Here is a 71,324-nt window from a genome sequence, read left to right as displayed (position 1 = left end):
AATCTAGGTTTGAACCATTACTAGCTACCGAATCTACCTTAAGCCCTTATTTCGAAGAGCCTAAAGATCCTCCTAAGTTGGACCCCAATTATGCATTTGTAGGCCCATCTGAGATTTTGCCTATAACTTCCAATTTGGATAGTGATCATGAGATTAGGCCAGTAACCATGCTTCAACACAATAAGGAAACTCTAGGGATGACCATAGAGGATATGAAACATATAAGTCCTATAGCTAGTATACCTCAAAAGAATTTAGAGGATGAACCACCTGATTATAACTCAGAGAAAGCAATTGACCTTTTTCAGGAACCGGATGGTCTAGAAATTAGGAATATTGTGACTAGTTTATCTAGAGACACCCAAAACTCTAAGTTTGGGGGTAGTGAACTAGAAGAAGCTCTAGAGTATTTTAAATACTCTCCGGATCCGGAAATTCAAGCCATAGTTAAAGGTCTTACGGAGAATAGTGATTACCCTAAATTTGGGGTAGAGATTGTCAATTATCCCCAATAGAAGTCCCTAACTTGGGACTCAAGCCTAGTGCATCTGAGGTATCGCTTGAGTGTATTCAGACTCCACAACCTGATCCTCCTGATAAAGTCCAGGAAAAAATCCATATGTTAAAGGCCCGTTTTTCGGATGAATCTGTTTGCCGAGACACTCATATGAAGCCCAATTGGGCACTCCAGATAAATCCAGTTGTCTTGCGAGAAACTTTAGATCAAGTTGTGCTCTTTCTGCTCATTTTGATCTTGACCATTTGTCTCCTATTAGTGGCAGTTCTATTTGGTCTTATGGACCCACAATTGTTTCGACTATTGGTATACGACTTTGGAAGGTGAAAATTCTTTTTGAGGTATTTGATGTCTAGCTAATGACTATAAATTTAGCATTTACTGGGAGGCTCCCGCGTTCATGTGATACGGTAATATCCTTCCTTATTTCTTTTCCCTCCAGTGGTAATAGTTTCTCCTTGTTCATGCTTTTAATTTCATCTAGAACATTGAGGACAATGTAAGATTTAAGTTTGGGGGTGGGGAAGAAACACTTTTTGTCTTTTTGCAATAAATAAACTCCAGAGCCTAGAAATTTATGCCTATTGAGGATTGCACTAACTAATCTAAGTGGATGGAAGCATTTTGATTGTAGGAGTTTGAGGAACCAATCTGATTAGATGGAAACATCTAAAGAGTCTATTCATAAAAGCACAGAGCTCAGGTGTTAGAAATAACATGATAGTTTCACCATATCTCGTTGAGTCCTTTTCACTTCTATTTTTATTTTATTTTGTTTTTAAACTATGTTTCTCTAAGTGATAGGTGGGGCCCACGATTCAAGTTGTTACCAATGCTAGGGTGAATTAGAGTGATTGAGATACCATGAAAAAAAAAAAAAAGTTGAAAAAGAAAAAGAGAAAAAAAAATGGTAGTTACCAAAAAAAAAAAAAAAATTGAGACCAGACCATTTGACCAAAAGGAATAAATTCAATAAAGTCGACCACTGGTACCCTTGTATATGCCAGTTGTGTTGACCTAGAGTTAGGTTATCGACCACTGGTACCCTTGTATATGCCAGTGTGTTGATATTAGTCAGACTAGTATCTCAATCCATTAGGATAGGTTCATTTTGGCGGAGGCCTTCAGACAGATATGGGAAACGCCGTTCGCTTAGTAAACATCAAAACCATACATGTTTTTCTATATCCATCTTCTTGATCTATCCATGTGATTAGTTTTGACTCCGAATATGATGTCCATAGTGCAACTATCTGAGTAGAGCTCTGTCACTTTATATGAATTTTAGTATGCTTGAGTGCAAACTCGTGTACATCAATTGGAATTTCGCATCAGGGTACTTCTTCCTGTAGTCAATAAGTATGCCAACCAAGGAGATTCTTTAGTGCCTTCCAAGGTTCTGCGTAGATAGCTAAGGTCTGGAGTACAGGTTTTGTGGGTATATCTCTGGTAAACCCTCCCGAGACTATAACTCGGCCACTAGGGCCACCTAGGGGTTTAAAGGCTTATTGCATACGATAAATGCAATCGACGATGCCTGCGACAGTGAGTTAGGATTTTATTTTGTAGTTTTGATTTGCTCGGGACTAGCAAATAATAAGTTTGGGGGTATTTGATAGACGCATTTATGTGTCTAATATAGCCCAATTGTATATTGTGTTAGTACCCATTTTTTGTACTTATTGTGGCTTTTTATGTCCCTGTAGGTATTTCTGGAGAAATAAGCTTTTGCGGCGAAATTGGCTAAAAAAGTGGTTTTTGCGCTCGTGGGAGAAAATTACTATACGGACTCTCACTTTGGATAAGGGGTAACCTAATTACTAAGGGGTGACCTATATCCAGGCAGCTGCTAAAGGGAGACCAGCCACAGATAAGGGGAGGTCATCTTCTCAAATTCAAAAGAAAATTTTGGCGAAAATGAAATGCTTCACGAACAGCAAACAGGGTTGGAATTTTGGGGCCCTTTGGGACAGATTCGATCACCAAATTCGTTTGGGCTGGATGTTAATGGACTAAACAGAGTTGGTACATGCGTTTTTATCAATCGAAATGGGCTGGATAATCCGGGCTGGATAAACAGAGTTGGTACAGGGATACGTATCTTCCGGATATGTACAGAGAATGGGTAAAGGATTCAGGGAGAGTTTCACGCTAGTTAGACTTTTACTTGGTCCTGTTCTAGTCTTGATAAGAGTTTGGTGGCAAATATATAGCTAACAAACGCGTACAGGGAGATTAGAGAGAGATATTTTCTCAACAGCGCAGAGAAGAGAGAAAAAGAAGAAGTCGGATTCACTCGAGATTTTTGGGGGTTTGGTAGCTATATAAGTGTTGGTTCGAGTCATAAGAGGGGTTAGAAAAGTTTAGAGACAAATAGGAGAGAGTTCAGAGCCGAAACGAGGAAGATACCATTGATTGTTGCTGCTGCTGATGTTGTTCAAGGAGGAAGAAGAAGAGGAAGAACAGACCTGCTAAGACAGTCGTTCTTCATCAGTCTTAAAACCAGAACACGCTGTGTCGTTGTTTACAACACACGGCTTGTATCGTTCTTTCCAGCAGCTTACACCCTGTGTCGCTATTTACAACACTTTAGTTCTATCGTTTCTTCTCAGCACTTACACCATTTGTAACAGTGATGTTGTAACACTTTTACAGCGTTGCTAATTCCTATTTCATCATATAATCATCAATAAAAACACCTATTTTAGCCATGAATTTATCTTGTGAGTGTGTTTTTGGGATGAGGAGCTAAACCCATTAGCCGAGACGACGGAGGAAGCCATTGGCACAAAATTTATTGGTATAATTCTAACTTTTACATTTATTTGCAATATTATTATTTGATTATTTGCACGAATTAAAATTGAATTAATAGTTTTTATTGAGTAATTGTGAATTGACTTGATGAAGCATGTTAGGTTTTAGTAACTTTTGATGTTTTATACTTTTTAATTACAATTATTACTTCAAAAATTTATTTGAGGCAAATATTAGAATTGATTTTAAAGATAAAATTGCATAAGAACTATTTAGAGTTTACTATTAAAATGGTCATTGGTGGAATCCTAGTCTTGGTGTTTTTCTCTATAACTTTGAACAACTCTTTTTATTTGCCTGTTTAAATTTAAATCTAAAAACTGTTTTCTTCACAAGTCTGAAAAGACCCTGTTTACCACTATCTCTACAACCATTTGAAATACATCAGACAACCCCCACTTTAGACAACATAGGGTGAGAGGCAACAATAGACATCTTTCACATACAGGGGTTTAAGTCTAATTATCAGTGACTTTTATATAATTTATATTAAATTATAAGGTCAGAAGTTTAATGGTGTTAATTAGGAATTTAAAATTTTACCAAATAGCATCTAACTAATGCTCGTCGTTGACAAAAAAAAAAAAAACTGAAAAAAAAAGCAAACGAAAAAATCTAGTCAGATTTAGGCACCGTACATAAATTTATTCTTTTTATCCCGAAGTTATGGCTTCCTCCGCTTAGAAAAAAATCATTTGGAATCTCTTGAAAGAAATTTTGAAAAAAACAATTAACCCACGGTGCAAATAATGTGAATTATGAATGTAATTAAATTTGTGCGTAAATTTTGTTTAGTGGGGCATAAAAAATATTAATCACTTTGGGACAAAAATTTCCGAGGAACTTGTAGTGATTGCCATGTCTATGTCATTACAGGGATATCCAATTTCAAGGAACTATAGGATCCTCACTACTGTATCCACAATTTCACACGCAATCTGCTAACCGATCATACATTACTATTATAAAGAGAACTACCTTAGGCATCGTAGATGAACAGTAGCTGAAGCTATAATTTCTGAACTTTCTATTTTGCCCTTGATTTTATCTTTTCATTCCAACCTTAAGTGAATAAATGGGGGTATTAGAGTAATTTACAGGAACTGAATTTTCAAACTCACCAAAAACATAATCATAACCGTCAAAAAAATAGATCTAACGAGATTCCAGTTAACAAAATCATAACCGTCAAAATCAGAAGCTTAAAGAAAAAATATCAAAATCAAAATCAGAATTAAAAGAATAATCCCATGATTGAAAAATTAAAGTCTATACGTAACCTTAGAGTCATCAATCCGATCGAAGTCTATTGATTACATTAGCCAAAAAAATGAAACCGAAATTTTATCTTCCCTGCATCTGACGATTTTTTTCTCTAAACTCGGCAATGAAATTGGTTAATTAATAAGAATGAAATTGAAACTGCACAATTTTTATTTCCCTAAACTTCTTCTATTCAGTTTTTCAATCAACTAAAATGACAAAGAACAAATTTGAGAGAACAACAACAAGTAACAACGGTTGATTCAAAAAAAGGTAACCGCGGCAGATGGAGAAAATTAATAGGGCTTAGTCCTAATAATAATAATAATAATAATAATAATAATAAACTAATAACTAGATAAAGAATATTACGTTAACTAGTTGGAAGCCTAACAAGCTAAGCTCTAACAACGCACTACTACACGAATTGAACAGGTTGCCGTGCTAACCTACCAGCGAGCCTCGTGGATAAAGAGTATTATTATTAATAATAATAATAATAATAATAATAATAAGAGTATTACATAAACTAGTTGGAAGCCTAACAAGCTAAGCTCCAACAACGTACAATTACATTAATCGAACAGGTTGGCGTGCTAGCCTACCAGCGGGTCTCATGGGTAACCTAGCTTACCAACATATAATTATCCAGGAACTTTCTTCTTCACCATCTCCATCTTTCTAACCTAGATTTGCTCGGTTCAACCGGGTAGATCTAGAGAATCTTAACAAGTATATATTTTAATAGTATGCAATTACAATCAATAAAACTATAATCCCTATTTAGGTGATTATTATGTTTATTTTACATCTTATTTTACTTTTATATCTGATTGTCTGTTCTAGACAATTAATTACAATTTCATACAGCCTTCTAGGCGTTTCCAACGATTCTCATAATCGTTTCAAACACATATTTGAGGGCGATCTGCATTGACTTGACGAAGATCTACATGTGGATCCTTGGCGACAAGATTTGATCGCGATTTCGATCAATTGTGCTGATTACTCCTCTTTAGGCTCATATAGTCTTATTGAAGACAATAATTTCTCAGTTAAGAACAATATTGACGAGATTTTCAAATGGTGGATTCTAAATTCTCGGACCATCAATCGAATTCCTCAATGAAGTACATGTATATAATCCTTTTGTATTGTGGTATTTTTCCATGTATTTCAATTTATAGGTCGTATCTCTTTGATGTAATTGCATGTATTCATGGCTTCCAATTGGCCATTGTAACCCTTCTAACCTCAATTAAATGAGGTATTTGAAATAAAAGTTTGGGGCAGTAGCTCCCGATTCCTTCAAAAAAAAAAAAAAGTCATATTAAATGGCCAAAATACCCATCCTTTCTTCCACCAGTTGCCATGCATGAGGTTATTGTGCGATTCTATACATTGAGGTCTGACTTAATTAACACACTCCCATTTCGTAGCCATTGATATAAGCCCGTGCATAGATCCTGGCTACGCCCAAATGAATAAATTACACTCTCTTAATTCCTTGAGGTGAGTGAGGGTCACAGTACGTGCATAGCACGTGCGATCTGCTTGTTGATTTATAATGCTAGACACTATTATATAGACAAGTTCATACAACTTTTCTTGTGGAAAGCATTCGTCGAAGGGTTATGGACCCTCGACAACTCCATCCAGATCCACTCCATCGACTACAACATCTACACCAGCTCCAATTGTCATCCGAAGATTCATACTTGCCTTTTGCTTCACTGTCATGTTATTGTAATCCCTCGACAAGCCAATCCTGCAGTATTCGAATCTCCGGGTATCGAATACCCTCTTATAATAGCCCTTTAGTAATTTAATAAATTTCATGTTTTAGAAAAAAAACAACAAAAAAAAAAGAGCACTAAAGACTAAAGTGCAAAATAGGAGTCTCTCTAGAGCACTTTTTTTTCTTGTTCCCTTCCAATTTTTAGCTATGGATTGGACCAACCGACTAGATATTTGGAAGAGACATTTATGCTGGTTGGAACCCCACTAACCGTGTCTTAGTTGGTGTCTTTTTCTTTTCTTTTTTCTTATCCTTTTTTCTTGTTATCAATTATCTTTTACAAGAAACTCGTGTCCTTGGAATTTAATAAGAAGCATTGAAATTTGAGACCTACCACCACTGACCAGCTAGATAGATAGATGGCTTTTGTTTTGATGCCTGGAAATTGGTCACTCACATGTTGGTTTTTCCTTCTTCTCTTTTTGACTGTTTTTAAGCCATATATTTAATCTCTTTCACCAAAAAAATCTTTCTTTTGGAAGTGGGACATTTTTCTTGAGTAAAGAAATATAAAATTCTTGAGACGAGTTTCACAATCATGTTAGTGATGTTTATGTACTAATTCTCCCTTTCTAATGGCACTTTTCTACCAATTAGAATATATTTATATAATGGTTGATTGTGCAACAATGTAGAAGTGGAAACCAGTTTGGCTCCACCGGTTTGGCTCTTACCAACGGTCGAGGAGGAACATTAGTCTTGCTGAAGGCCTTTGTCTATAAGAAAAAAAAAAAAAAAAAAAAAAAAAAAATGGAAACCAGTAGACGAATTGAACATATTTAAGAGTTAGAAATGTGCTAGGAGGAAAATCCACTTCTAAGAAATTTCTACATCCACCCAACCATTAATTAATATGAGGCTTATATTTTTTCCGCTTAAACCCCATGAACTTCCATATAATTATGGGAATAAAAAAATCATATTCATTAAACCTGCTTTATCACTGTGTGGATAGTTAATTTAAAAGCATGTGTGGTTGATAGAAGTAAAAATGTTTCTGCTTCTCCAGAAACATAAATTAATCCCAAAAATTAAAAACAAATAATAAAAAGGTTTTCATTTTAAAAAATAGTTTAAAATGCGTTTTGACTTCTAGAAACCGAAAAATGCCTTCTTCAGGTGTATCTAAATAACCTCACGAGATACGAACATAAATACATGACATGACAATCGCTTAAAGACCCAAAAAGAAAGAAAAAAATCTAGAAGAGGAAACTAGTCACTAGTGGAAATCAGCAGTTTCGCGACCGACAAAGCAAGTCATTTAATTCATATCAATGACTTGCTTTGTTGGTCGAAGAAAGAGTTGTTGTTTGAGCATCTTTTTCAACTATGACGTTTCTCTGGGGGTCGTTGAAAATTTTATATTAACGACCAATTTTAATGGGCAAAAATTATGACTGTCTTCAGTCAGTCATAGATATAAATCTTAATATAAAAAAAAAAAAGATTCAGATTGACTGTCTGGCCTGACTGAATCTGACTAAATCTGAAATGAAAACCAAATTCAAATGAGAATCAAATGAAACTCAAATTAGAATTCAAATGAGAATCAAATAAAAATGAGAGTCAAATTAAACTTGCACACAAATAATCAATCAATTTAACATTCATTGATTCATTGGTTTCAAATTACACAAAGGATTAAAATCTGTAATTCTGACAGTGTAATCTGTAGTTCTGACCAGTGTAATCTGTCCTATGCAGTTCTAACCAGTGTAATTTGTAGTTCTAACCAGTGTAATCTGTCCTCTGCAGCACTGCCTCCTCCAGGCTTGAATAGTAACATTCATTGTCCGCACCATTTCCTGCCTCCTCCAGCCAGTTAACCATTGAGTTCCAGAGCTTTCACAAATCTTTGTCTGCAAGAACAGAAACCTAATCAATGACATTGAAAACAATGAAGTGGCCAAGGATGCAAGCAGTTTAAACAAAGCTTGTGAGTTTTGCACGCATAGCCAGATTCAAACAGTTTAACAAAGTTTATGATTTATCTAGCAAGTGGTATCTCAACTGCTTACTTTCCCTTGGGGTTTAATCCTTAGCGGAACTAATCTGCAAGCACGTCCTAGTCACAGATGTTTCGAAAATTTTCAGGGAATAACTTCATCAGCTTGGTGTCTTCGTAGCCATGGATTTAGACTTTGTAGATTAATTCAAGATCCAACTTTCAGTACAAAAGGCATATATATAAGCTTTTCCCATATCTTCACCTGTAATTAGAAAATGGAAAAAATTCCAAACAATTAAAACTGGTAGTGCAAAACATGAAAAATAAAATATCCAACAAGGACAAATCCGAAGACCAATCTTATGAAAAGAAAAATTCATCATACAAAGAATTCTATGTGCCAGTCAAGAATTTAGCAGCAGCATTTCCAATTCTCTGAGATGCACACCAAGCAGGAACCTCAATTAAAGTTAAGACCATGAGAAGGAAACAAAGAAGCAAACATGATAACAAGTCATGCTGACATTTAGGAACTCTATTCTAAAACTAATACATTAGTATTTAAGGATGAACAACCAAGACTAAAATATTTAGACTGCTGCATCCAATGACTAGTATGTTTGTTTCCGTTCATACGAACATAGGCTGAAAAAATATTTGCACACAATCCTAACATCTTGTACCTTCCCTACCATTAAGTAATCCCAGGTGACAAGGTTTATCTATACTTATCCCGCCCAACTAAAATGAAACCCTTCACAATGTTCCCTTCATAGTGTTTAACACACTGTCTGGTGTTTCTAGATGCCAAGTATTGATAAGACATACATCCACTAAGGTATTGTGAAGCAGTAAAGGATTTATAACAGCTTGTATACAAAATATTGTACTTCAAGAAAGAAGATTGATTGTTATCAGAAGGACTACCATTTGTAAATAACAACAAAAGATAAATTGTAATTCTAAATTGCTACTCTAGTCCTGACTTATGTTTTTCTCTATATTGCATACTCTTTTCAAAGTAACTCTCTACTTGTTTCAATGATACCAGTTTGACATATTTTAACACCACCGAATACAGAGAAGATATGTTTGCTTCTCATGAGGCTACTGGGGTATCCATTTACATACAGCACATAAAGCAAAGATATGATTTCCATAATCATTACAAACTCTTGCACTATTCTCATTTACAGTTGGTAATATGAAACCAGCTAAGTGACAAACACAAATGGGCTAATATGAACCGAACTTGTAATATAACATGAAACTGGAATTCAATTAGACTCACACTTCCAATAGTCTTCTGCATCGCATCAACACGTAAGAAACACCTTTCAAACTCCTTTTGTTCCCATCTCATCTTGAAGTCCTGAGATATATTTCAAATAATTTGATATGAATCAGGGTCACGTCATAATGACTCAACATACATAATAGCACAATCAAGAAGATTTTTAGAAGATTGCCTTCATGACATATAAACCATATAGACTATACTAAATTGAATGCACATAAACCATATAGAATATAACAAATTGACAAAAGAATCAGATTACAAGCCTCATCAGACTTTCACCTTCATAATTATCTCATAAACATCATTGAAAATGAGAGGGGCCTTTAGTCAAGAACAATCCACATATTTGTACATGTCCTTAATCCTACATTAACACACAAATCACCATAAATTTCGATAATTCCATACATGACGCTAACTAATGTACATAACAAACAAATGTCATTATAACCAAGAAAGCATTTCAACCTTCAATAAATCAATTTTCTAGAAAATGTAAACTTACTCTTTATCCAGTCTTATCCACTGATTACATATATTGGGTGTATTTTATTCCTCATTTTCTCTCTACAAAAGATGAAGGAGCTAAGTATTGCAATAACTCATTTATTCCTGATCATCTCCAGCTCATTTACTAGTACTTATATAACTCACAAAAGAGTGTAAAAAAATTGAAAACATAAGAAAAAACAAGGAAATAACGATTATAAGGATGTCGGTTGTATCTACCTATCTTTACTATAGCAGCTGGATGTTCAAATTCTAACATCTCCAGTATAGTAGCACCATCGTTGGTACATCACTGATATCAATATAAAACGCAAAGACAGAGAAGACAAGAATCCAAGATGTATAAAATGTACCACCTGCCAGCTGACTTGCTTATGCTCCTTCTGCATTCTTCTTCATATCGACTTCGACTACCACCATTTCAGTAATCAGGACTTAAACTGTGGTGCCTACCGCAGTGGCGTGAATCTCGATTATACCTCCCACGAGATCTGTCATCATATTATTCCTGACCCATACTTCTACTATCTCGACCAAAATGCTGGTCACGAGACCTGGAACTGGAATGGTTTACAATCAGCAATACCTTCGACAAGGGTTGTGACTGCTAGACCATTCCTGACTCTCTCTAGTCAAAATAACAGACAATGCAGTTATCTATATGTTCTTCTAAAGTATGAGGCAATTTACAGCTACCTTACTTATATACGACAACGGAGAACTCGGTCATAGTAGACTCAGATATGAAATTTTTGCCGTTGAGCATTGGGATCATACTTCACAAGAACCATAATTTCCCTTCCATCGACATTCCTTCCTACAAATACACACAAACAAAGTAAACAAAGCTCAAAGTTCCACAGGGATACATGGAACTCAACATCAAGCTGTTTAACATCTTTTAAAGGTACATGCTTGGATGAATATAGTCCAGCAGATCTAAAACCATATCATACTCACCATGGAAGACCACACAAACACCAAAATCTATAAACAACAAACACCAACACAACAGTAACAACCACTTAATACAGAACCTCTATCAATTCAAGAATATCCCTAAATGAAAAGGAGAAGGAAAGTTGAAAACCCATGTCTCAGATCTCTACAACAAAATCAGTAAAGTTGTTTTTTTCCATGGTCCCCAAATCAAAAATTCCCAAATCAAGCAAGAGCAACAGATATATCCTAAGAACATTAAATCGATTATAAAAGATTATTTGAAAACCCTTAGCCCAAATTAAGAAATTGAAATCTTAATAAATAAATAAAAGCTTCAATACATTATACCTGATGAAGTTGATGCTCAAGATCCGAACGAGAATGATAATTTAAAGAAGAAAAATGATAAAATCGTTTACGATAAGGCTTTAAATACTTTACTACTTTGATTCATGAGACTTGCGGTTTCCTATAAAAACCAAAACAAAAATAAATCTGTAAATCATTAAATTTTCCCAAAATTAAATTAAAATCAAACCATTTAAAACAAAATTAGAAGTAAAGGGATAAACATAATCATAAAATGAACCATTAATTTGACCTTCTTTCTGGGAAATCAGTCGATCCTTCAATTGTTGGTGAAGGTGAAACTTAACCAAATCCGGCTTCAACTGTTCGAGAATTCAACTGAGGATGATAATTGGTCTTCTCCCTACAACAAAATCAAAGGATATTCAAAAGCTTAACAACAAAAAAATCTACAGAACAAAGAGTGAAAAGGGGGAATAAATAGTTTTACATCGAACATAACAAATTTGGAGTCTGGAGAGATGAAGAAGAGAATTGTTGTTCATGAAGATCTGTTGGTTTAGACAGCGGAGGATTTGGGAGATAAAAAGAAAAATATTTTTCTTTAAGCTCGGCAGTGAAAGAGCTTCAGAGTGAGACGATGGAAAGAGAGAGAGAGAGAGAAATAAAGATAAGGTTTTAGAGGGAAAAATAAGTAACCCACGATATAACCTTTAGCATAGAAAGTGGGTCCCGTCATAGAAGAGCCATGCTCATCAGTCATAGAATGGGTCGGTGAGAAAAATGTAAAATGGGAATAAAAAATCTTATTCTACGACCAGCATTAACACTCTCGGAAATTTCATTAAATCTTTCACCGTCTTGACCGGTCCACGGTCAATGACCGCCATTGAGGGTCGAGGATGTGAGTCTTAAAACCCCATTTCCCACTAGTGAGTAGACGAATTAAACATATAGATGTTAGAAACGAGATATGCAGAAAATTCAAAAAATTTCTACACTACCCAACCAGTAGAATGTTGGAATTTCAGCTTCTTAATCATAAAGTTTTATGCTTAAACATCTTAAACATGATTAAAAGAACCCTTAGGCTGAAACATAACCTTATCCCTAATATTAACATGTTCTTTCAACACACCAAATCAGCATTTTAAGTAGCTAGAACACTACATATACCATATATACAAAAGAGATTCACAACAAGGAAATAGAAAAGCTTTGAGGTTTCATGACTTCTGATCTACTTCTATTTCCTCACCTTAAATTGATGGATAAAACTGATTTTTCTTTTAAAAGAAGTGAGGCTGGAGGAGAGTCCTAGTCATGCTTTCCACATGTCTCTCCAACCTTTCCATCATGAGTTGGAGTGACAGCTCATAGCTACATTAGACAGCTCATAGGACAACTCAAGCTAGATTAGTTTAAACATAAATAGGATTATATAAATTATTAAGACAATAATCACACCATAATCTTCATTATACTAAACTGGATTATCTTAAGCTAATCAGGCATTACCTTAAGTCAAACATGATTTGTTGCTAAACCAACATTAAGTCTAACATTCTCCCACTTTTGTTAGAAACAAACTCTTACTGAAAACTGCATGCTCAAGTCTAAAAGGTACGCTAGGATTCGACTATAGAGGCCCATACACCATTTAAGAGATGCATACGCCATTTCTACAATCAGAAAAGTAGACGAGCCATTTTAGACTCAAGTAAACTGCACTTTAAACTTTATGCATATCCTTCAAATAGATTAACCTTATGCCAAAACAAACTACACTTTAAACTTTATTTTTCAAAACCAGAAAATTTAAACTTGTATCAGTATTTATATGTTATCACCGCAAGTTTATATGCTCTCGCCGCAATCAATTATGATTTCCTTAATGATTTCGAGATACGACTCCGTCGAGACAAGTTTACAACTGGCTCAATATGAGATATGTCAAAACATTTAACATCTCCGGAGAGATACATCTCCGACGAGAATAACTGGCTCAATTGAGGTATGTCAAGACATCTAACATCTCCGAAGAGATACATCTCCAAAGAGAATAACTGTCTCAATTGAGGTATGTCAAGATATTTAACATCCCCGAAGAGATACATCTCCAAAGAGAATAACTGGCTCAATTGAGGTATGTCAAGATATTTAACATCTCTGAAGAGATACATTTCCAAAGAGAATAACTGGCTCAATTGAGGTATGTCAAGATATTTAACATCTCCACTAATTTTCCATTCCTTAAACACCATAAAAAAACAAACAAGTTAAACAACAAGAACAAGTACTCATTTAAGATAAACAAAACATTATCAAATTCCCACTGTTCTTCATAAAACTGCCATATGCAATGCTGTCAACACTTTTACTCTACACAAATAAAACATTATAATATATTCATTACCATCAGGTGCACCTTTGGGTAAACCATGATGTACAAGGATCTTTAGTTCCAAGTTTCAAAACTTCATTTCACAACATACATGCTTATTGTCACTTTAAACAGCTATATATACAAACGAAACAGATAGCATAGGAATAAGCACACATAAACATCTTAAACTTAAAAAACAAGACTCGGTATCATTGCAAATCACCTTTGGGAAGAATTGCACATGCATGAGTCCAACCAAACAAGTTTAAGATCAACATTTTATGCATAACAAACAACATTTCTATTAAACCTTTGGGTTCAATAGAAAAAGGAAAATTTAAAACAAGTATAAGATAAGATTTATTTCAAACATTACTAGTATGAATCACCTTTGGGCAGGTTCACACTTGCAACATCCAAAATAAATCACAAGCAAACCTTTCTTTGACCGAAACTGATGAAAAAACTTTGCTACTTCCTGGTCTTCATGGTTTGAACCACGAGATCTTCATTTGTTTTTACCCTAGCCACATGAATTCAATGCCTTATAGGAAGCACTTTCAGCATTGATTATATGGCAATACTTCCAAAACAACTAACCCACAGAAAAGACTTCATTCTCATTAGAATATTTTCATACTCTCAAAGTGTCACTTTGGCAATACTTAATCGAGTAATGAAAAGTACAGAGCATCTATAATCATAATTTTCAAAACCGAAAATCAAGCGATATACCTTAAATTCAAATTTGTACCTCAAAGGTAAAGTCATACTTTGAACTTGACTGATCTGATCCTGCATCCATTACAAGCAGCACATCTCTACCTTTAATCCCCAAGTATCCTTACGAAGGATAGATGCAGCAGTAATACAGGTGTGTCTGGTAATTGACTTGCGCGTGGTATCCAAACAACTATCAATAATACATGTTAGTGGGATAACACAGTTAAATAAGCATTTTTAAAAACATATGACTCACAAACAAGAAACAACCAATCATCTAAGAGTGAGCCAGTAATGATCAGCAGTCATTTGAAGACATTCATATAGACGAGTAAATTTGTAGTCAGTATGAAATCACACATGGCTTAGATGTGTATGTTCATGCAAATACACATTGAAACATGGCCACTAGACTGCTCTACTGCCACAAGTCAATTTGTCAGAGAAACTTTCATCTACCCTACGAGAGCTTCCATACATTTCTGGGAATAAGAAAGCCATATTCATTGAACCTTCTTTATTAGTAGTGGGAGAGATAATCTAAGAGCATGTTTGGATGACAGAAGAAATGTTTTTGTTTCTCCAGATGCAAAGTCAATCCCAGAAGTTAGAAAAAAAAAACTAGGCTTCACCTATTTGCCACCCACACTTTTTCTATTTGCCGCCCATATTAATTGCAAACTCTACTCGCCCATATATTTTTTCATATATCCTAAATACCACTTCTTGACATGTAGCCAAATCCAACACCAAGCAATGTCTAAAAAGAAAATATACATGTGTTTGACTATACATACTTGTCCAACACAAAATACAATTTTGACTTGTACAAATTTGACAAAAATACATCACTATTTTCATATTAAAAAAATTATTCCTATTTTCTTTTCCCATTTTTATATTATAATTATTTAGCATTACTAATTAATGGATATAGTATTAATTAAGAGTATCGTATTATCTTGTATCATCATCAACTATGTACATAGATGCTTTGATCTATTTGCAGGTGGCCATAACAATTTAAAAAAATCCAAATCGAAAATTATGGATATAACATGTTATCACGTTAACTTTTCAAAAAAAAAAAATGTTATCACGTTATACCAAAATTTCTTTTTAAATTTTTTATTATTTGAATTTTGTCTTAAAAATAGTTTCTTATGATGTCTATGATTGCAGGTTCATGTATGATTGAAACTTAAGGGATCTAGATAACCAAATTAGTGCCAAGAAATTGATTGAAAAATGCATATGCCAATATTTATTTGCATTCTACCTTATCCAATGATGTTTAAGCCTAGATCATGCAATTCTTTATAACTTAATTAACCGGTAAGAATTCATCAACTTGGGTTTAGTTCCCGACTCGAAATCTGATTCTCATACCTGGGGTCAGAAGTTTGGTCGTGAATCTTTTTGGTATACTAGCTTCGACAGACAGATATAGAAGAGTCCTAATTGCAAAAATATGACCTCTCATCTTTTTACCTCAAAAAGAGAAGACATTATAGCCAAAAATGTAATTAAGCAACACAAGTGAAAACATTATATTGATTTCATAACAGGATTTAAACCCCAAAATACATATAACTATTATAAAACCTGAACTTTCTTAACAATTTATCTACATCTTATTATCGAAGGTAAAGATGACAGAACTTGCCTAGTGAACTAAACAAAATTAGATCTATATAGAAACTGAATAGGCTGGGGAGCAAGACGCCCAAAGAAATGAATCTGCCCTTGTTATCTGTTCCCAATATTCCTGACATTTAAAGACTGAGATTCCAAATACGCGATTTAGAAATCAAGAGTTATACGATAGATATGGTGCATTGCTATAGATGGTGCATTGCTAATATACCGGGAAAAAACGACTAAGCTAAAGTACAAGTATTTGCAAGGAAAACTAGTTGGAGCTTTATGAGTACTACAGTTGTAAACCTAAATCCGCCAACTGTTGTGCAGATTGGGAACCTAAACCCAGCCATATCTTCTTGCTTTCCTCCACCTTAATATTTGCTTTAGCTTCATCAGCCTTGCCGGAGGCCGAAGATGAAAAACCTCCAACTTGATATGGTGCTCTTGAATTGATCCTATCTTTTCTCTTCGCCAAGAACCGGTGTAATGAAGCATTTCTTGAGATAGGTAAATCTGCATTATCACAAGAACATATTTCATTAAGAAAATCATCACAAATTTTCAAAGAATGAATGAAGATATTTGATATCTGCAAATGAATTACGTACCAGAAGCGTTAATGGTCTGTTGTTTTTGTTGCTGATGATGTCTAGGAGGTAACACATCCTTCTTAATAAAATCATTCGGAGCATCCTTCTTGATAAAATCATTCGGCGCGACGAAATTACTCGGTGGTTGACGAATAGTATTATTATTAATAACCGAGAATATCTTTGCAAGAGCCAGCAATTCTTGAGCTTTTGCTTCAGATAAATCATCAAAAACCACCACCTTTCCACCGTAAAATATAGTCATCGGATGTGCTCTTTCGCATTCGACGTTCTTGGGCGTTTCTAATGAACTTGGAGTAGCAGGGCCGAAACCAGTATTTTGAGGAAAGAAATCCATAACGTTAACTTGCCTGTTAGAAGACCCAGATGGCGAAAGATCCATCGCCGGAGCTCCTGCTGGGGACGACGATAATGATAAATTCATGGGTGTTGGACCAAAACTACCTTTGTTTTCTTTGAAGTACTGACTCATCAACATGCTATAACTCTCTGAGAAATTCTTGGAGTTCTTCATCTCTTGTGAAGATGAGCTTGACATGATCGAATCTATTAGATGAAGTTAAACCACGGAAACAACCTCCAAATTTCTTTGCAACTTCTTGAAACCTTCCTTGTGAAGATGAGGGGAAAAAAAAAGGTTGTCTTAATTTTCTTTGTTGGTAAAGTTCTACGAAGCTTCTCCTTCCTTTTATATTGATTATCCAGTTGTATGCATGAATTGGGGCATGTGTTATTTGTTTTAAAAATATGATTCAGGGTTCATGAACATGGCCAAGTACACATGCCTGTCTCCATCTTCTCAATTCAAATTGTATTTTGTATTGGCATGTGTTAGCAGCCAGCAACAGGGAAATATATTTATTATTAACTCCATTTGATTTCAAAAGCAAAAAAATATGTACAGTGCTCGCCTGTACCACACTACTAGGTCACCACCGCCGACATGGCGTGTTTTTGTCCTTTGGATTGGATTTTTAAAGATTTAGAGCAGCTGGATGAAGGCCGTGTTGCGGATGTAAGCAATAAGCATGGGATTGGTGTGCACCATACAATTTATTCAAAAGCTAGGAGTGTCGATTTTTCTTCTTCTTTGAATTTAAAAGTCCACAAGAAAACTCAACCTATTTACCAGGCAGGTTGTAGGGTGAGGTAACTTGTTTTTTTGAAGTGTAATTGAGATGGCTTTACACAACTAAGGAAGCTTCCAGTAGGGATCGCTTTAATTATTTATTTTCTTGAAATTTTATTGGGATCATATAAATAAAGACCTGTAGTAATAGAGTGTGGTGGATTAGATAGGCAAGTGCTTTGGTCTACAAGTATTTAAACAAGGAGAAATTGAAGTTCAAGTTTTGTTTATGAGCTCTTTGTTTATAGCCAGTTTGGATATAGCCGAAAAAAGCTGTGAATTTTTCATTTGATCAGCTATGCCATAGAAGTGCAACTGCCTCCTCATGCCATTGGCCGGCTCAGCCTCTTGCTGAACCGAAACAACCTGATAAGCTCTAAACATGGAATGAACCAATTGGCCAGAAAAGGATATGAATATTAAGTCGACATACACAGCTACCTTTCCAAAGAGGAACCTTCAAAATAGGTTTTTATCTTTGCATCTTTCGGTGTCTTTTCCACCAAAGCCGTTATATGTTGTTGTTTATCTGCCGACACGGGAAAAACGTGCAAAGACGGTTCGACTATCAAGTTCAACACGCAACGTTATGGTTATCCGTATCAGTCAAATAACTAGAGTTACTAGACTTCAACGGTTAGGTGACAATCTAGAGAGTTCCAGTTAAGAACATTGTTATTCACCCACCTGAAAAGTAGGTGATAAACACTATCTAGAAGTACATTTTTGAAGTTATATAACTATAGACTAGTCACAACCAAATACTATCCATCTGACTCCAGATTTGAGTTTGGCTTGGAGTTCAGACAAGTTAGATGTCAAACTGTTTATTTTCTCAACTTATAAGTTTTAATTCTTTTCTTACTTAGAATGCGTATTTGATTGAATTTTAATGAATTACTATATAACTTTAAAATTAGACATAATAAGTCGGATTCAAACATGCCTGTTGATTTTGAAGAGCACAATTACACAAACATTCCATTACTTAGAAGACTAATCATCCTTGTTGAGATGCTAAAAGGAATTGCATAGATACCGCCCATTGCCCAACTAAACATCATAAACAATAGAAATTTATTAAAACTTGAAAGCATAAGAGATATCTTTTTAATCCTTGATAAGAAAATGGCTATTTTATTTTATTTTTTGTGGTTGTCATTTAGATTTGGAGACGTGGTCTCCAGTTGCAGCTATCTTGAAATCATCTTTGGCTGGAATTCTTTGACATATTGTTGACAAAGCCGAAATGAGTTTCTTTTAAGCAAAAGTGAAAAGTCTACGCTCTAAACCGTTTCTTCGCGTTTTCTTTATACAATATTTTGAGGATGGCAGTTGGATCAGCTCGGTCTAAATGGTTGAATCTCCTCAAGAAGATTAGACCCGCTACATTAAAAAAAAAAATGAAAAACAGTACGAGTAGATTTTGTAACTCTAGTGCTTTGTTCTGTTTTTATATAACCTTCACTTTCTGTCAAAAATAAATATAAAAATGAAGTGGTACTTGATTTTGTAGAGCAATTGATGGATGCAGACGTGACGCTATAACTGCAGCGGTCCTTATATCTCCATTGGAGGTGTAGATTTGGGACCTAAACCGAGCCATGTCTTGCTTTCGTCCATCTCTACATTCGCTTTAGCTTGACTATCCTTCGGGGTCGAGGAAGAAGAAGCCTTAACTTGATATGGTGCTCTTGCGATAATCCTCTCTTTTCTTTTCGCCAAAAATCTTTGTAGTGAAAGATTTTTAGCTGCGGGTACATCAGATGCATTTATATATAGAGATGAAGAACCACCGGAAGCAATGGGAATGGGTCTTTGTTGTTGTTGTTGTCGCTGTTGATGGCTTGGAGGCAATAAATCCTTGCGAATCTTGTTCACAGGGACGACACTGTTTCCCTGAGTTTCTCGAGTGTTCACAATGTATGAGCCTGAGAAATTCTCAGCAAAACCCAAAACTTGTTTTGCATTATCTGCCGTTAAATTATCCAAAACCATTATCTTTCCGCCGTAAAATATTGTCATTTGAGGAGATTCCGATTTACTCTTTCTTTCTATTGTGTTTGGCGTCCGGCCAAAAGAAGCATGTTGTTGAGGAAACAATCCCATTGATTTAACTTCGGGGTTGCACGCCGACGATGAATTGCCCGTTAAAGATGCCTGTGCCGATGATGCTAGATTCATTGCTGGTGGACCAAAACCACCTTTATTCCCTTTCATATATTCGCTCAGTAAATCACATGTTTGGGAGAAACTCTTGGATTTCATCATCTCTTTTGCCGATGAACTTGACATGATTGATTCGATATTGCAATCTATCAACCTTTCTAAAAATGTAATTCAAAACTCAAGAAAATTTCTTTCTGATATTCGTCTTCTAATGATGTTGTTGTTGTAAGTTGTATGAAGTTTATGCTCTATATTTAAACTGTTTTGGTTCCTTTATATTGGTTGGTAAGTGCTTGCGCTTTTCAAATTAAACATGTTTTTGTTGCTTAAAGAAACGAATACTAGTTGAGAAGGTCAAGGACAACTAACTAACACTTTAGAGATACAGGCTAGCACAATTCAAGAAATTGGTGTCCTCCGGATTAAAAGAGCACATGTGACATATGCGCTTATCAAGATAGCGTTGCAAAAATTAAAGTCGGCAGTTGAATACTTTGGTCTTGAGTCCTCTTGCTTAAAACGAGATGTTTGTCTTGAGACTGCTTTTGGGGAAACAATGGTTCTATATGAACGGAGAATTCCAAACACGTTAAAAACGGCCTCTCACGAAATCATTTTTTTTCTTTTTTTATGGGTTCCAGTGGGCCCGTGCCCTCGGAAAACATGCAGGAGATGGGGTTGTGTGTGGCGGTTTTGAGCTGGTTTTTTTCAGCTCGGTTCGTCAAGAATTTTTGTTTGGGAAAATATTGCCGGGTCCAATGGGGTGTAGATCCACTGTACTAATACAATAACCTGTCAAATATTGAACTATTTTCTTCATTAAGTTTTTGATTAATATTTTTGGTCAAATTATCACACGGTGTGCAGAGGTCAGGAGCCCCATTTCTATCTAATTAAACTAACTTAAACCCATGATTAGGCTAATTTAAAACACTAACAGTCTACAATGTATTTGTTAGAGTAAAAATGTTTCACTTCTTATCTTTTCACTTTTGTGTCAACTAATTGTAAGGTTATCTTTATATTTATATATTTATTGTATTACAAACTATCTCCTCTCTATAAAAGGGTAAAGTATGTGGTCTCAGTTATGACAACAATCTATCAATAAAATTCAGTTTCACTAAATCTGTCTTGGCATCGGATTTTCTAGGGATGCAATTTGTTAGGGTTGTCAAATGTAATGTTATTTTTTCTCCTCAATTTTGCTTCCGCCGTTACCCTAACTCTTATAAACACTTCATTAAATTTTACACAAACTTTAATACAGCTTCTACCTATCTGCTTCTTCTACACTCCAAAGGCGTCGCCGCCACCACCTTTTCAGTGTGATCACCACCTTACCTTTCACAAATATTTTTCACTTTATATGTATTAAACTTCATTATACTAATTACATAGTCTACTGCAGGTGTCAAATGTCTTCGATTTTGATCAATATATATTTTTTGGATATCTTGATGATTTTCTACCTGCTCCTGCAGAAACTGTTGATGATGGAGATAATGCTTTTACTAATCTTTCTTACTTGAAATGGTTCAAGTGGGGTCGATTTTTAGTTAGCTGTCACTACACCAAATTTAACGTTTAGCAACAGCTCAGATCTGTTGCTGACCGGTCTTGCAACAGATATCAGCCGTTGCTAAACACTCTGTCGCAGGTTTTCGCGACAGCTCTAGCTCTGTTGCTAATTTCGGTCAGCAACGGCTATAGCAACAGAAACAAGCTGTTGCGAAATTAAAATATAGAAACAGAAATAAACTGTTGCTACTTAGTTGTTAATTTTAGAGTTATTCCGGGATGTATTTTAGTTGAACAAGATATAGTTGTTCTGGTTTATATTTAGCAACACATTCTGCCGTTGCTAATGTTTTTGCAACAACAAAAAAAAGGTCAAGTCTTCGTTGACCTAGTCAAAGCTGATATCCCCCCAATTTATCATGCAATACCCCAGTTCCCTGCAAAATTCTGATTCATTTTATATATCCATCAATTCAGTATGATAGTTCTCATACTCTATATTCACACATACATTCCCACACAGACATTCCCACAGGTTTAAACCTCAAAGACATTCTACACCAAAAAGGGAACCAAATGCAATAAAAAGCAGGGAACTCATGACATCAAAGACAAGTTACAGGTTGCATTAAGAAAGATTGAATTGCATATGTAAAAATGTTTTTGTTTCTTACATTGTGCTGGTGCAACTATGTTTGTTTTAGCTTCTAAGGATTCCATATAGAAACAGAATGTTACAATCTCTTACAGTGAGCAATCATAATGCAGCAGATTATTGTGGCTTTGAGAGGATGGTCACACGAGGATGCTGAATTCTCGTCTTGTAAATACGACCAAGATGATGAAGAACGTGTCACAGATACATATAGTTAGAGATAACAAATAAAGAAAGTAAGAATACTTCAGAATTCAGAGTATATACTCTATTGCTAATGATTTGCTTATACCTGAAAGATACTAGAGACCAATGAGACTCAAGTAAGTGTTGGGACTTCTGATGAGTGAAGCTCAGTAGTTGAGCTAGTCTGTTTCCATAACTGAACTGATCATCTCGGCGATATTCTTCAAACTCTGAAAAATTTTACAAGCATCCCAATTTAGACACACATAATCTAAGAATCAGTAACTATAAAAGCGAATAGAACAGTTTCATTCTAAAACAAAAAATGGACATAAATCATGCAAGATTTTGGCGGTGGAAGAAATTACATATTCAGACACACAAGTCACTTCATTTATTACCTAAAAAAAATAGGGACTTGAATAAGTGTATCACTTACCCAATCACTGGTACCACGGACCCCCTCAGTAAACTCTCAGCTACAGCCTGCAAAGTACAATATCAGTCAATCAACTTGTGCATTTATGCATTTCTACTGATGATAAAGTAATGGTTCTGTAACATAATAGTACATTATGAGGAAGTTGAGCATAAAACCTTAGAACAACTTGACAGTTTGCAATTTAATAACTGCAGTTATAATCTACATTACCCGGAATAGGATGATATATAGAAGATGAAGAACCACAGCTTGAACCAAACCGAATGATCATAGGGATTTACCAGCAATTTCCCTTAAACAATTTCTGCACCTCCCATCTTTTAGGTGTCTTCTTCAACTAACAATGAAAAGATTTCAAGTAAATCAGACCACTTTGGTAAACAATGAAACAAAGCCAATGTTTTGATTACTATTTGTATAAAATGGGGCGATAGAGAAACTAACCTGATTGATACATTACGTAGGTGACAACAAGAAACACACCAAATCTGCAGTTTGTGAAGATCTTAATATTTCAATCAAAGCTTCTTGATTTCTGCTGAAATTTTGTTTTCCTCTCTTTCTGTTCTTCCCGACGGGTGGGATATTATCATCTCTGAGAGTAAAATAGGTGATACAAAGAAATAAGAGTAAGGAACATTTACCCAAAGAGATGCCTAGCCAAGTCGCACCGCTGAATCATAACCAACTTTTAGTTTAAGATCTTCTAAACAATGTGCCTGTAAACAGCACTCCGTTCACTCAAATAAAAGTTGTACAGGTAGTTGTTTATGCAATCTAAGCTTAATGACCAGAATATGGGTGTCTACAATATAAACTAAAAAAAACTGAAAAACCTTTTTACCATGTGCTTTAGCTTCAACTGAAAAACCCTAAATAAAGAACCCAACAAAAATTTTGATAATTCACTTACCATAACCATCCTCAACTGGTTCGTCCTCGTATCCGTGAGTTAAACAAATCAGTTCAAAAAGCTCGAATTGCTAAAAATTGGAAACCCTGATTGAAAATTTTGGGGAAAATTGATGAAAAAAAGAAGAGAGATCAACAAATCAGTTTAATATTCGAAATAGCAAAATATTGGAAACACTAATTGATTTTGGGGAAAATCGATAACAAGAATAGAGAAGAGAGAATTACCCCATATCATCCAAGTCTTGAAAATCGTCAACCACTGACGTTGATGTTTGACGAGGAGTTTGTGTTCTAGGTTTTAGGTGTCCTTCGTCGATCGCTTCAAACAAACAGCATGAATCAGGAACATAAAGGTAAGAGACAAAGATCAACAAGAGACTAAAGGTTGAGAAACTGCATATCCAGAGAAAAAAAAAAAAAGAGAAACGAGAGTTGGGAAAGAGACGGTCTTTCGGTTGTTGATGGTTTTCTCAAGTGGAGAGGTTTGTTAAGGAAAGAAGATGCGATAAGCATATGACTAGGGTTAATGGGTTGTGGCTGAGAATGGTCAGGTACAGTAGTGTACTTGGTTTTTGGTCAATGGGTTGAAGTAAATTTTGCTGCTTATCGAAATAGTGGCGGAAATATGGGTCAATATGTGACCGACCACACACACGAGTGGCACGCTTGAAATGAAAAATGTTGTGAATCGCAATAGGACCTCCAGATACGAAATTCGCAACAAAAGTATTATGTTGCGAAAATATAAGCGAATTTTAGTTGCTAATTCGCAACTGCTTTAGACCTGTTGAGAATTTGAGTTGCTTATCCCTTAATTTGGTGTAGTGTGTTCAAATGCTACTTTTTTCTCCACCCATTACAACTGATGTTCTTGTATGTCCCACTGCTGCTAAGGTTTGGTCTTATCTTGCTACTACCTTTCAGAATCACTTCTCCGCTAATCCATGCTCATAAATCAACTCTACAATATACGTAGAGAATCTATGTCTAACGAATTATATTTACAGTATACGTAGAGAATACAATAATGTTTTTACAGATGCTCTAGATGCTATAAATGAAATTCTCTCTGAGAGTGATATTACCATGCAATATCTAAAAGGTTTGGTCGAGAGTATCGTGATTTTATTGTTACTACTCAAAATCGTGATACTGAATTATCTTTTGTTTCTCTCAAATCTAGGTTCATAAACGATGAACAATGGTTAAAGAATCAAGATCTCCAAACTAAAGTTTTGTTAGGTATTACTTCATCTACTTTTTTTTGCTAAAAAGACTTCCAGTACGGGTTCTAGTTCTCAATTTACTAGATCTGACAAACCCTTATATTCAGTTACTGATTATGCTTTAACGGAATGTCAAATTTGTAAATAAGTTGGGCATTCTACCAGTAAATGTAAATATGGGTATAAACCATCTAGATATTCCTCCCAACCCAAATTACCACCATCTACATCTTTTAAACCTCAATCTAATGTTGGCATTCAAGTGAATGCAGCACCTGACTGGGTACCTGATTTAGGTACTTTACATCACATTACCAATGACCTACACTTCTTATGAACACCTCAAATTACAATAGGTCAACTAAAGTAAAGGTTGGTAATGAATTTTTTTTTCATATTACCTTGATGGTTGGGATTCATTTTCCACATCATCTTTTGCTTTATCAAATGTACGTGATGTCCCTAATATTCAAAGAAAGCTTTAGTGGGACAGTTTACTGTTGAACATTATTGTTCTACTTTATTCTCACCATGGGGTAATAAAATTAAAGACATTTCTACTGATCAAGTGTTAGTTGAAGATCTTAAAACCAACAATTTATATCATATTACTTGTTCATCACCATAACCACCTACATTTTTTGTCTCAGTTGCAGCTTCTTCACCTATTTGGCACAAACGTTTTGGACATCTAGCTCATATGATTATCCAAAAAATCAGAGATACGAATCAAATCATATTGGTACATTATGAATTTGACTCTTTTTGCCATCCTTGTCAGCATGGTAAGAGTAAGCGGCTACCATTCAAGCGTCAGATAGAAATGCTACTTCAACACTTGTTTTGATTCACTGTGATGTATGTGACCTGCACCTGAATTATATTATTTTTGATGACTTCAGTCGACCTTTCCATTAGATATACCCTATGAAGGACGGAACAGAATCTGTAGCTTTCTTTAAGCATTTCAAGACTATGAGTGAAAACCTTTTGTCTTTAAAAATTAAGGTGCTTCAAACAGATGATGCTTTTGAGCTTGTCAAGTGAAAGTTAAGGGAATATCTTGATGAGTGTGGTATTACTATTGCTATATCTTGTCCTAACACACCTCAAGAGAATGGATTGTATGTGAGGAATCACAAGCATAAAACTGAAATGGGCAACCCCATCTTCATGCAAGCTTGCCTGCCAAAGTCTTTCTGGTTTGATCCATTCATTATTTCCACCCTACCTAATCAACTGAACACCAGCTAAGTTACTTAACTTTATCATTACTTTTGAACTTCTTTTCTCAAAAGCATCAAATTACTCTTTACTTAAAGTATTTGGTTGCACCAATTACCCATTTGTTGTTGACTACAGAAAAGACAAGCTACGTACCAAGTCTTTAAGGTGTGCATTTATTGGATACATCACTAGTCACAATGGATATAGGTGTTATAATAATACTTCAAAGGAAGTCTACATCTCAAGAAATGTTGTGTTTGATGAGGCCATTTCCTATGTTGTACTTGTCATACTTCATCTTCTACACCTTCTACTATTACTCTTTATATTCCTCAAACAACCTCGTCAGCACCATCCCATCTAGAACCACCTGCTATCTCTACCGAAATTTTTTATGAGCCAATTAACCTACCTGAAGTCACAATTACTCATCCAATGATGAAAAGACCCACTAAAGGTATTGTTAAACCAAAATACTTACCAGATTTTGTAACTCATTTCACTATTCCTCATGCATTTTGCGCTACTCTTACACACACACTACAACAAAACACACGTTTAGTGACAAAATTTTATGTGACCAACAAAATTTTGTCTACAAATCTAATGTTTAGGGAGAGATATTTTTTTGGTCACAATATATATTTTTTTCGCGAGAAACGGTAAATTTAGTCTTTAAAGTTGTCACTGAAATTTTTTATGACCAAATACGGTGACCAATCTTGTCTGTGTCTCTAAATATTTTTTTTTGTGACTAAATATAGCGACCAATCATGTCTCCGTCTCTAAATATTTCTTTGTGACGAATTATTTCGGTCACGGAATTGGTTTCTAGCGACAAAGGAAAATCATAGTCTCCAAATATATAATTGCTAGCAATCCAAGACTTTTGTCCCTAAATGTATCTTACGTTGACAAAATTAGTGTGTTGCCGGAATGAATGCCCGTCAAATAAGGACTTTGCCGCTAAAACTATTAGTATCGAAACAAATTGTTGTCACAAATGGATTATTTTCTACCGACGGAAAAAAAGGTTGGTCTTCGAAAAAACTATTACTGAAAACATGTAATTTTTGTCCCTATATCCATTTATGCAGACAAAAATTACTTCGTCTGAAAAACCATTGCTAACAACGTGTGACTTTTGCCCCTTTATCTATTTATTTATGCAGACAAAAATTAATTCGTCATCTGAAATTTTGTCGTTAAAACTTTGTGAGTGGCAAGACAAATTTTGGTCTGCAAATCCAAATATTTCGTGACTCAAACTACGACCGTGTCACTAAGAACCCCCGCACTATGAACGAAACCAACAAAGAAAATAACTAATATTTGAGAACATTCTGTGAAAAGTTCAAAGTAATTGACATAAGAAAAATGCACGAAATGATGTTAATGTATGGAGGTCTGAAACAGTGAATGAGACATCAGCATATAGACATAAATGAAACTTTATATACAGTTTCCCAATGGGGCTTTAAGAATTAGTAAAACTACCCTCTGAAGGTAATACTTGTGAAAAGCCATAGTTATATCGAAAAATCTGTCCCAAGTTGTTCTAAGGATTTAACCAATGCATACCATTTCAATGTAAATATGTTATCCAGCCTATAAAATGGAGTATATTAATTGAGTCCATAATTCGGTCAAGAATTCCAGGAAAAAAGCAGCGTAAAAAATGGTATAATCCAAATTTCGTACCCGCCATCAACAACCTCATCAAGTCATACAAGGATTAGCAAAAAATATTTCAAGGGCCTGCGTTTTGTCAATGTTTTCTCCTGAAAGACGATACAAAAAAATACAGATGAATAATTAGTTAAAAGCTAAACGATTAATGATACCCAAATGAGAAAACCCTTGTTCAATAACACAAATAAAATAGCCTACGAGTTCATCCTTTCACCCTAAAGTGAATCATAAATAATCTAATAAATAAGAAATACAAGCTAACGGAAAAGGGAATTAAAATCTCAAACCTTCTTTACGGCTCTGTTTTGTAGACGGCCTCCTCTTGAGTTTGTCTAGACTGATACTTCTATAGGTGGTGCAAAAATATCCAATCTGGACCGAGCAAATAGGGTGTACTTGCGACCAACACCAAATCTAGTTTCAAAATTCAAGCCATTACCAAGTCCAGCCACTGCCCATTCTCTAAACTTCTGAATTTCACCCAGACCAAGGCTTGTCAAATACCCATACAATTAGTACCACAAGCTCAGTATGATCTCTAAAAACAGCCCCACAGAAAACCCATTCATCCAGCACATTTTAGACAGTGGTTACTAAAGAATGACCGCCAGTGAGCTCAGTTTCATCTCCATGACCAGCTAATAACCTCCTCCACTGATCAAAGAGTAAATCAGTTACCCCGAATAAACCCAATCCAGCTGACATACGGACCTTACTTCGTTGCTGCAATTTCATTTTTCAATTGAGATCAAGAACTCAATTTCAGAACCATGAAAATCAATTCATCCACCATAAACCCCTAACTTTGACGCCACCAATCAACTCTTGTTTTAAACCAACTGTTCACAGTGAACATTTGCCTTATGTTTTTGTTCATGCGGCAAATTGAATAATACAACATTCACGTACGTTTATGACTATGTAAAAATGATAGTTTTTCCATGAAAAGAACATTAACGACAAGTCAGAAATGTATTTTAGAAAACATACTAATTTATTTTCCTCTGACTTTAACATCTAGAGTCCCTTGTACCTTTCCCTCTGGCGGAGGAATTGATTTCGGCAGATGCAGTGACACCTCAAATGAGTCCATAGTTGAGAATGGATCAATTTAAGTACAAGTTTTCTGGCTGGATATTCACGCAAAGTTGCCTCGCCACCTGAAAGTTTACAATTATCAACATTTGAAGAAGAAAACAAAAGGGAGACACTGATGAAATTTGGCAGTACAACGACATACCTAGAATTCAGTAAATCAAAAGAGTGATCTGGGCATCATCGTTTCTGCATCTTCCGACCTTCCCTTGATTTTCACTTTGTTTGCTTCACTTTCAAGTGAATTTCGATAAGATGGGACCTTGAACATCTCGTTAAGATCCGACAATATGTTGCATTTAAATCGCTGGTACAAGTTCAACTTTTGTGCTTTATCTTCAGATGCAGTGACACCTCAAATGAGTCCCTAGTTGAGAATGGTTCAATTTAAGTACAAGTTTTCTGGCTGGATATTCACGGAAAGTTGCCTCGCCACCTGAAAGTTTACAATTATCAACTTTTGTGCTTTATCTTCTGATATAAGGGTGCGAATGCATTCGATAATTCATCCACTCGACTGGTCACTTTAGAAAAAGAACTCAAAACTGCAGCATCCTTAAGGAAGGTTTCGTACAGAGGGTTCTGGTTTGCATGGTTTTTCTTAAAGACCCTTCTTTATAGCCAGGGAAATGAACATGCATTGGTTCAACGAAACCAGTGTTGACGTGATACATATCAAGCGAGGCACTACTGACAAAAATGAAACCCACTTCAGGCGTTTTCAGAATTTCATATAGCATAAACAACATTGAAGTCAAAATATATACTTGAACATCATATCCATACTATCAAAAATGATGAAATAATACAGGATGACTAAAGCATCAACCGACCATTCATTAACTACCAAATTGCAGCACTAGGCACTTTCAAAAATGGCTTAAAAACTCTATTTTACATACCCAGCAATCACGCATAAAAAACGATGCAGTAATGCAACCCTGGAAGTGTAAATGTGACAACGTCTAACATAACCCCTTACCTTAATTCTGTCATACACATTAAGTTTTATCTACATGATGCATCAACTTATTATGCTCCAGCCTACACTAAACATTGACAGCCCACACCCACTAACTTCTTTACTCTGGGTCATGTTCATGTGCTATTTTATTCATACAGTTGCATATAAACTAATGAAAGAAATGAAAGAATTTGAACACTAATATCGATACAGCAGGAAGATACCTTCTTTCTTGCAGCTTTGAACTATTGTCCGATCCTTCTCTCGAACCTTCTGCTTCTTCATAACTGTTACCTGCATCAATATATGGCTTCCCAACACCTAAAAAAATCAAAGCTAAAACCATATAATTGACTGATACAATATAGAAAAGAAGAAGCAGTGATTTGGGGCGCCATTTGTAATTGGACAAACTGAAAAGAAAAGTATAGAAGTGTAAGAAAAATAGAAAACCAAGGATGCTTCAAGATTATCAAAGTCTAAACATTCTTGTGGAAATAAAAAGACAGCAATGTGACAAATGGCTAAGCCAATCCACAAACCAGCAGAAATGTTCAAACCAAATGCATAAACAAAAGATCAAAGTATAGTCATCACATCTTTGTAAATCAGAGAAACTTACAATCAATTCCCTACGGATGTACTATCCCATAGAAGTGCTGCTCTCTGAGCTTCACAGTTTAGCTTAACACCTTAACCTATTAGGTGCTTAATAAAAGTAGAAAAGAAACTATGTGCTACAGTTTTCTAGTGACCATCAACTCCTTCCTGCCTACCAAGTACCATTAGGAACATCATAACAAGCAACATCTTCTTAGGGAATTACAGATGTAAGTAATTGGCATTGATTTGATTCCGGAAGAGGAACCCATCAACAACCATACTCGGAAACAAAAAAAACAAATATAATTGATTTGATTCAATGGAAGAGGAATCCATCAACAACCATACTCAAACCAAAAAAAAAAACAGATGTAAGTAATTGGCATTGATTTGATTTCATGGAAGAGGAACCCATCAACAACCATACTCAAAATTTAAAAAAAAAAACAGATGTAAGTAATTGGCATTGATTTGATTCCATGAAAGAGGAACCCATCAACAACCATACTCAAAAACAAAAACGCAGAAGGCTAAAGAATCAAAGAGTACCTTGAAGATTTAAGAAATAAGTCTCTGAAGAGATTACTGATGAATGTAAAAATTCCATCCATGACTTAGGGTTTATATAGCCTTATGAAATTCGAAACTCAAAACCAATTTGCGGGAAATATCCCGCCAAGAAACTAAAACCCCTCAATTTTACTCGGAAATTAGTTGCTTGATTTAGGTTTTGGAGGGAGAATCAAATCGGCAGCCGGAAATAGAAATTCTGCTCTTTAATCGGAAATTAGTTACGGAAAAATCTATATTGATTTGGTTTTCCTTAATCTACAGATGAAGATACCAAAAATCTGGCGGAAGATTTGGAGAATTTCTTAAGATCAGGGGAGATTGAAGAAAGAGAATGACTGACTAAACGAAGTTGTTTTGGTTTAGCAGCTTAGGTGGAGGAGATAAGAAATCCTCGTGTTTGTCAACAAAGTGTATGGCACAACACGTTTTGTCTTATTATTACGGGCTCTTTTTTTTTTTTCAATATTACGGGCTCTTTTCTAAACCTACCCATTTAGGCCCAAAAAAAATAATAATAATAAAAAAAAAAATAACAAAGAGAAAAAAAAACAACATTAACGGGCTCACTTTCAAAAAAAAAATGGTTTCATTTTTCTTCCAAGCATAACAAATTTTTCATTAGAAATTTATGTGCCAACTAGCATATTCATACTTTCATCTCCACTTATCCGATATCGCATACCCTCGTGTAAAAGCCACTTAGTAACTTAATAAAATTTATGCTTCAAAAAAATCTCCACTTATCTAACTGCACCTAAATATTTGTCCCTTTTTTGTTTTTACTTGTGTCTTAAAAGTAAAAAATGTCTTACATAATGCTAAAATAATACTCCCTCCGTCCCAATGTTAAGTGACCTAGTTTAAGTTTGCACAATTTTTAAGGCAAGCAAGGAAGAGAGTACTTTTAATAATTTTTTACATTTATACCCTTATGGATAATAAGTAGTGAAATTTAGAAATGATTTATCTCCCAAACTACTCCACGGATATTCGCAAACTTTATACGTTAAAAAACATTTTAAAACACCAACTTAACGAATATAAACATGCCTATCAAATTATGCATATTTCTTATATTTTTTATAATTAACTAAAAGGATAATTTTAGAAATATCTCCTTGTTTAGTGATATAGGTCACTTATTAGTTGGACAAAATCTAAAATCAAATAGGTCACTTAACAGTGGGACGGAGGAAGTATTTGATTAATTAATGTTGGGAAATTGTTTGTACTTCAAATGTTTCTAGCCTCCACCGTTAATAGTGATTGTCGCTTTCACCTCATTGGTGATTCCATTTTATAAATGTTAATGGATTTTTACCAAGTACGACACAACTTTGGAGCATCAAAATCTTCAAATTGTCGGTCAATATATTTAGCATATTAATTTTGTTGAATTATTTGAATATGTATAATGCAAGTATGTTGTTTTTGTTAATATTTTTGTTGAATTATTTAATGTTGGATGTCACATAATAAATTTTAACTCTATAGACATTTTTTGGGTCATGGTAACAAATTTTGAACCACAATACATAGTGGTAGATTTTAAGTAACATCTCGATTCCACAGATGGCCTAATTGCTACTCTTTTGTAACCACTGGTATTATAGCAAACGATATCGAGGTATTTCCACTGTTTAAAGGGATGCGATCTGACAAAGAACAACTACCCTTTAAATAGACCAATAGGAAAATACAAAATCAATGTTGAAAGAATTATGCAAGCAAGATTTTTCCCGAAGTGTTCAGTAATGAGTTCTTTCTAACATTTTATAAACGTAAATTTTGGATTTCAGTACATTCGTGTCAAAATTTTGTGTTGGAACAAAATACTAAATTGGATATCCTAATACGAAAATTATATTTGAAAAATACTAAATGAGTTTCAAAGTTTTTGGACATCAATTAAGACCTTTAAGTTTGTCTCATCCAGAAACATAGATGTTCAATTTTTTTGACGATGCACAATTTAAACAGAATATATCATTTTATATGCGCAATAAACAAATACCTTTAGATTACATGTCATGTGCATGTTTCGATGTTACATAATAAATTTTGACTCTCTAGACAATTTTCTGTGTTACGGTAATAAATTTTTAACCACAATATAAAGTGATTAATTTTAAGTAACACCTCGATTTCACAAATAACCTTATTGCTAATCCTTTTGCAACCACTAGTATTGGAGCAAGGTACATTGGGGTAAACATTGTCGAATTTGACACGGACGGTAGAGTTAGTTTGCCCCCTTACGACATAATCAACATCCTATCCGCTTCAACTTCCTTGGCTGGTTCCTCATGAGATTCACTGGTAGGCAGGTTGTCGTCAGATTCACTGTTAGCACGACAACCTGTTCAATTAATGTAGTAGTACGCTATTAGATCTTAGCTTGTCAGGTTTCCACCTCGTTTCTTGTAATATATCTTTATCCTATAATTGCAAAAACAAATAAACCTTGTGAAGTTAATTTTAGGGCATCCCAGTCCAAGGTATACCATAAGACACGTATCACTAATATGTTTTCATGTGTATATGAAAATTAGGGAAAAGTGGAAATAATGATTTTCGGATTCCTAGATTACCATTTAGTCCTCGAATAATATTTTCACCTTTGTTTTGAGGTCATACATTCAAGGGTAAAATTGTCCAAAAGTTTCAGCTTCACCCTTGCTACAGTAAAGATAGTTGGTTTATATAATATATAAATAGAATAGATTTTTTTTTATTTTCTTTTTATAAATAAATTAATTGAGCTTTTACCAAAAAAAAAAAAAATAATTAAGATTGCATCAAAAAAAAATTAAGCAATATTGTTTTTATAGTAGTGGATGACAAAAGCACCCTCAAAAACAAGGCATGTGTACCCAAGGTAGTCAATTTCGGATTTCGGATTGTCTCGGTCGACACCGAAATACTGGTACAACTTTGTCTCGGGGAAATTCCGTTTTAAAATTTCGGTAAAATCTCGGTTTCATATTTTATATCCTCGTATCGATAATCACTTAAAAGAAACATAGTATTAGTAAATCTGGTTGTTCACCTTCCTCATCATCAACACCAAATAATAATTTTAGCTCAAGAAATTCAAACACAGCAACAAGCAATAATACTAGTGGGTGAATTAATCTTTTTAATTTTTGTACGTGAGATTAGTCCACTCAATTTAAAAAGAAAAAAAAGAATCCGGCCAAGACAAATCAATTCCGATCTAAAAACGCGTTTCCGGCCGAAATTTTCGCAAAGATTTTGTCCGACCGAAATTAACAAAATCGTGTCTTCTTGGACCGAAATCCGGAATTTCGCCGAAATTTCGGCCGAAATGACCGAAATCGACTACATAGTGTGTACCCATACTCATAGGCAATAATGTAATTTGGATACCAATATAAACGTTCTCCTGGCCAAAAAAATAAAAAATAAAAAATTCTCCCATGTTTGTACATCTGTTAGTCACTAGTTAATACCAATCCCTTACCTAAACTAGACAAGACACGTTTGTCGTTTGGCATTATCTTTGTAATAGTGGATGACAAACCCACCCTTACTGTGAGGGCATATGTACTGATATTCACGAGGGTGAGAATGTAATTGTAATAGCCAATAGACATTCTCAAAATTGAATTAGACTCTACTTGGAATATAGAAACCAGTCTGGATTTGGAAATCAAAAGAAAAAGAAAACTTAGGAATAAAAGACAACTGAAATTTGGAAAAGTGGAACCTATAAAACGATGGATGAAGCAGAATTTGTCGAGGAGCAGAATTTCTTCATCCATCGTCTTCTATTTATAGGTTTTCTCGCGGAGCAGAAATTTGTTTATTGCGTTGATTGTTTTGGTAATCCGTGCTTCTTCAAAAAGGTATTTGTTTCTCTTCATAATTGGTTGATCCCTATTATCAATTTGGCAGAATATATGTGTGAATTTGATGGGTGACCTAGACACAAGATCAATTGGTTAAGTTCAGCTATCATGGGTGACCTAGAAAAAGATCTTGATTATCAATTTGCTTTTTTTTTTTTTTTTTTTTTTTTTTGTGGAAGCATGCTTACGAGAGTCTTGAATACCAGGTGTTTTTTATTTTACGTGAATTAGAATACTTTTTTTTTAATAAACCATACTGTTCTTATTATCAAGGGAGATCATGCAGAAAAATATTATGCAAAAATGTTTAGATCCTATTGTTAGTACATTCAACTCCCATACATGAATTATACGGTATTCTTACCAAAAAGAGAGAGATTTACATGATATTTTGTCTAACTTTGAAGAGAAACTTCAGCAACTTCCCATAGATGTCGCTCCTCTCTCTCACCTAATTTATTAGGAGATAAATTTGTTCCTCAAAACGCTCTCACCTAATTTATTAGGAGATAAATTTGTTCCTAAAAATACACGGAAAAAACTCAATATTAGGTGACACATACTCTTAAAATTAATCTAAAAATCAGGAAACATACAAATCTTAATAAGAAGATATGTATGCAAGTTGCAACAAGAGAGAAAAATACAGAGAAAGGGAACGAAAATGAAGAAAGATCATACATTTCATCTGTTGTGTCCTAAGGTTTATCTAGAGATATATATGTTCAATAATTTTTGACAATGCACATTAAAAAAGATCATACATTTTACCTGAAACACAATTGGGAGTGTGCTATATCTACTCAAAATGATAATACTGACGTTATGCATATTTTAGTGTGAAAACCTTTAAATGCTCTTTGGCTATAAAAATTAACTTAATGATTTATATAAGTCTAACTCCAAGATTATTATGAATTCGTTTGATCTCATTTGAACCTTGTGCTTCTCGCGCGTACATGTACAGTTTGTTGACTCGCGGCCTGAGTCAGATCTAACCCCTAATTCATACCCATTTGAGCCATGAAATGACACGTCCTTAATTCATTAGACCAGCCATTAACTCACGTATTTTTGAGTCTGGTAAGTCAGTTTTGACTCAAAACAACAAACACACGAGCTGATCCATATAAATCAGATAATTTCAGTCAGATCTTAACTAGTCGGATTAAGACAAATAAAAATGATGTTCCATGTCTTAATCCATAGGAGAAACGAAAGTGATACACATCACATGGATTCAATCCCGCAAATTTTATCACAGGAGACAAAGAGGGGTGGTCCCCTTGTAACCCGGCGTACTTGCAGGGGTGGGTTTGGTGTGGCTGTCTTCCCCTGTGTCTTGCTGTACAACCTGCGGGATTGCGCCCGCCCAATGTAAATCATTTCGATAGGAGAAGTCCAAGAGAAATATCCACCGCTCAGTAAATATCGGACTACACATTTGACCAAGATCCGCTATCGATAATTTTTATGCAAACCTTTTTTCTTCCTCTCACTTCTCTCTTGTTTTGGTATCTCTTTCTCAATCTTTGGTCTGGTATTTCTTCATCAATCGTAAGAAACAAAAATAGAAAAAAAAATTAGAGGGAAGAGTTCTAGTAGAGCACACTAATAGCAAATTAGGTGATGCACAACTTTCATTAGATGTTTAGCGTGTTCAAGTTTCTTAATCAATGGTAGATTTTCCACAAATTTCGTCAAATCTCATCTTTTAGTCTGTATTAATCTCTAATAAGGGTTTTTATTTCTACCAGTTGTCTCATCTTCTATCGATTCTTCCTTAGGGATTTGATTTATAATCAGAGTTTTGATTTCGAACTGTCGACTCTTCCTTAGGGATTTGATTTATAATTAGGGTTTTTATTTCTAATTAGGATGCCGATTTCTAATAAGGGTTTTGATTTCTTCCTCGGGGTTAGGTTTTCAGAGTACATGACTTCATCACTGCAATTCGGTGGTTGGTATATTTGCGTTTGTTCATCTTTTCAATTTGTTTGTTTTATTGGTTTTGTTTTACTGATTTTGTGTATATTTTTTTTTAATTCAGGCACCAAAGAAGGAGAAAGCTCCACGACCATCTTCAAAGCCAGCTAAATCTGGTAGTGGATTTCAGGTAATATATTGAAATATACTCATGTGTGCCAGATAGTTATTATTTCTAAAATTTATGCTTCATGAGAGCTGGGTGTTGTACATTTCTGGTTTCCTTAGACATGCTTTTCTTTGTAGACTTGATCAAAAATTCAACTGATTGTAGTTGGTTAGGTGGCTGCGAGATCGGAATGGGGATGTAGTTGGAGAAGAGTTGGTGTTATCGTTAAGCTGTTGCAACAATCTAATGGAAGCCTTTAATGTAGTTTTGTGTGTGAGATGCGGCTAAGGCATTCAAAGCTTATGTCAACTTCAGCACAACTAGGTGAGCTATTTGTATTTTAGTATGAAAGTTGTCCCTGTTAAAGCATGTAACTCTACATCGGCATCATCGGTTTGTTAACGTCCCTATTGATATCAATGTTCATTGTTCACTGCACCTGTTAGGCTTTTTTTTTATTATCAGATGGGTGGGAAGGTCTCTAGTCTCATTCACCTAGGTACTTTAGCAATAACTGTTCCAGATTTCGTAAATGTTTGGTGATCATTGTGTAGTCAAATATGCATCATTATTTGAATTTCAAAAGCACACTTTTTTATTTCATCTTTCTGTTCTTTGTTCCTTGTCAATTTACCCACTTTATTTCTCTTGCAAGAATTATTTCCTCGCTCGATTAGGCAAACAAGGAAAAGCAGTGCCTGGAAGCTAATGATGGAGGATATGTGGATGAGTGCTAACGGTAAAGCTATTGCTGGTACCAAATTTTTCTATTGTTATCCAAGTTCCCTTTCTATTTTCTATTTTAGGTTAATTCTAATATCCAATTGTTTTCATGATTGTAGATGGAAAAGTTTCATTAGTAACCGGGAATACCTCGGTTGTGGATGAAGGAAAGGACCATTCACCCCCTCCGAAGGAAAAATCCACTGGTGATGGACGTGAGTTCATCTATAAAAGCGTTGCACTTATAGATTTTGCACAAGTGCATTCCTACAATGCAAAGGAAAATTACTCCAAACAGTAAGCCAGTACAACCTCATCAGGCTCAGGTCTTCACAACCGAGAAGAATGAACCCAAAGTGGCAAGAAAAGAAACTGAGACCAGAATGATGACTGAAACCCAAGTTATGGAACTAAGTTGTGTAATAACTTAAGTTCAGTCGAACAAATGTAAGTATCATATGTACCATTTAGCTATCCGAACCTTTTAATATTTCTGATGATCGATTTAGCCCTGCATTGAGAGTTAGAAATAAAAACGTGAAGCAACTAATATCCTAAACCGTGCTCTTTGAGTTCCAGGATATGGATGAAGCATCAGGTAATTTTTCTCTTGTGAGCCTTGCAAGTTTTCTTGGTTGTCTCAGGATGATATGTTGATCCTTGTGCCCCAGCTCTGGATAACAATTGACTATGCGTATCAGACTTGTATGAGGTGTGATTGACTCTGACATTTTTTTAGTGCACTTAATATTCATTCTTTGTACATTTAATAATCGGTCAATTTGTTAGTGCATATCATACAATAGGGCTCTATTACTTGTCCCAGCTCCGGAATTGGCTTTAAGATGTTCCTGCAATGCGTAGAGGTATATCATAGTTTTTAAAAGAAGAGAATCCGGAAGATGCAAGCAGATTTGGAATCCGGAAGATGCAAGCAGATTTGGTATCCAACAAGAGATATGGATTCAAATGTTGAATCAAATGGACCTGGATGAAGGGTTTCAAGTTATGAATATAGTATTTTAATTTTTTAGTGTTCAGAATAATACACAAGAGATTTAATTTCTAGATGAATTTCAATTTTTGTTGTTTTTCTTTTTGTTTTGTTTTTAGGTTGTTTGCCATAGTAATGGTAATCTCATATTTAAATATATGGTTTAATAAAAATTAAATTCAATAATTATTTTAGGTTGTATAGACGAATAATTTTGTCTTTGAAATTCTCTTCTAAGCAAAACAAGTAGTCCTTAATAAAGTACTCAGGGACGAAGAATAAAATTGTCTGAGAAATTCATTTTCTAAGGCAAAATTAATTGTCATTTTTTATAATATTTAGAGGCGATTTTTTGGACGGAAAGTATTTTTCTTTGAATAAAGCATTTCGAGGCAAACTTGAGTTGTCATTTATGGAATATTTTGGGACAAAACATGTTGCTTTTGGAGGCAAAAAAAATGTATTTGAAAGTTCGTTTTAAAGAAAAAATGAATCGTCTTTAATAAAAAATTTAGAGACAAAATAAAAAGTTTTGGAGAGGAGGAATTTGTCTCCGAAAATTCTTTTTAAGGCAAAAAATTTGGTACTAAATTTGTTTTGTTGGAGAAGAACAAGTTAGTCTCCAAAAATTTGATATTCAGGGGCTATTTATATTTATATTGTCTCTAACTAAATTAATTAGAGACAATTTTTTTGGTTTTTGATAATAACTATTAAAGACAAATTAAATTGACACAAAACTTCCTTTTTTGACACAATTTTATTGGTCTTAAACAGTTATCATTAAGGACAAATTAAATTGACACAAAACTTTCGATTTTGAGACAATTTAATTGGTCTTAAATAGTAATCATTAAAGACAAATTAGTTTGTCCTTGAATTTACATTTTTGCGACCAAAAAATTGCCCGCCAAAAATTGCTTTTCGGTGGCCAATTTTTTGGTCATTAAAATATCTTTCGCAGACAATTTTATTTCGTTGGTGAAAGAGACTTTTATTGACAATAAATTTTTAGTTGTTAATTAAGTTTTCTCGTGACCGTTCATAATTTTGTCGCAAAATACTTTCCCAGACGGGGTATTTGAGACAACTTCGCGACAAAAAAAATCCATCTCAGAAAATATTTTGAGACAAAAAAAGGGGATTTCCGGACAAACTTTTTTGCCACTAAACGTGTGTTTTGTTGTAGTGACACAATTTCCACCGAACCAAAAACTTACAGATTTTCCATTAAGGATGAAATATGGAATACTTCTATGCAACATGAATTCAATACACTGCAATAAAATGACACATGGACTATTGTTGCTCTTGAACCCGGTATAAATATTTTGGGATCAAAATGGGTCTATAAAATTAAACTAAATCCATGTGGCAGTATGGATAGGTACAAATCTCATCTGATAGCTCAGGATTTTCTTCAACAAGATGTAATTGATTACAATGAAATATTTTGTCTTGTTGTTAAGTCTATTACCATACGCGCTGTTCTTATTGTTGCATTATCTAAGCACTAGATCATCAAAGTTGGATGTTTTCAATGATTTTCTCCGTGATGTTATTTCTGAAACAGTATAATATGTACCAACCTCAAGGGTTTTTTGATCCAGCAAAGACGAATCATGTTTGTCTACTCAAGAAATCCTTATATGGTCTTAAGAAAGCTTTGTGTGCTTGGTATGGGAAATTTAGTGGTTTTATCTCACAACAATGTTTTGTTAAAGCTACAACAGATCAATCTATGTATATTTATGATTCTTCTACAACTACAGTTATTACACTTCTTTATGTTGATTATATCATCCTTACAGGCAGCTCTGCTACTTTCATTGCTTCACTAATTTCTAAACTGAGTGTAGCTTTTGCAGTGAAGGATTTAGGTAATCTTCATTACTTTCTTAGGATTGGAGCTGACTTGAATACCCCTCCACATTCAGCAATTCCGACTGAGAAAAAGTACACTTTAAGTTTGTTATCTAAAGCTAATATGCTCGATAGTAAACCTTGCAGCACACCCGTAACCACAACAAAAGAATCTCTGTTGTTGATGATGTTTTCCTACCTGATCCTCTCCAATATCGCAGCATTGTTAGGACTCTCCAATACCTTATTTTAACTAGTCCAGATATCAACTTTAATTTGTTGTCAATTATGTCTCGCAGTTCATGCAAGCTCCTAGAGACTCCCATATGTTGTTAGTCAAACAAATTTTATGCTATCTCAAAGGTACCATTGGATAAGGCATTACAATCTCTGCTGGTGACATCACATCCATTAGTGGTTACTCAGATTCTTATTGGGCCGTTTGTCCCGACACTCGTCGTTCCACATCAGCTTACTGCATCTTCTTAGGCTCACCACTCATCAATTGGTCCTCTAAAAAGCAACCAACTATTGCTAAATCTTCAATTGAAGCCGAGTATAAAGTTGTCAGTTTACTCTCCTCAGAAGTAATGTGGTTGTTTCAACTACTTTAGGAGATGGGAATCACTCTTACAAAGTCTTTTCAATTTTACTATTGCAATATTGTTCCTCCTTATATTTTCAACAACCATGTCTTTCACGCGAGAACAAAACCCATTGAAGTTGACTATCATTCTTCCTGAGAACTTCTAGCTGCAGGTGATATTGATGTTGATTTTGTTCCTTCTGCTCAGCTTGCAGATTTCTCACATATGGTCTCACCTCGTCGCTTGTCCGCTTTAAAGTCCAACCTGATGCACTGTGTGCCCAATGCTCTAGTTTGAGGGGGAATGTTAAAGTAACAACGTTTTACGTCTTATCTTTTCACTTGTGTGTCAATTGATTGTAAGGCTAACCACTACGAAAGGTTGAATCAACTACTATCTACTATGGTGATTCAAGTATTGTTCCTAACAATTAGTCGCATTGTGCCCAACCATTGGGCACAAATTGATGAGTCATAAGATTTTAATTCATAAAGTTAAATATGATGGTTCAGGATTGATGTGCCCGACCACTGGCACAAATAAATGAGCCATTAGATTTTAACTAATTAAACTAAATCTGATGGCTTATATTTGATGCGCCCAATTATTGGACGCAAAAAGTGACTTTTCTTGCGCCCAATGGTTTGACGCTACAAACTTGATTCAACTTCTCTCTCCAACAACTCCTTGAACACTAAGTTGAATCACGGGAATAAGCCACAGTTTTTGTCTTTTGAATCAAGATTCAAGACACCATAGTAGTTAGCCTAAGGTTATTTTTATATTTTTTGTATTACAAACTATCTCCTCTACACAAAGGAGTGAAGTTTGTGGCCTCAGTTATGATAACAACTTATCAATAAAATTCAGTTTCATTAATTCTGTCAGTGTTTTTTAATTTTGTTAAGCATCTGTTGAAGTACCTTTCTTTAGAATGCTAATTTAAAGCTCTAAGCGTCTGTTTTCACTTCATTGGCGGACCACTTTCCTGTAGTAATAGTAGGACTGGTTGTTAATTACTTAACCAATCATGCTAAAATCAAATCAGCACTCTTAAGGAAAAAAAAAGCACAAAACTTAATTTTTTTAGGGTGAATGTTCTTTATAGTGTAAGACTACAACGTCCATGCATTTTTCTACGTGGTATTTTAATCATTGTTTTTTAACAGGAAATTTGTGTGCCTAGAATGAATTATTACAAAAATAAAGATCAATATATATACTTCACATAATCACCAACGAGCATATAAAAAACGAAAATGATAGGTTGATCGACACTAAAACCCGACATTAATTTCGCAACTCACATGTGGAGGACCCACTTTTAGCCATTCCTAATCCTAATGTTGAGAGGGTTTTTTTTATCCGTGACATCCCCTGTCGGGATGAAATTGTGGGAGAACACTCGGTAAGTGTATCGTCTCCCTGTAAAAAAATGGTGTAAAGATTGGTAATCGACAGAAAGATGACATGTCATTTAATAGATAAAAACCAGAGAAAAAGATAGGGAAGCAAATGTGTTTTTGCGGTAGCTTTATTTTATTTTATTTTATTTTATTTTTATAAGCAAAGGCAAAAGGCTAAAGATCTGCTCCACTATTAGGGATAGCCAAATAGGAGAATACGACCAATAACAAACTTTCATGCTGGAGTAGCCTGACAACTATTGAAAAAGTAAATTTAAAAGGAAAATCACTATCTAATCAATTATCATCGTATCATTGGCTACGATTCCAAATTAACGCCGTAGTCTGTGGTTCTTTACGTGCCGACACTAAAGAAAAAGGACAACACTGACGAGGTAGCACTTTCAGCTACCAAATTCATTACGCGTTATTGGTTTGCTTCACGCAATTAACTAAGAAAGTAGTGATTAGTTTCCATGTCTGACAAGAACTAGAGTTAAATAGCGGGTGGCAGTCTAAAACAACCACAGCTTAACAACGGCATATTGTTACTTGCTACTTGCCTAGATGTAGGTAAACCCGTCCAACACTTCAGCTATTATACGAGAATCTTATCACTGGGGCTGCACGCGGCTGGATTTTTGGGACTGCATGGAGGCATGAAATAGTAATTACAAAATTGGTTAAAAAGACCAAAATCAATAATTTCTGGGTGAAAAAGACACGTAAGATTGGATATTGTTTAAATAGACGAGAATGTAAAAATAGTCAGGATGTGAACAGTTTCATCCTACCCATTTTCAAATACTTTTTCTTATTTTTAATTTACATCAGGATGCATCCAGTTTCATCCTCGCTCTTTTTTAAATTTAAGCCAGGATGAATCCAGTTTCATTCTTGCTATTTTTTTGGTGTCCATTTCACCATACTAATTTTTACTCGTCCATTAGAACCATGTTTTGAAGATATTTGCACAAATGACCAATTTTCCGTATAGTAATAGCCAAAACCTTTTATCTGGCCATTTTTCATAATGGCTAATGTGCCTCCGGTTTGATTAATCCTAATTATGATGTTTAACTAAAATAATTATAATTAATGATAGGATTAAATGATTAGTTTTTTAAAAATCAAAGTTTAGTATTCCTTTTTTCTTGATTTAGAAGAAAGAAAAGGATGATTTTGATGAACTTTTTTGAAAACCTTTGAAGATAATGATGAAACATATCCTGAAAATATTAAAGAAAACCTAGTAATCAACCTCCAATGACAATTTTAATTGATTCAAATTCGTTAAAAATCGAAAAAAAATCTGGGCTTATTTTACCACTTACGGATGGGATTGTTTGTCGATCCGGTCTTAAACCGATATTACGGCTGGCAAAAGTGTCCTTTCCAAGATGTCGGAACAATAAAATGGAAAACGGGATGATGAAGAAGATGAAGAAGAAAACGGTTGGATTTAAATTTGTTTTGGGTTTTGTTTTCGAATTAGATTTAGGTTAATAATAAAAAAGGGTATTTTTGACTTTTATTATTGATTAGGTCCCCCTAACCACTTTTAGGATATTAGAATCCTATGCATCCCCCAAACCCAAATGGTGTGCAGCCCAAATAATAGGATTCTTATACAAATTTGCGACGGTGAACGTGTAGTTCGAGTTTGATTTTGTGCACACTCTCTAAAGACTATCTGACATTTCAGTCTCGCTTTTAATTTAACTACGATAGCTAAAAGAAGAGAGGATACATGTAGTATCAAACTTAACTAGTTGCCAGTTATTCATTAATACTAACATTTTTTTTCGAAGCATGAGACGAAATAAAAAACTTACAAAGCTATTACACGTGGGTATGTTGTTCCCATGGAGTCATTATCAATAATTTGGTGGAGAAAAGATAGGATTGCCTGGTCCCATATATTCGTTGAAAAATTTCCTGTTTGGTTTCCGTTTGCAACATAGTTCGCCAAACCATCTGCTACTTGGTTTCCTTCCCTATAGTTATGTTGCATATCGAAGTATGGTATTTATTGCATTCTCTCTTTTATTTCAGAGATCATGTTTGCAATATACCACAGGGCTTCCGTTGTCGTTATTATGAAGCGCATCATGTTTTCCGAGTCTGTCTAAAAAATAACCTTTGGCCATTGTCGATCCGTCGATGTCCTTGTGGCCAAAAGAGTTGCCCATGTTTCTGCGGTTAGAGCCATTGTTATACCAGAGGCTGTGCAAGAGCCAAAATAACCTGGGCATTTGAGTCTCTGCAAATGAATCCCTCTCCCGCCATTCCTGGGTGACCTCAGGTAGCACCATATATGTTGATCTTTATCCAATCCGATGCTGATCTGATCCATCCTACTTGGATTGTCGTTGTAGCTCTAACATTGGTTGGAGTCGCCCTGGCCGGTGGTTCCCCTGGGATTATTGGGGAATATTTTTTCCAAATCAAATTCATGTTGTTGTCTCAATATTTGTGCCACTATTTGGTCTAGGGGGTAAGGTGTTTTTTGAAAACTAGATCATTTCAAGACGTCTATAGATTCCAGAATAGAAAACAGAATGCCGAGATAGAAGTGACATTGTTAGAGCCTTGTAGAATTTGTGAAATGGTTGTCTGAGAATTTAATACTATATTAGGGATATTGTTTTAGGTTTGGTTTGTGGATAGGTGAGATAAGAGGTTGTTCCAGGCGATAACTGCTATTGGGCAGTGAAGAAGGATATGTTCGTCCGTTTCTGGATCCATGTTGCATCTGGGGCATAGGTTGGAGTCTGTGAGGTTTATGCCATGTGAGATGGTGAAGGTGAGAAGACCTTCATTTATAGCTTTCCACAAGAAAAGATGGATTATTGGTGGCCATGGTAAGGTCCAAAGGAATTTGGTCGGTGGTAGGGGTCGATGTGGTAATGGGTATCCTGTTGGATTAGGCAGTTGTATCCGGAGGTTGTGCTGTATTTTTCGGATTTTGAGTGTGGCGAAAGTAAAGTATCTGGAGGCCTATTTAGGGGAAGGTGGATATTTATGATGTGTTGGATAGCATCATGGGGGGAGATTAATCATCTGAGAGTGATTCCAGTTATGGGTAAGTGGGTCGATGAGATCAACTACTGATCGGATCGGGTAGCATTGGTTCGGGTCAAGGTTTTGAAATTCAGGGATCCAGTTAGCTTGGATAGGGGTGTCTAAACCGTTTTCGATATGGTGGAAAGTGAAGTTTTGGAAGATTGGTATTAGGGATGCCATTTGTTTCCATTCTGGGCTGGCAGAGGAAGGAATGGGTGTGTTTTCTCGGAAGATAGGTTGGTTTTGTAGGTATTTTTCGTTTTATAATCTGGAGCAGATGGAATTAGGTTGATCATGAATGCTCCAAATTATTTTCATGAGTAAGGATCTATTGTCGTAACTGCCTTTTCTAATGCCAAGACCTCCTTTTAGTATCGGTTTTTTTAGCTTGTTCCATCCTAGAGGATGAATTCTTTTAACAGATGAGTCATGTCTCAGGAAAAATTCTTGGCGATTCGGTTAATCTGTTTATATATGTGTGCAAAAAACAATTATATTTGCATAAGATGGTTAGAGGTAGGAATTAGGAAGGTTTTAATGAGTACTGATCTTCGCAGAGAAGAGTGTATAAAATCGGAGTTCTTTACCTATTTAAAAGGGTGATAGACTGAGCTGACATCTCACTGAAAGTATAAAAGATGTGAAATCTCCATGCCAAATAACTAGCTAGTGTCAAAATAATTCAAAATAATGCCGTGTCTAGTTTTAAATAAGATAAGCAATTTTAAGTAGAAAGTTGGAAAAGCATTGTAGCTTAAGATTGGTGGCAAAATATTACACCAACTAATAAGAGCTTAGTCCAGTTAGCCAGAAATCGGATTCTTATATTTTAATTGTTTCAGCTTAGCGATAAGCTCTTCAAATCCTTTTAAATTCTACCTGATACCAATTGATGTGTTATTACTTGTATGCTCTTGTACAAACACAAAATTGGTTTAAAAGACCAAAATCAACAATTTTTGGGTGAAAAAAATATGTAAATTTGATACTACTGTTTAAATGGACGAGAATGTAAAAATAGTCAGGATGTAAACAATTTCATCCTACCCATTTTCAAATATTTTTTTTTTATTTTTAATTTATATCAGGATGCATCCAGTTTCATCCTCGCTCTTTTTTAAGTTTAAGGCAGGATGAATCCAGTTACATTCTTGCTATTTACAAATGATGTTCTTTTTTACCCATCATCAACTATCTTGGCTCCACCCACACCCATCACGAATACAACGTCCATAGACCAAAGATTGAATATAGATTACGAGTAGACCACTTGTGTTGGGGGAATCTGACTTAGTTGTTCACCCCACATACATTGTGGATGAGCATAACTCCACACATTTTCAACGCGTAAACTTTTACATACGAGTATCTCACCTGCGAGGATGAAGCATCTTTTTACGGTCGCTTATTTCCCCATTTTATCGTTACGTTTATGTATTTGCCACAGTTATGTAAAAAACTGTCGCCTTTTAGAGAATGAATTTGGATAATGCCCAAGACAAGTGATAATAAGAGAAAAAGATTGTAAAATTTGATTCTTCAAATTGAAAATTATATGAATTACATTTCTTAAAAAGCAATGATTCTTCTGTAAATTTGATTTCACTAGCTAATTATTATTTTTGTTAGGATCCAAGGAATTAATACAATGAATAATTAAAAGCTCGTGTAAATTAATCGGTGAAGCTCGCCGGAGTCTTATAATTGGTATGCTAAGCCCCATTGTTGTCCCGTCTGGGAAGCCAAACCCAGCCATGACTTGCTTTCATCAATCTTGTTCGCCTGAGTTTTGCCGGATTTTGTTGCCGGAGAACCGGTAACTTGATATGGCGCTTTAGCATTAATTCTGTCTTTTCTCTTCTCTAGGAACCGATGAAGTGATGCTTTTCTTGCAATGGGCAAATCTCCAAACTGTTTTTGTTGTACTTGCTGCTGTGGTTGTTGTACTGGTCTCGGCGGCAATACGTCTTTGCTAGCAACAACGGAATTACTCGTAACAGGAGAGAAATTCTTGGCAAAATTCATAACTTCTTTTGCCTTTTCCACCGGTAAGTTGTCGAAAACTAGTACCTTACCACCGTAAAATATTGTCATTTGTGCGGCTTCAGGCTTCTTTGTTTCCGTCGATGTTGTAGAAGGACCAAAACCGGTACGTTGTGGGAATAAATCCATGGATTGATTGACTTCACGGTTGTAAAATAGTGGCGACGGAACACCCATTACAGGAGCTGGTGCTGGTGATGATGATGATAAGTTCATAGCTGTTGGACCAAAACTACCTTTGTTTTCTTTCATATATTGACTCAACAGATTACATGTTTGAGAGAAATTCTTCGATCTCATCATCCTTTCTTGCTGCGATAAACTCGACATATTTGATTGAATCGGATTATTATCTCGTAAAAGATCTAACAATTGAAGCAGCTTTTGTTGTTGTTCTTCTTCTTCCTCTTTTTCTTTTAGCTAGTAATATTCTTCTTGTTGTTGTTTGTTATGAAGCTGTGTGAAGTATCGATTGAGGTCTCTTTATATTTATATAGAAGGTGGTGGTGATGATAAAGGTTGTTGCTTGTGTTTGTGTGTGTGTGAATTGATACATGTGTTTCTTGCTTTAGAAAGTGAATCGGTGCATGGTGGGGGTCGACAGTATTGCAACTTTGCAAGTAGGCGTAGAGGAAGGGTCCAAGTAAAGAAAGGGATAAAATGCGATAATAGGTCTTGAACATGCCAGCCTAGCTCACTATAGCTACCTAGATATTATATTATATGATCATGTATTTTACAATGTTATACCACTCCATCACCGTTAGTGTTTTCCAAATTACAACTGTCAATGGTAAAATGTTTCCGTACAAGTGCCAATGGTAAAAAGTTGCCGAACAAATAGCTTTTGCATTTGACAAGTGCCAATGGATAAAATGCGAGACTATTAAATTCCATAGGGTTATCAAATTTTACATGAAAAAACTAGTTTTTCCTTCTCATTGATACTTTTTGTGGAATTTTGGTAAACCCATGTAGTTATTATCATGTATATTTAATTGTGGTTGTAATTCCAATTCTTTTCTGAGTGAATCACCAAGAAAATGACTATGGACTTTGAAAACAGGCAAATGAATACTCCTTCCGTCCTAAATTGTTAGTCTGCTTTGACTAAGTCAAGATATTAAGGAGACCGGAGGAGTGTACAGAACTATCCCTATTAAATGCTATGTTATTACTAAAATTAAAAGTGGTATATAGACCATGTAAAAAAAAATGTATATTTGGTAATTTTATTATTTATAGAAATGTTTAAATAAAAGATAAAATTTAAAATATTTATGGATTGACTTAGTAATTTTTTTTCCTGTTGAGGAAGGTATCATTTAAGACGTTTAAATAGAAGACAAAAATAAAAGTATTTATGGATTGATTTTGTAGATTTGTTTCTTATTGAGGAAAATATCATTTAAGATTTTTGGTTGGTTATAATTAAAAATAATTTTATAATTATAAAAAGTTGAAGGATATATTTGAGAGTTTGACTAAAAAATATGACTATAAACAGAAGCTGGCCAGTATTTTAGGACAGACGAAAATAGAATAGAGGACAGAAATTTTAGGACAGAGGGAGTATATGATTTTAAATGATTGTATTCCTGATCTCTTCCATAACATAAGGTTGTGAGAGATTTTGAGCTACGTATTATTTGTTGTGGTTCCAATATATTTGATTCTTGTTATTTTCGATAAGCTAGAAACATGGTCTGGTAACTCAATTTAACACATCGACTCCAAGAAAATAATATCAAAGTTCAAAATACAATGAAAATGTATTAATTAAGAGTAATTCGTAAAAAGAAATACCGAAATACCAATAAAAGTACCAAGTAATCCAAAGATCCAGAGAATAGTTCTAGTATTATGGTTGGTTAGTGGAGATCCTTTTTGCCATTGTTTTTTTTCATTTTTGAATTCGCATCGGAGAAATTCTCGGACGTTCTCTTTCATGGCGATTTTTTTTCGTTTTTATGGATCTCAGCCTTCTAATCGATTCAATCTCTAAAGGTTGATTCATTTTAGGAGTGTGCTATACTGAACTTCTCCGTCGTCAAGGACGGATTTTTTGATCTTTCCCGATGGGTCCAGGATTTATTGGTTAGTGGAGATCCTTTTCGCCATTGTTCTTTTTTCTTTTTTTACACTATCCAAGAATCCAAAATGGAAAATGTAGATAAAGCTCTTATAAGATCTTTAAGGGGTAATAACAATTGTGAGTATGCTTCCATTCCTTCTCAAGGTAGTTCTGGAGGTATCATAACTATGTGGAATGGTGGTCATGTAATCATGGAGGAAGTTCTTTTAGGTGATTTCTCTTTATCAATGAGATTCAGAAACACCAAAGATGGTTTTATTTGGCCTTTTACTTCAGTTTATGGAGCTTCTGATCCAGCGGATTATGCTCAATTTTGGCAGGAATTGGCAGACATTAGAGCAATTATATTTGAGCCTTGGTGTATTGGTGGTGACTGGAATGTTATTCTGTGTCAAGCTGATAGAAATAGAGTTGGTGGTAACAAGAGAAACAGAAAAAAATTCAGACATTTCATAAATTCTCAAAATTTGTTGGATATTCCAGTGGAAGGAGGAAGATTTAATTGGACAAACTCTCAATCTTCTCCACTTCTCCAAAGAATAGATAGATTTTTCATGTCAACGGAATGGGAGGATAGATGTCCAGGCCTTGTCCAAACTAGACTCAAGAGACCAATTTCAGATCATGCTCCCATCCTTTTGAGTTGCTATGGAGGTACTTCTTTCAAATATCCTTTTAGATTTTAGAACTATTTCTTATCTCATCCTGATTTTTAAAATAGTTTGAGGATTGGTGGAATAATTTAACTTTTAGTGACAAGCCAAGTTTTATTTTGGCACAAAAATTACAAGGTTTAAAAATTTTCATCAAAAAGTTGAGTAGAGAAAATTTTGGCTCATTACAGGCTGAACAGGATAGATTGGAAAACCTTATTGATGTGATGGACAGTTTAGAAGAAATAAATGGGTTATCACAAGATGAATTTGCTGAAAGAGAGAATTTCAGATTACAACATAAAACTGCTTCTCCAAATCTTGCAAGGAAATGACATGCAAGATCAAAGGGCCAATGGTTCATGGATGGTGAAAGGAATTCAAAAAAAATTCATAAAAATGCTTCCTGCAGGTATAGAGCAAATGGCATTACATCTTTTGTCGTAAATGATACTATGTGTCATGATAAGGATACTATTAATGCTGAGGCAAAGAGATTCTACAGTGATTTATTCACAGAACAATATCCTCTAAGGCCAACTTTTAAATACTTAGTCATTCCTTCTTTGAGTGTGCAGAATAGCATCATGCTAGAGAGACCCTTTACTGAAGATGAAGTTTGTAATGTGGTTAAGTGTTTTGGTTTAAACAAATCACTAGGTCCTGATGGGTACACAATGGAATTCTTTAAGGCTACATGGGATATCATTAAATCAGAGCTAATGAATGTCTTTAATGAATTTCACTCTATTGGTAGGTTAGATTGGAGGCTAAACTGTACAAATATTATTCTTCTGCCAAAGTATGAAAGTGTTGTCTCAATGCATAGATGAAAGAATGAAAATTGTAATACCAACTATAATTTTTAAATTTCAAGGTGCATTCATAGATGAAAAGCAGATTATATGAAGAATCTTAATTGCCTCTGAATTCATAGATGCAAGAGAAAGATCTAATACTACTGGTTTAGTGGTCAAAGTGGATTTTCAAAAAGCATTTGACAATATAAATTGGAATTGCTTATATTACACAATGTCAAAGTTCGGCTTTGGGAATTTTTGGAGGAAATGGATTCATTGGTGTATTACAAATGTCAGACTCTCTATTTCTTTGAATGGTTCATGTTCTGAGTTGTTCAGAAGCAGTAAAGGGGTAAGACAAGGTGACCCATTGTCACCTTTCTTATTTATTTTGGTGGTTGAAGTTCTTTGATTAATGATACAAAGACCTGCAAATTTGAATCTCATTCAAGGTTTCAAACCATCTGCAAATGGAGACTCTATACAACATTTACAGTTTGCTGATTATCTAATTATGTTTTTAGATGAAAGTGAAGAGCAGATTACAAACCTCAAGAATATTTTAATAGCTTTTGAAATGATATCTGGATTGAAAGTAAACTACAAGAAGAGTGCACTGGTGGTTGTTGGAAATGCACAATTTGTTGATTCTTGTGCTTTGATTTTTGGATGTCAAAAAGTGCAATTTCCTCTAAACTACTTGGGAATTCCTTTAGGAAGTAAATCAAAGTCAGTGACTGTGTGGGAGGTGATCATTAAGAAATTTCAGCAAAGGTTGAGTAATTGGCAGAGAAGATATCTCTCAAAGGGTGGAAGGTTGATGCTTATCAAGCATGTGCTCTGCAGTTTACCAATTTATTATCTATCTCCCTTTCAAATTCTTTCTTCCGTGGAAAAACAATTATACAAGATTATGAGATGTTTTCTTTGGGGGGGTGACAAGAAAAGAGGTTGGGTAGGTTGGAACAAGGTAAATCTATCTAAGCAAAGAGGTGGAGTTGGAGTAAAAATGTTGAGACTCATAAATAGAGCTTTACATGCTAAATGGATTTGGAGGTATAATACAGAGAGGAAGTCCTTCTGGAGATCTATTATAAACCAAAAATTTGGTGGCTCTGAAAATACTCTTTTACCAAGTGATTTTAAATCATCAGTGGGTAAGAGTTTGTGGGCAAGAATCCTAAAATCTAAGAGCATTAGTCAACAACATTCTACTGTGCATATTCAAAGTGGTAATAGATGCTCATTTTGGGATGATGTGTGGATATGGGAGCATTCACTTGCTAGCTTATATCCCCCACTTTACACAATTTTAAGAAATAAATCTGCTGTCATAAGAGACATGATTAAGTTCTATGACAATATCACTGCATGAGATTTCAACTTCTACAGAAATCTCAAGGAAGATGAAGTGGGAATGGTTGCAAACTTATTGGGCCAACTCAATACTCCAACTATAGCTGTTTCTAGAGATGATTTCCTAGCTTGGAATGCTGGTAATAATTTCTCAGTAAAATCTTGTTATTATGCTATTGAGTTTGCAGGTTTTATCATTTCCACACAAAAACTTATGGAATCCTAGAGTTCCACAAAAAGTAATCTTTTTTACTTGGAACTTATGTTATAATTCTGCCCCAACACTAGATACATAACATTATTCTATTTTGATAAATGGCTGCATTATGTGCAAGAAGGATGTTGAGTCCAATTCACACTTATTTTTACATTGTGAGGAGACAAGGAAACTTTGGAACTTTTTCTTCAACAGTTTCAAGCTAGTTTGGGTTTTCAGAAAGAATGTAAAAGCAACTATGTGGGGATGGAACAAGAAGAAAGGCAATTCCATGAAGAATAAGCTGTGGAGCATGATCTCATTTGCAATTTGGTGGGTTGTCTGTAATGAAAGGAATGGAAGACTCTTTCAAGGAAAGTGTAAGAATTTTAACCAGCTCTTGTGTGAAGTCAAATGTTTGTTTTTGACTGGTCCATAGGTACAAAGATCTTTCATAACATCTCCCTAAATAGTTTGTTGTTCAATTGGGAAGGTGTTATAGGATTGCAGTAACCTGGGAGGCATTCAAAATTTGAATTCGTTTTATTTCCAGTTTTGGTTCCCTTTGCTATTTATAGCAACTCTGTAACTCTTTTTTTTTCGTGACTGCCACTTCTTGTGGTATTCATGCTTTTTAATATATTTTGCCCTTCTTAAATAAAAAAGAATAGTTTTAGTATTATAATGGAACCATTTTGATATAGTTTTTTCCAGAAAAAAGCAGATCTTCTCATAAAATTAGGGTAATATGTACAATATCTTAAACCTTGGACTTATATTTTGCTTCGAACTCAAATCCCCATCGGCCATCCACGTAAATTTCTCTTGTAAAATACTGCAGGGTATAAACGACCAAATTTCTACCTGAACGAGATAAACCTTTTCTAAGCGGTAAAAAAATGCAGCATTGCTCGTGGGCATAACAAAAAGGTCAAAAGTTGCTATCGTTAATCTTAACGACGTTACTTACCCCGATCCACAAAGAAAGCCAAGACACGCAGAGTGGTCCCAAACACGTTATTACAGGTAATCACGTTACGACTAAATTCAATATTTTATTTTCAAACAAATAAGAAAACAATTTTCCAAGTCAGACAAGTTAAAAATCACAGAAAATAAATTTAATAAATAAATAAACAATCGGGCGAGAATCCCGAGTTCATCCTACTTGAGAGTGAGTGAACAACTATCATAGACGTTAAAAAACCATGTGCACCGAAAAACACCAACGTGTTTTATACACGTGAAGATAATAACACTTTCTCAACGACGATTCTGTTATTTATCGAAAATGCTACCCATCCCCAACCTCTTTCTCCCATTAGGTGTCAAACAGATAGTGGTGTGATGTACACAAAAGAGTCCCTGTTAACTCCAATCTAAGGGATCAAGGATTAAGATCGTTGCCACCTAATGGGTGAAGGGGATGGGGGAAAGGAATGGGAAAGTGTAGCAGCTTCGGTTATTTATGACAGCATTTTCCGTCGGTAACAATTTTATTGATTTAGACTTTAGATAGTTGAGAACACGTTCTGGTTTAGATATTGTGCAAGACAACTATGCCGGCAGCGGCCGGAAGAGTCAAGTGGAGTTTATGAGTGGCCTGCTTGTATATGACAAATCCAAAACTTTAAACCCCTCATGGGTTGAGTTCAGCGGGTTATACCGGATCACACAAACCACCTCCCCATGGTAGTTGTAGTTACCGTAACAAATGGTCCATTTCTGTGCCTCTATGCCAGATTATTAGCAAGATGTGTATACATTTTATAGGTACCGAAAATTTTCACTAAAAGAAGTTTTGAAATCTTTTGCGGATACAAAAAAAGAAAAGAAAAGAAAAGGCTAAACTCCATCAAATTGTAGTATTCACCGACAACTTAAAACCATATTACATATTACGACCAATGCTTTATACGAGAACTTTTGAGATGCTCTTGACCGGAGTGGAGGAATTCAAAAAGAAAGTATGGATGATTTCTCCAAATGCAGCCGGTTGGTCATCAAACCATATCAACCAATCTTTAATGACAAAGTCCAACTTCTTTTATACTCACACATGTAGCTAGCAAGCTAACAACGGTATGTTTTTCCTTGACACGAAAGTCTTCCTCAAAACAGTTTCCGCACGTCTCTTCCATTACAATAATCTCCCACCAAATGCAATATGTGGTTGTAATTCTTTATTTTTCTCAATCACGATCACAAAACCCAAATCATAATATTAGACAGTATAATTTTCTACAACTTTTTATGATTACAAATTAATCATATAGTTTTCGTCATAAAAGAGTCAATGAACATGCTAGCTACCTACAACAACGTGTTAGGTTGGTTGGGTATGATGATGATGTCTGAAACCCCAAGAAGCACGTTTCATGAATCGAAAAGAGAACTAGAAAAGGAAAAATGAAAAGATTGTTTTATAAAGAGAGTTTGATTTTCTTTATAAATGAAGATGCCGATGAAAGAGTGGTTGGTTAGTGCTCTTGTTTGCATGAGTCATGAGGTTTCTTATATCCACGTGAAATCTTAGGTCATTGTTAATAATTTATCTCTTTAGTTAGTGGTTTTGCGGTTAGCACATATTCCTCATCACTTTCCCCTGAGAAAAAAAAAAACACCCATTTTACGTGTTTTGCTTTTTGCCATTTTCTTTGAGTTGTCGGTGTTGGCATCCGATTCTTGAGTACGAAGTTACCGAAAAGATAAAAGGAGGTATATCAGCATAAAAATATCGATGGAAATGTCAGCCGATGAAAAGTTCTTAAAACGCCTGTGAAAACGATGGTTTATAGGCCTTTACAACGGTTTTGAACGCTTAAGTGTGACAAAGTAGTTCTTAAAGTATGTAACCGTTACAAAGTAGTTCTCAACGGTTGTCACAGAGTTAACCGTTGCAAACAAGTTCTTGTTTGGCAAACATTAGTGCTGAGGAGGAAAAGTGAAATCGATCACATACAATAGTGAATGGATAAGAATCCTACACATTATCACAGTCCTAATTTTGTTTTCTAGCAATTCATAATTTTTCTGACAAATAGAGAAACAACTATTCAATGTTTTTGGATATTATTTTGTTCAAGTTTCTTTTGTCAAGATCAGATATAGATGGATTCATTCAGCTACTTGCATTTATGTGGTGGTGTCTGCAATTGAACACATTCACTACACTGGAAGAAGAAAAAAACAACAACCTAGATTTGTAGGCAGAACGGCAGTTTACTATGAATCCAAATAGGAAATTGAGGTTCATGTATTTCGGTTGAAATGTTAAATGCGAAATTTTTAAGGCCCCAAATTAAAATTGGTAATGTGTATCATCAAAGAATGCTTCTATCAATTGACTTAACGTTGCAGTTTGCTGGTGGTATATCCATATGATCACAAGATTGACAAGCAGCCCTCCAAAATGTCAAAACTTTTCTTACATCCTTAATGAGCACTTTTTGTTAATATTGTCTGATTATAATCACGGAATTACCAGGACTACCGCACGGCATAAGAATTATTTGCTCAAAAATGATTCGGCAGAGAGTTTAACAAGGCTGTTACACGAGATTACCAAATTTCACGAGAAATTACCAAACCCAACATAATGAAAGGGTGGTGAGGATTGGTGACTCATAATCCCAATGAAATTGGGTAACCCCCTTAGCTGCCATTGAGTTCATACTTCCAGAAGAAGACTACTTGTACACCTCAAAGTCACAACTTCCAACCATCGCTTCAAAATGTCAAACTAAAGAAGTCCAAGTCAACTCAAATGACTGAAGCCAGAGACACCAGCTCTCTCGTCAAATGTCAAAAACACAGTTGGTCTACTAAGTGCTCATGCACTTAATTGTGATTAACTTGGTCTAAGTTGAATGATTAAACAAATATTAACACTAAAAAACAGTCAACATCTACAAAATCAATTGATTGATTCAAAGAAGATAACATTTTTGGGTTCCCTAATAAGCTTACAACAAGTATTATGGAGAAAACCCCTTGACCTCTTCCTTGAAGTCGGACTGGCACACATATTGATGTAATTTATGAATTGCATCAGGATGCTCATTGTAATCAATCTTGACCACAAATCCTACCTGCACGTTGTCGAATGTGATGTTTCAGTAGGTGATAATTTTGAATGCATTCACCTCTTCCTGCAGCGTTCTTGCCTCATGGTTCGTCTTGGATCCCACACAACAACATTTTCCACTGTCACGTTTCAAACTCCACCAGACACCTCACATCCTGTAGATAATCCTGGAACTGTTGTAAAATTACAAGCCTTCGATGTGCCTGTAGACTCAATTCTAACATAGTTCGAGAAAACCCCAGTTCACAATGTCACTGGTGGGCAACCGTCTTAAATGGTAACAAGGATGGCTGAGCTAGCTGTTTAAGCCTCCACAGGACCACAACCACATGATGCCTGTTTAATGCAAAACTGCATTATAGACATTTAGACCAACCCTTTTCGCTGGCAATGAGGCAAAACAAAAAACTAGCAGCCAAAGGACCAAGGGCGAAAAGACTTCAGGAAATGTCTATCAGTGTGTTTCTAACAATGAATGCCTAGACAGTTACTGAGTTCCTGAGAGCTGAAATTAGAAGAGAGGCATACGTACCTCTAGTTGAATCCATCTGTTTACCCCAGAAGCCCTCTTTCCTTACGGCAGAAGATGGCAATGACATACATTACAATGCAACTAACGAAAGTACCACTCAATGCAACTAACGAAAGTCCCCCTATCAAGGGATAATTAGACATCTGGACTAGGGGGACTTGGACCTAGGATCTCCTCAATAACCATGAAGGCAAGGACCTGGCATGACTTGATACCCGAATGTAATTGAATTCATGCTCAATTACAGGATGTCACCAATTAGAAACCAGACGTGTTAAGAATATTGGTAATATAGCAGTGTGGATACACATTACTTAATTGAGATAGGGGGAGTCCGATTGACTTACCTTTCATTGTCAGACTCACGTTCATCATTGTTTATTTCATCATCATCCTGTGAAGCAGCTTCTTCGGACCCCAAATGAACAAGCTTATCTGTCAAATACATCTCAGCCATATCCATATCATCATCCAGCAAGTTTTCAAGTTCATCTCTAACCTGAAAATGGACAAAGAATTAGAAAAGAAGTAAATGTATTTCCGAAGCGGTGGTATATGTGAAAAACTTGCGTATATGGTGCAAAATTTTGGATAAGTGCCCAGGTATAACTCTAATCGTAATTTGCATTTTAGCCCCTACTGGACAGGCATAAAGTGTGGTCAGAGATCGTATTCAAGGAAGTGCTCGACATTATTACTTCAGCCGCACTGTTTGAAGGCTCAAACGCAAATAAAATGGTATCTGACAGTCTTTATGCCATGATTTAATGAAAGAAATGAAACATAGAAAAAAAAAACTCACCTTCTGCACACGTCCAAGCAATGCAACTAGACGACTCTTTATTTGTCTAGCACGTTGGAGGTTAAGCGTACTGATTTTAGAGGTCAGCTCATCTACAGCTGGATATGCTTCTTGTTCGAGTGTGGATGTCTGGGCAAAGAAACAAGGAAACAAACATTCAGAGATTATGGCAAACTTCTAGAAATTATAAACTAAAAAAAAAACTTGCGAAGGCAAATTTACTAGTTTAAGGGTTTCCCCTACTGGTCCTTATTCAGCTACCTACATCTAAATCTAGACTAAATGTAGTAGTAGAACAGCAGAGAGAGGCATTATGAATTTAGTAGAGTTTGGGGACACTAGAGCACATTATGCACAAGTCGAATTGACGGTTAATTGCAATTTCAGAACCTAAATAAATAAAAATACGAATTCAGCATGATACCAAAAATCTAAAACTGCTTACAACAACAGTACTCTAAACCAAATGTCCTACATTTAGCACAAAATCAAGGACCTAAAAGTGCAAACGGCTTTGTTTCTTCCCTAAACATTTTAATCAACAGAAGCGCAATAAGTAATCAAAAAAAAAAAATATATACCTCGGTTTCAAGACTCTTACAAGCAAATTCAAGACATACTTCAAGAACTTTATATTCAAAAGGCAAAACCACAGGCCCACCCGCCTTCCGCACATCTAACAAACCCTTAGCAACAATCTCACCATCACCTGAATTACGAAACGAATCCTTAAACATCCGTAAACTTTGTTCCTCATTATCATTTCGTGATTCCTCTTCATTCACAACAGGAGAAACCTTTTGTTCAAGATCATGAACAAAAGGATAAAGAACGGGATCTCTAAAATTCAATACAAACACTTCAGTAGCAGTAACAATCGCTTTAATCTGTTCCAAATTAACAACAATAGATTTTTCTCTACCAAGTATTGTTGATGGATGTGAAAGAACTGGATCAAGTAATCTTAAATCACGCGCTGGTAAACCAGTTCTTCTCATAATTGGATGTTTCCCTATTTCTTCTACTTGTGATTTCCCTGAGTTTGATACTACTAACCATGATCTGGTTCCAGCTCCAGCTCCTTTTCTTCTTGGTTGGTGTTGCGGTAGTTGCTGTTGTGGTGTTTGCTGTGGAGTTGGTGGTGTTTGTGGTGCCATTAATGGTGTTGTACCTCCTCCGCCTCCTCTGTGATGATGGATTTCTTCTTGAATCCTCACTGGTTTCAAAGAGATTTCTTACTTTTCCTATAGATAGGATTTTGGGGAATTTGGTGGTTGGTGGAGTGGAGAAATGAAGACGGAGATCTGATCTTGGGGGAAGTTATTATTATGTAGTTTGACTCTAACCGGTTACCGGTCACGGGATTAAAGATTCCGGTTGCTTTTTAGAATAATGATTTTTTCTTTTTTATAATTTGTTTTCTTGGCGGGAGCTTCTTGGTCATAGAGAAAATTTATTTTTATATTTATGGATGATTGGATGTAATGTCCAAAAGCCCAAGCCTTGTGACAAGAATCAAGGTCTGACTCGACATCTCACAAGGTCCAGTCAGATATTAGATCATTTATTTTTTATTTTCTAATGGTTTTTATGTCTAACTCGAGGTCTGACTGTTGGCTCGTACATTCGAGTTGAAGGTATTTCAAGTCTGAGTATCATTTTTTACCTAACTCTAACTGGATTTAAGAATTCTCAGTAATCTTACTATCATTTTGTCAGATGTGATGAATGAGATTCAGATGCAGTTGAGTCAGATTTAGACTAATCAATTTTGTAGACAGATGAGTAATAATCAAATTTAGATGCAGATGAGTCAGATCCTGACGAGTTAGTTGAGTCAGACAAAAAACAACAACATGAGTCAGATTCAGATGCAGGTGAGTCAGTTGAGTCAGAAAAAACAATCAACCTGTATGATGCAAAGGGTTTTCCAAAAATAAACCTTTAGGAGTAGTTGTGGTCATACCTTGCTTTATATTGAATGAAAGAGCTGGTTCGATGTCTGAGACATTAATACCATGAACCCTCGATGCTTCACATCTACTCCTCGACAACTCTATTAGACAAACATTTACAAATTTGAATCTTAGATTTGTTCATTTCAGGATGCAGTTTATTCTAACATCTACACATCAATTGATTGATTCAATGGAGAGAAACCCGTGAACTCTTCTCGGAAGCAAAATTTTTTGGATAGAAGGGTTTACTAACACAAACTACTGCAAACATTTCATCATCATCAAAGAAACCGGGGATGACCTGTTGATAACCGCGAACGAGCTTCTTCAGAATGCTCCCCATCTGCTTCTCTCCTTATATTTACTGCTTGGTAGCTACATACACGAGATTGACTGAAGCTTGGTATATCGATGCTCATTTAGAGCCTCAGGCAAAGAACAACTTCCTCTTGAGTAAAATTCAGTCCACCATAAGATCCTCAGAAATCATAGTCTATATCAGTGACATTTTGTGCACCGCGTTTAATCAAGTTCCCTTGCTCATCATATAGGTCAAGGTTCTCACATGGTGCTGGGATGATTGAACCAATGACACGACCTTGTACAGATGAACACTGGAAGATATGTTTTTTCTTGTATGATATTCCAACTGAGAAGTCCCGGAATGTTAGGTTTCTCAAGGGAATTTCTGGACTTCCATGAAGTCGGACTGGCACACGTACTCCCTGACCATGTATATTGATGAAATTTATGTTACCGAGGATTGGATAGGCTTTGGGATCATACCCTGCATCAGGATGCTCATTGTAATCAGTCTTGACCACAAATCCTACACGCACATTGTCAAATGTGATGTTTCGGTAGGTGATGTTTTGAATGTATCCACCTCTTCCTGCGGCTGTCTTGATCCTCATGACTCTTCTTGAGCTCCAGACAACAACATTTTCCACTGTGATGTTTGAAACTCCACCAGACATCTCACTGCCTATAGATACCCCAGCACTGTTGTATAATAATTTACACAAAATGATTCAGTTTCTCAACAAAAGATTAGTAATCCAGGGTCAAACAAAAGTACATGATATGCCTTAGATGTTGGTTCTTCGCAGGAGTTTGAATTTCTAGACAACTCTAACATGGCATGAGAAGAACCCACTCCACTATGTCCACTGGTGGGGACTTGAACGGACTTAAACAGTAACAAGGCTGAGCTAGCAGTCTAAGTCGCAACAATCCCATGAGAAATACTGAAGAATCACAGTTGTACTGCAGGTTTAATGCAGTATTGTATTAGACTAACTCTTTCCACGGGCAATGAGGTGATACAGAAAATTAGCAGCCAAGGATAGCCAGGGCACAAAACTTCAAGACATGTATCTCAGTGTGTTCCTAACAATGAATGCCCAGATAGTTCCAGAGTTCTGGAATATAATGCAGACTAACTCTCACCTTACTGTAGAACGAACCACAAGGTTCCGAATGAGAATGTTTGTAGATGGCCGACCATAAGCAACTCCATACTGATCCCAACCACTCTTTATTGCAATTCCGTCATCTCCTACACTTATGTAACAGTCCTCTATCACCACATTGTCACATGAATCTGCATATGAGAAAACACTATTTTCAATTCAGAGGTTGAGAGAGAAGAAAAGCAAAATAAAAAACAAAAAACAGTGCACCAAAGAAATTCTTAAAACCACTGCTGCTCAGCACTCAATAAATAAGTGAGCTTCTAGAGCAGCAATGAGTAAGCAAACAATGTTATGTACAAGTTCCATGAAAGCATCATTACCAGGATCTATCCCGTCTGTGTTTGGAGCACCAAAGACAGGAGCTAAGATGGTGACGTTTGTGATGAAAACATTCTTGCAGTCATAGGGATGGATCGTCCAGAAAGGAGAATCACGTAGGGTTATGTTAGAGATATGGATGTCACTTGACCACAGTATCTGCACAAGTGGTCCCCTTGTGTAGTTGAGAAGCTTTTGTTTGTAATTTTTCCACCAAGACGGACCTTGTCCGTTGATGGTACCATTATGACCTGTAGGTAAGCGAAGGAAATTTCACAAAGTATGTCGAACATTGCTGGTTATCACAGCTAGCATGTAGTTAAGAATCAACAATGAACAATTATCTTTTGGCTAAGCACTGCATTCATACATCACAGCTAGCATGTAGTTAAGAATCAACAATGAATAATTTGTATTGTATCATACTGATAGGGAATTGTTTGGCCAGCACATATGACAGATGTCACAGATCTGACAACTGATCCCAGTTTACGAGTTGGAAATCTAGATGGCTAGCTTAAAATCCTCGCTAAGGTACTTGTAAGCAAATATGTGAACGAAGACACTAATTTCTCACATTCCTAATATTTGGTCAGCCAAACTTCAATCTAAAGGGAACCAGGTAAAAGAAATGCATCATACCTGTAATAACCACATCCTTCAGATGCTGACCGTGAATCAGACTACCATATCGAGGTCCAGCATGCTCTCTCCCAGCTCCATATGATGGTAGAGGAGGCATAAGGGGCCACAACGCTTCGTCCTGTCAGATTTGAAAGTTAATATCTCTAATATGAATGTACTTCTCCACTCATTATTAAGAAGATGGATGAACCTATTTGCAGAAATAGAAACAATTAAGAAACATAACCTAAAGTAGACATGGATGCACTAAAATACTTAAATTTACAGGACTAGTATGCAGGACCGAAATAAGTTTTGGTTACTAAATAACCAGACAATCAAAACAAAGTCTAGACCTAACAACTAACTTTGTTTTTAGTAGATGCTAAAGCTAAAAGTTAAAACATAACTCCAATCTCAACAAACCCGGTAAAGGTAAGTCAAGGATTACTAGTTACAGACAAGTTCTACCAAAACATCATAAAAACTTGCTTTAGTCGTTTTGCGATACACATAATTTCCTTAAATCATCATAATTATACTCTAGATCCCCCCACTAACAGTCATAATTACTGCCTACTCCATGACTAAATTCCAATAACTAGCAACATTGTCAAAACATTCAAAGATTTTCCTCTTTAGTCTAAATAGAATAATGAAAACTGAAAACCCACCACAAATAGATATCGAACATGAGAAGAATTAAAAACATTTCTTTCGTAAACTTTTGCACACAATTGTTGACCATACATTCTAAGTATCAATGGTTATAACAAGTTACTTTTGTTACTACACGCAACCACTTCTAATAAACGTCATAAATGGGTTGCTAACTTCCTAATCAAACCCAGTTAAGGTAAGTCAGTATAGTGGATTGAGACTAGGATTTCCAAAACATGATAAAAACTTTATCTAGTGGTTTTGACATACACATAAGTTCCTTAAATCATCAAACTCTTCATAGATCCCCCCACTAACAGTCATAATCACTACCTACTCCATGACCAAATTCCAACAACTAGTGACATTGTCAAAACATTAAAAGCTTTTCCTCTTAAATCCGAGTAGAATAATCAAAATTTAAAACCCGCCACAAATAGATCATGAACATGAGAAGCATTTAAAGCATTTCCTCGTAAGTTTTTGCATACAATTCTTAACTACACATTCTAAGGTATCAATAGTTACTTCACGCAACCACTTCGAATTGGAGTCTTAAATGGGTTAACAACTACCTAATTTTCAACACACAAATGATCTACACTATCCGTAAAGGGATTATACATCTACAATTCAAAAAAAATCGGCATATTGACAATAAAATAACATGAATGAAATTTCACCTCAATGCCAAGTATAGTTGCACCTTCAGCAAGGAACAAAGTCATATGACTAGTAAGATTAAACGGCGCCGTAAGCCAATCCCCAGGTGGTACATTAAGTTGCCCACCACCTTTCTTCCCCAGCTTCGCAATCTCCATAATCGCCTTCTCGAACGCTTTGGTATTCTCAGTAACTCCATCACCTTTACCACCAAAATCAGTCAAATTAAATGCAAATGGTCTCAACATTGGCATTGGTTTTGCATCAACTTTCAAACCCCATAATCCATCAACTAGAAGGTTCCTTTGCCAAATAAATAATGAAGCAAAACCCATGATCCATAAGACTGTAAACAATGTTCTGTGTGATGATACTAATGCTGGTATACATCTTTTCCATTCTAATCTCTGGTCATATATTCTCCCAATCATGATCTTAAAATTATATAAAATCAGCCAAATTAATCTAACTAGGGTTTTGAGATTTGAGTATTTTGATCAAAATCTGAACTGAAAATCAAAATTCAAACAAAGGGATTTGGAGTTTGATTGTTTCAAGCGAAACCCATGTTTAATATGAGTGTAATTTCATGAAAAGAGTGAGCTTTTTTGAAAATTGTAGATGTCTGCAAGTAAGATTTGAAGATGGGGGTTATTGTATAATTGGAAATTTGGAGAATGAGAAGATGAAGAAGAGATGGGAATTTGGGGAAAGTAGAAGTTAGGGTTTGGTGAAATTAGTAGTTGGGGTTGTGGGAGTGAAGTCATGATCAGGAAGAGGAGGTTTTGGAGTACACTGAAAGCGAAGACAGACACTGGTTTTGTGTTAAGAGGGAGACGGAGAGAGTTTAACTGAAAAAATTCATTATGATTGTGATTAATAAAGTGTAATTGACTGAAACACCCTCGTTAGACTTTGATTATGATTTCTGGAAATTTTAATAAAATAAATCTCCATAAATTACGGTAGTAAACTTTTTCGATCAAAACTCAGCTAACTAGTTTGAAGTACGATTCTTTTTTTTTATCAGTACCAAATTCCATATCCTTAAAATAAAATAAAATAAATAATATTTGAGCGTTCAGGATTCAGACTGGGAAGATTGATTTGGGTTAAACTTGTACAAATATTTTCGAGGGGTAAAAGTTAAGTTTTTTGGCAGCAACTTGTATAAAGTTGTGCCCGCTTCTGGAAATAACTTTTGATAATTATGTCCACTTCAGAAGGTATGGGTATTTTTAAAAATTGAATATGGGTTTCAAGAAGTAGATTTTGAGGGGTATTTAAATAATGTTCCCCACTGTTATCTCTAATTTTTATGATATCTCTAATTCTCTGAGTTTACACTATTTCACTGAATGTTCAACGTTCTAGTACTCCATAACGGTATTATCATCATCACTTGGAATATCTTTCACTCCATTATAGGCATAAATCTAATTACCTAAGGGCAATTTCTATGGGAATCACCAGAACCAAAAAAATCTGTTGAGCTAGGTGGATGGTCAAAGTGCATTTTACACTATGGGAAAAGTAGTGGGCGGCTGACAACCGAACGCGCGGGTGAACTCAACTTGCTGGCGATTCAGTTGAAACCCGTTAGCGGGTGACTATATATAAACCACCAACGGCTAGTTTTTCAAAAGTAAAAACGGTCATATTTTTACCACTATAAATTACCATCATCTTCAAACAACCCACTCACACCAAAAAAATAAATAAATTGAGACCAGACCATCAGACCAACCGGAATAAATTCAATAAAGTCAACCACTAGACCTTGTATATGCCAGTTGTGTTGACCTAGAGTTAGGATTATCGACTACTGGTTCCCTTGTATATGTCAGTTGTGTTTATTTTAGTCAGACTGGTATCTCAGTCCATTAGGATAAGTTCACCTTAGTCAACATCTACGTTTTTTTTTATCCATCTTCTTAATCTTTCCATGTGATTGGTTGACTCCGGTTATGATGTACAGAAACTATCTGAGTAGAGCTCTGTCACTTATATATGAATATTAGTATGCTTGAGTGCAAACTCGTATACAACAATTGGAATTTCGCATCAGGGTACTTCCTCCCGTAATCAATAAGTATGCCAACCAAGGAGGTTCTTTAGTGCATTCCAAGGTTCTGCGTAGATAGCTAGGGTCTGGAGTAAAGGTTTTGTGGGAACATTTCTGGTAAACCTTCCCGAGACTAACTCGGTCACTAGGGCCACCTAGTGAGTTAGGATTTTATTTTCAAGATTAGTTTTGCTCGAGGACTAGCAAATAATAAGTTTGGGGGTGTTGATAGACACATTTATGTGTCTTATATGTCTCAATTGTATGCATTGTTAGTGCTTGATTTTGTATTTATTTTGTTATTTTATGTATTTGTAGGTATTTTTAGAGAAATAAGCTCTTGCGACAAAATTGGCTTGAACAGTAGTGTTTTACACCTCAGGATAAAGTACTAAAGGCAGCCCAGAAATGCACCGAAAGCAGCCCAGAAATGCACCGGAGGAACCCCATAAAAATTATTATTTACGCCCAAAAATTACTATTTGCACCCCAGAGCAATTGTTATTCGCACCCCAAGACTGGATAAGGGGTGACCAGCTTCTTCACCAATTCAAAACCGAAAAACGGCGGGAAAACTATGCATGCAATTGGCAGACTTTCGATTGATTTTCGGACGTGATTCATTGAGACTAAATGGATGAAATCAATTGGGTTTGTACTAATGGACCAAACAAAGATGAGATGGGTGTTGGACTCGGTTATAATTGGATACAAACTCGTGTGGAAGAAAACAGAGTCGTGAGAGTTTCACGGGGATCTATTAAGTTTGTTCGAGGAGATTACGTGAATATACCATGCTTGCACGAGTTCTACTCTGTCTACGAGTTGTTTTCAGCGTGTTTGGAGTGTGTTGGGTACTAGCAGACGCATGAGAGGAGAAGAATTCGCGTGCTGCTACAAAAAAGGGAAGGAAAATATTACCGAGTAATGGAAGATAATATGATGATTTTGAGGAGTAATGGCGAGATTTGGAGGTGCTGCTGGGTTATAAATAGCTTATGGGATGTAAAGAGAAGGGTGTCGAGAGTTTGGGGTCGAGAGGAGGGCTAGAGAAGCAGAAATCACGAGTTTCCCAAACTCTGTTTCTGCTGCTGCTGATGATGATGAAGAACACGAAGAAAAGACCATCCAGAGCAGTCGTTTATGAACAAAGATAGCGACAACGGCTGTGGGTCAGAACCACAGCGACAACATCACTTCATTTTTATCGTTCTTTTGTGACGCTTTCTGTGGGTAGCACATTAGTTGTTTTACACCATTTCCTCTTCTTCTCTCCATTGTAAACACCATTTGAGCAATAAATAAATATTTTTAGCGTGTTTTTATCATGATGAGCTAAACCCAACACTGGGACGACGGAGGAGGGTGAATTTCATACACGGGTAAATTTATTTTATTCTTTTTTATGACTTGCATTAATTTAAAATTGAAATATGATTTGAATTAATTGGTTGTTATTTAATTTGATGATGTATGCTTAGCTTACGTGTTTTGATACATCATGCTTAGGACTTACAATCAATGTTTTGAGAATCTATCTTGGTAAATCAGAGTCCATATTAATTTTATTGAGTTTTAAATTGTCAAAGAATATATGAATGAACCTTGTGTAGTGAATTCGGCCAAATCCTTAGTCCTAGTACCTCTCGCCCATTGTTAATATTTTTGTATATATAATTTTATTAAATATAAAATTTCATTTCTTTCACAAGTCTGAAACGAATCCCTTACCACTATCACTACAACCATTTAAAAACCCATTATCAGTGGTACGTCCATTACTAGACTTCGCAGCCTAGTCCTTAAATTTGAGGTCTACCGAAAAGATCCTAAGCATTCAATGACTGAACATCTTAGGATGATGTCGTCTATGATTCGTGATTTAAAATCTACTGGGAATGATGAACAACAAGTTTTAGTTGTGATAAGGTCGTTGCCTCATTCTTGGGTGCATATGAAACAAACTTTGACTCATAATGAAGGCATCAAATTTTCTTCTGATATCTCTCGACACGTTGAGCTTGAGGCTGAGAGCCAAGAGGAGACACGTGTGGCTTCCTTGTATGCTCAAGGTGGGCGCAAACCACAGGGTAAGCGCAATAATGATAGCCGAAAAGATGTCAGCAAGGCAGAAAAGACAGCTAAGCGCCGTCGTGGCAAGCGAGCTGGGAAAAAGGATAAGTCTAAGATGAAATGTTACAACTGTAGTAAAAAGGGACATTTTGGCCGTGAGTGCACCGAGCCTAAAAAGGTACCTTTTTCACCAAACTCCGTAAACATTTGTGTTTGTACAATGTATTGGTTGCTCACTGTCTCCCTGAATGGATTGTAGATACGTGAGTTTCGTAAATTATCGACGTCTTTCACGTGGTACACAAAGAGTCTGCATGGGAAATGGCTCAAGTAAGGAAGCTGTGAGAGTTGGTACTTACCAACTTCAGATGCGTTCTGGACGCATTTTAACACTTCACGATGTGCTTTATGTACCTGGAATTCATCATAATTTACTTTCAGTTATTGCACTTCTTAGTTTTGGATATTCCTTTAAAATTGAATACGGTATATTGGACCTCATTTATGATGGTATTTTGTTTGGACATGGTTATTTAAATAACAACTTATTTAAATTAGATTTGTTTAATTCATTTTCTTCTGATGTTTTAGTAACTAATGCTAGTAGTGGTGTTGTTGATGATTGTATGACTTGGCATGCTAGACTAGGATACATCGGGAAAGATAGGATGACAAGGTTAGCTCGAGAAGGTCATATTGGCTCACTCGCAAAAGTTTCGTTACCCATATGTGAGCCTTTTATAGAAGGAAAATCTTGTGGAAAGCCTTTTGGTAAGGCTAAACGTGCTACTCAACCTCTTGAGTTAGTACATTCTGACATCTGTGGACCTATGAATGTTAAAGCTACGCATGGTTATTCCTATTTTCTTACATTTATTGATGATTATACGCGATTTGGTTATATATGTTTGATCGCTCACCGCTATGAAGCCTTGGATTGTTTCAAGCGATTTGTAGCCGAGGTTGAGAATCAAACTGGGAAGAGTTTGAAGACTCTCTGTACTGACCGTGGACGCGAATACTTATCTGATATTTTCAAAGAATTTTGTGAGACAAAGGGTATAACTAGGCAGCTTATTATTCCCTATACTCCGCAACAAAATGGTGTTGAAGAGAGAAGGAATATAACATTATTGGATATGCTTAGATCAATGATGGCAAAAGAAAACCTCCAAATATCTTTCTGGGGGGATGCTATTATGACTGCGGCCTACATTCTAAACCGTGTCCCGTGACAGTCAGTTCCTACCGCACCATATGAACTATGTAAAGGAGAAAAACCCAATTTAGGGAATTTGCGCCCATGGGGTTCAGCTGGCTTTGTTCACAACACTTCTCATGCATATGGGAAACTAGGACCTAGAGCAAGAAAGCTTGTCTTTATAAGGTATTCTGATTTCTCAAAAGGTTATGTGATGTATGGTGAACATCCAAGTGGAGGAATGACTGAAGTAGAGTCCAGAGATATTGTTTTCATTGAAGATGATTTTCCTCGCATCAGTGACATTAACAAGGACTTGGAACGCTTTTAAAGAGAAGAGAATGTTGACATCTTGTTATCTTATAGCGAAGGTAGGAAATTAGTTTCTCAACCTATACCCGCTGAAGATAGTGAGAGTGATCTTCATCCTAGTGGGAGTATCACACTAGAGCCCCAAGACCTTGAGACACGCAAAAGTAAGCGTCAAAAAGTACCCCGTCGTTGTTTTAAGATTGAAGGGGGAACATTAATGTGTGCTGCGAGTGTTGACGATGAACCTACTTCTTACGAAGAAGCGGTTTTATCACCTGCTAGCGGCAAATGGATTGTTGGCATTCAGAATGAAATAAAATCAATGGAAGACAATGATGTTTGGGATTATGTTGACCTTCCGCCTGGGCGAAAGATTATTGGAAACGAATGGGTCTTTAAAATTAAATGCAAGGAAGCTGGTTCAATTGAAAAATACAAGGCTCGCCTAGTAGCGAAGGGATATACCCAACAAGAGGGTATTGACTATGAAGAAACTTTTTCACCTGTGGTGAGGTTTGTCTCAATTCGTCTCATGCTTGCTATTGTCGCACATTTGGATTTAGAATTGTACCAAATGGATGTTAAAACTTTGGACGAAGAGATTTACATGTCTCAACCCAAGGGTTTTGAGGTCAAGGGACAAGAACCCAAATTTTGTCGTCTCAAACGTCTTATTTATGGCCTGAAGCAATCGTCTAGACAATGGTATATGCGTTTCCATCAGTCTATCACCTCTACTGGTTATGAGATGATTGAGGAAGACCATTCTGTGTACATTAAACGATCTAAGGAAAGTATTCTTATCCTAGCACTGTATGTCGATGATATTTTATTAGCCGGTAATGATCTTGAAGGTATTGTCGCCACTAAGAAGTGGTTGTCCTCTAATTTTGAGATGACAGACATGGGTGAAGCTAATTATGTATTAGGTGTTAAGATCACCCGAGATCTCTCAAGAAAGATTCTGAGTTTGTCCCAAGAGACTTACATAAATAAGATTCTTGAACGTTTTCGAATGCATGATTTCAAACCCGTTGACACTCCTATGGATAAAACTTTGTTCCTGAGTAAAGATCAATGCCCAAAGAATGAAGAAGAAATGAATTATATGTCCAAAGTACCTTATGCATCTGCAGTTGGGAGTCTAATGTATGTTATGTTGCGTACTAGACATGAAATAATTTTCGCAGTGGGTATGGTAAGCCGTTACCAAAGTAACACTGGACCGGATCACTGGAAAGCGGTCAAAAGGATATTTCGTTATCTTAAAGGGACTGCTGATCTTCCCCTTTTTTACCATGGTGATGATATTATACTTAAGGGTTTTAGCGATGCTGATTGGGGCAACGATAAAGATGAGTACAAGTATACTTCAGGTTATGTGTTTAAACTACGAGGTGGTGCAATCACTTGGTGTAGTAATAAACAGAAGTGTGTTTCTCTTTCCACTATGGAAGCAGATTATGTTTCACTTTCAGCAGCTGTCCAAGAAGTTGTATGGTTAAGGAGATTTCTTAAGAGTCTTGGTGTCTCTGGAAATGCAAAGTACTCTGCTTGAAAGAGAAACACACTTCTGTTTATTGCTACACCAAGTGATTGCACCACCTCCTAGTTTAAACACATAACCTGAAGGTGAT

At 35.6% G+C, this 71,324-nt stretch overlaps 7 protein-coding genes and 1 long non-coding RNA gene across 18 annotated transcripts; 2 read left to right on the top strand and 6 right to left on the bottom strand.

Annotated features, from left to right (window-relative positions):
* Window positions 1–7,947: 7,947 nt before the first annotated feature.
* Window positions 7,948–12,056, bottom strand: LOC113326045. 9 transcript variants are annotated; one of them, XR_003348261.1, is made up of 10 exons: window positions 11,898–12,056; window positions 11,700–11,810; window positions 11,447–11,567; window positions 10,853–10,973; window positions 10,376–10,716; window positions 10,152–10,213; window positions 9,926–10,010; window positions 9,638–9,718; window positions 8,417–8,608; window positions 7,948–8,257 (listed from the first exon to the last, which is right to left on the bottom strand). It is a non-coding gene; the product is annotated as an uncharacterized LOC113326045 (long non-coding RNA). The 9 variants fall into 9 exon arrangements; XR_003348262.1 differs by having other exon boundaries at window positions 10,376–10,760; window positions 10,853–11,567; XR_003348257.1 differs by having other exon boundaries at window positions 10,853–11,567.
* Window positions 12,057–16,039: 3,983 nt separating this feature from the next.
* LOC113326132 (protein TIFY 10a-like) lies at window positions 16,040–17,566 on the bottom strand. Its single transcript, XM_026573920.1, has 2 exons — window positions 16,769–17,566; window positions 16,040–16,673 (listed from the first exon to the last, which is right to left on the bottom strand). The coding sequence occupies exons 1-2, from the start codon at window positions 17,307–17,309 to the stop codon at window positions 16,450–16,452; spliced, it is 765 nt and encodes a 254-aa protein (XP_026429705.1). The 5' UTR covers window positions 17,310–17,566; the 3' UTR covers window positions 16,040–16,449.
* Window positions 17,567–18,963: 1,397 nt separating this feature from the next.
* Window positions 18,964–20,300, bottom strand: LOC113326780 (protein TIFY 10a-like). Its single transcript, XM_026574431.1, has one exon. The coding sequence runs from the start codon at window positions 20,193–20,195 to the stop codon at window positions 19,461–19,463; it is 735 nt and encodes a 244-aa protein (XP_026430216.1). The 5' UTR covers window positions 20,196–20,300; the 3' UTR covers window positions 18,964–19,460.
* A 14,568-nt stretch (window positions 20,301–34,868) lies between these two features.
* LOC113326782 lies at window positions 34,869–37,459 on the top strand. The gene is made up of 3 exons (XM_026574433.1): window positions 34,869–35,037; window positions 37,091–37,156; window positions 37,301–37,459. The coding sequence occupies exons 1-3, from the start codon at window positions 34,909–34,911 to the stop codon at window positions 37,421–37,423; spliced, it is 318 nt and encodes a 105-aa protein (XP_026430218.1). The 5' UTR covers window positions 34,869–34,908; the 3' UTR covers window positions 37,424–37,459.
* Window positions 37,460–47,283: 9,824 nt separating this feature from the next.
* On the bottom strand, window positions 47,284–48,294 carry LOC113326781 (protein TIFY 10b-like). The gene has a single exon (XM_026574432.1). It carries the CDS (start codon window positions 48,145–48,147, stop codon window positions 47,473–47,475), a length of 675 nt encoding a protein of 224 aa, XP_026430217.1. The 5' UTR covers window positions 48,148–48,294; the 3' UTR covers window positions 47,284–47,472.
* A 1,683-nt stretch (window positions 48,295–49,977) lies between these two features.
* On the top strand, window positions 49,978–50,900 carry LOC113326498. The gene is made up of 2 exons (XM_026574217.1): window positions 49,978–50,566; window positions 50,704–50,900. Exons 1-2 carry the CDS (start codon window positions 49,978–49,980, stop codon window positions 50,898–50,900), a joined length of 786 nt encoding a protein of 261 aa, XP_026430002.1.
* Window positions 50,901–56,824: 5,924 nt separating this feature from the next.
* LOC113326658 (magnesium transporter MRS2-F-like) lies at window positions 56,825–60,091 on the bottom strand. 3 transcript variants are annotated; one of them, XR_003348455.1, is made up of 4 exons: window positions 58,920–60,091; window positions 58,339–58,467; window positions 57,537–58,035; window positions 56,825–57,340 (listed from the first exon to the last, which is right to left on the bottom strand). XR_003348455.1 is itself a non-coding variant. In XM_026574350.1 (4 exons), exons 1-4 carry the CDS (start codon window positions 59,493–59,495, stop codon window positions 57,256–57,258), a joined length of 942 nt encoding a protein of 313 aa, XP_026430135.1. In that variant the 5' UTR covers window positions 59,496–60,091; the 3' UTR covers window positions 56,825–57,255. The 3 variants fall into 3 exon arrangements, 2 of the variants coding, with proteins under 2 accessions (XP_026430135.1, XP_026430136.1); XM_026574350.1 differs by having other exon boundaries at window positions 57,884–58,035; XM_026574351.1 differs by having other exon boundaries at window positions 56,825–57,159; window positions 57,884–58,035.
* A 280-nt stretch (window positions 60,092–60,371) lies between these two features.
* Window positions 60,372–64,869, bottom strand: LOC113326657 (probable polygalacturonase). The gene is made up of 5 exons (XM_026574349.1): window positions 64,057–64,869; window positions 62,732–62,852; window positions 62,092–62,340; window positions 61,746–61,899; window positions 60,372–61,298 (listed from the first exon to the last, which is right to left on the bottom strand). Exons 1-5 carry the CDS (start codon window positions 64,465–64,467, stop codon window positions 60,776–60,778), a joined length of 1,458 nt encoding a protein of 485 aa, XP_026430134.1. The 5' UTR covers window positions 64,468–64,869; the 3' UTR covers window positions 60,372–60,775.
* Between the last annotated feature and the right edge of the window lie 6,455 nt (window positions 64,870–71,324).

Source organism: Papaver somniferum, unplaced genomic scaffold (genome assembly GCF_003573695.1).
Source record: "Papaver somniferum cultivar HN1 unplaced genomic scaffold, ASM357369v1 unplaced-scaffold_10, whole genome shotgun sequence".
Lineage (NCBI taxonomy): Eukaryota > Viridiplantae > Streptophyta > Magnoliopsida > Ranunculales > Papaveraceae > Papaver > Papaver somniferum.
Note: the sequence above shows the minus strand (reverse complement) of the source record. Positions and strands in the feature narration are given on the sequence as shown.

Excerpts from the sequence above, each read along its gene's own strand:
- LOC113326132 (XM_026573920.1), bottom strand. The coding sequence starts at position 17,309 with ATGTCAAGCTCATCTTCACAAGAGATGAAGAACTCCAAGAATTTCTCA. Across the intron at positions 16,674-16,768 it reads ACAGACCATTAACGCTTCTG|ATTTACCTATCTCAAGAAAT; the intron begins GTACGTAATTCA and ends GTGATAATGCAG.
- LOC113326780 (XM_026574431.1), bottom strand. The coding sequence starts at position 20,195 with ATGTCAAGTTCATCGGCAAAAGAGATGATGAAATCCAAGAGTTTCTCC.
- LOC113326782 (XM_026574433.1), top strand. The coding sequence starts at position 34,909 with ATGGATGAAGCAGAATTTGTCGAGGAGCAGAATTTCTTCATCCATCGT. Across the intron at positions 35,038-37,090 it reads ATCCGTGCTTCTTCAAAAAG|GCACCAAAGAAGGAGAAAGC; the intron begins GTATTTGTTTCT and ends TTTTTAATTCAG. Across the intron at positions 37,157-37,300 it reads AATCTGGTAGTGGATTTCAG|TTGGTTAGGTGGCTGCGAGA; the intron begins GTAATATATTGA and ends AACTGATTGTAG.
- LOC113326781 (XM_026574432.1), bottom strand. The coding sequence starts at position 48,147 with ATGTCGAGTTTATCGCAGCAAGAAAGGATGATGAGATCGAAGAATTTC.
- LOC113326498 (XM_026574217.1), top strand. The coding sequence starts at position 49,978 with ATGGAAAATGTAGATAAAGCTCTTATAAGATCTTTAAGGGGTAATAAC. Across the intron at positions 50,567-50,703 it reads CCTTTTGAGTTGCTATGGAG|GTTTAAAAATTTTCATCAAA; the intron begins GTACTTCTTTCA and ends AAAAATTACAAG.
- LOC113326658 (XM_026574350.1), bottom strand. The coding sequence starts at position 59,495 with ATGGCACCACAAACACCACCAACTCCACAGCAAACACCACAACAGCAA. Across the intron at positions 58,468-58,919 it reads GTAAGAGTCTTGAAACCGAG|ACATCCACACTCGAACAAGA; the intron begins GTATATATTTTT and ends TTCTTTGCCCAG. Across the intron at positions 57,341-57,883 it reads CGTGAGTCTGACAATGAAAG|GCATCATGTGGTTGTGGTCC; the intron begins GTAAGTCAATCG and ends TGCATTAAACAG.
- LOC113326657 (XM_026574349.1), bottom strand. The coding sequence starts at position 64,467 with ATGATTGGGAGAATATATGACCAGAGATTAGAATGGAAAAGATGTATA. Across the intron at positions 61,900-62,091 it reads CACAGACGGGATAGATCCTG|ATTCATGTGACAATGTGGTG; the intron begins GTAATGATGCTT and ends TCTCATATGCAG. Across the intron at positions 61,299-61,745 it reads GTGGTTCGTTCTACAGTAAG|TGCTGGGGTATCTATAGGCA; the intron begins GTGAGAGTTAGT and ends ATTATACAACAG.